Genomic DNA, 71,428 nt, shown 5'->3' with positions numbered 1-71,428 from the left:
GACCGCGCTCGGGAACGTGCCGGAGAAGCGATTGTTGCTGAGGTCGAGCTCCTGGAGAGAGGCGAGGCCAGCGAAGGAGCTAGGGACCGAGCCCGAGAACCTGTTGCTGTTGAGGTGGAAGAGGGTCAGGTCCGCGAGGGAAGACAGCTCCGGGGCGAGCGTGCCCAGCAGATTCGCGCGGTTCAGGTCAATGCCCGCGAGAACAGGACCGTTGCTTTCCAGGAAACCCTCCTGCGAATCTGCACAGAAGATCCCCTTGTAAGAGCACACGTTGGGACCGACCCAGTTCCGCAAAACCCCCTGAGGGTCTTCGGTGATCGAGGTCTTCCACGCTTGGAGTGCATTGTAGGCCGCTTCGAGGTTGGGCGATGAAGAAGAAGACCCAGGTGGGCTTGGGCTGTTAATTCCTCCGCCAATCCAAACGCCGCCGCCGCCGCCGCCGGCGCCCCCGATGCCGATGCCGACACCGGCGCCGCCGCCGACGCCGAAAGCCTCCTCCTTGGGCATGAATTGGAGGAGCAAGAGAGCCAGAAGCCAGGTTCTGTCCATCCCTCGACGAGGAGGCGTCGACCCAAGATTCATCTTCTTGCTGGAGGGCGTTTCTTGCATTGAAAGAGAGAGCCAGAGACAGAAAGCGGCAGTGGTAGGGTTTCTCGGTACTGAATGTGCCTCTAAACTCTCCTCATTTCAACTTGTCGGACGGCTTCCCACGAAACATGCATCTCCTCCCTCCACGATTTCAGAACTTCCAGGAAGCCTCTCTTTGCTCGCTCCTAGGCCTTTCGTCCCATCATGCACAATGTCTTCTGCTCGACTTGTCACTACCAATTCACTGCCTGTGGAGAAGAAAAGGGTTAGGTGAGCTTAGGAGTAATTACTCGCCGAACGAGGGTGAGGCCTGGATTGAATCAGGGACCTGCAAGACGGGCAGGGGTCCGTACGGATCTTGGTTTCCGCTCGGATTTTGTCTCAGTACACTGCAACTAATGCTATAATCATCACCAGGTTTAACTTTAAGCAAAGATCTGTTCCGGGGCTAGAAGAAGACAAAAGCGGCTGCGGTTTTGTTTGGACGCGAGGACACCCTCTTTTGCCAAGTTTTTCAGCGCTCTTTTCCCAACGGCAAAAGAGAGGGGGAATCTGCAGACGATTTCCTCATGTGACCAACCTTTCTGATGAGCTTTTCGCAGAACGAGAAGCTGCTGGAGAAGGAGACGATAGGGCTTTCCAATTACTGGAAATAGTTGCTGCCTTTCATTTTCAGTCCGGAGCTCGAGGATAGAAACGGAAAATGTTTCGAATTCCAGAAAAATTGTATGAAAGAATGATGTACGATCTCTCTATATATCCATAAAAATCTGTTTTGCTTGATCGGACGTGTTCTTGGTCCCGTCCCTTTTTTGTCGTCCCGGTACAATGTTGATGTGGCTTGATTACTATTCTCGATCTCACCTTTGATAGATTTTTGTTGTGCAAAGACCGGACTCTATATGCTTCGATTTTAGTAGCTCTGATGTATTGGGAAGTTTGAGTTAAGGCTCGACTATGAACTCGAACTTTCATACGACAACAGAATAAAAGACGTTCTTACGTGTATTTTCATGGTTATAACCAAATTAATGATAGCATCATGATCATTTGAATAGATACATGGTTAGATTGAATCTATGATCATTTGAGTAGATACATGGTTAGATTGAATCTATATATATTATATCGAGATCAAGTTCGGGGACGAAAAAATGCGAGTCCAATTCACGTGACTCATGGATTAATTAGATTCCATCGTACCTATAATCACATTATCCTAATAAAATGTAGCAACCCTAATTCACCTACATGCCATTTTTTACATATTTTTCTTGATCCTTTGGAAAAGTGAGTGCTGATAATGGCTGCCAGGTAATGGACCATGGCAGTCGACAATAATGTCCTTACCATGGTCACCTTCACTTCATAATTCACCACCAAACCAAGGCCCACAATCCTTCAATTTCTTTTCCTATCTTGTGTTGGTCGGACAAAAGGGAATTTTGTTTTACTTTTTTTACTTCCGTTTAATCACGTGAAAAGTGGTCGATAGAATGATTAAATATCGGGTACATGCTAATCAAATGATTAATCACGTGAATTAGCCTCGTGATAAGGTTCGGAGGTATTCTCTTGATCTTTTTTGATCCCATTGAAATCTTAATATTTGGATTTTCTTTGAATACCCGATTATTTTTCACGCTAATTATAAGCCACTGAATAATTTGCGCGGCTAAGTTAGATAAAATTATTTATAGGAAAGTAATGTAAAAGAAATTATTTATATTATATTTATTTTGGGGTCAAAGTCAAATGGCCTCATTGACTGGTCTAGCTCCTATATATAATTTATGGTATGATTGGGACAACTAATGAATCTGCATTTAATACATAATTTACGGCAGAGAATGGCCCATGGATTATTTGTACTCGAGAACTTCGTCCTGTAAAATTTAATGAGATCGGGCTTCATTCTATCATTCAATCGATGGATTCAAATTGGAACCCACTAATTTCAAACCAAAAAAAAAAAAATGGAACTACAAAGGTATACATTTTGAGCAAATTTGAGTTTTATTAATTTTGTCGAGAATATGGCAATCCTAGAAGGAGATACATCCAGGATTTTTTTTTTTTTATATATAATTAAGAACCTTATTATAATTAACCGGCTATCTGAAAGGGTTTTGGTACACAAGAACTTGCAGGAATAGGTTCTTATCATTATATCATAATTTAATTTTTATTTTGTTATTTTAAATTTGGGATGGGATATTAGTGTATCTTAGGTTATGGCGTTTAATTTATTCGATAAATACTACTTTCTTTGTGTTAGACGGATTGCAACTTCGACGTGCTGTTTTGCTATTGGTTATTTGCCATCCCTATGACTTCGTTGGTCCGTCGATTTCTCTAAGGGGGTCCAATTAAATCAAACATCGAATTTTTTTAGGGATAATGGAATTGGTTGGTCCTTGTGTCCTTTTTTTGGTCGAAAAGAGGATAGATTTCTATTCAAGTAGCGAAAAAAGAACAATCTTGAGCTTCAGTACAAAGCATGTCTAACATAATTTGAGGAGGAGAATTGACCCAATTTGGTGAAAGGGATCCTCGTCCATGGGCCTTCGCAGCCCAATCAGCTAGGGCATTGGCTTCACGTCGACAGTGCTGCACCTTTAGGTTTGGGAAACAGAGCATCAAAGCTTTGCTTTCGGCAAACAGGGCACGGCATTCCCATGGCAGCAGACGGCACTGAAGAATGAGAGTACATAATAGTGCTTGGATCTCTGTCTCAAGTGCAGATGTTGCTTGAATGCTTTGGGTGAAGCCTCCGATCATTTTGCCGGTGTGATCTCGAGCAATACTTGCAATCGCTCCCACGTGATTTGCAATAGGAAAGGCTCCATCAAGATTTACCTTTATGATGTCCTGTTTCGATGGGATCTAGATTCAATTAGGGTTCAGCCAAGTGGTACCTTTACTCAATTCCTGCTGCTGGGTTCTAAGATTGAGCTGAGCCAGAGTGAGAGTTGGATCAACAAGCTAATCCGGGTGGGTGCGTTGATGGCGAAAGACAAAGTGATTTTGTCCTTGTGTCCTTTTAATTTGTTTAATTTCATCACGATACTTTTTTTTGGCACTTTCAATTCTGTTTATTTTGTCTTATATTAAAAAAAAAAAAAACCGAAATCCACATGGAATTAAAAGTCTGCAACTTAAGGGTCTCATCAACATTTTTGTTTAACTTTTTAACAGAAGGACCAATTCGAACAAAACATACGTGTAAATCAAGATCAAATTAGTAAAAAGTTTACGAAAAATCTCAAATTGGTATACTTAAAACTAATTTATTCAAAATTAATTTGTTACAATAAAAAAACTCCAAATTAATATATTTGTGATTAATCTACCCTCCGTTAATTTCCATTAAATTGGATTAATATTATAAAAAAGTCACAAACGTGTACATTTGTAATAAATGAAAGGTAAAACCACAAACTAATTTATATTTGAAAGAAAGAAGTTGATCTCTCATGATACAATTCTCTTCCCGCTAAGCTCGGTGCATTCATCAACTACTATGTGATATCCAACTCATCAATTTGATGATAAAATTTAACAGAGACTAACATAGGGTAAAGTTATTACATGTGCATTACTTTGAAATTTTTTGTGATTAAAAAACTAATTTGAGGTAAATTTGTCATAATTATACCAATTTGAGATTTTTCGTAATATTAATCCTTAGTAAAAAAAATTGTTGTTGTTGTTTTTTTTTTTTTGCTCTATTCCTATTCTAATGTTCATTCTCAATTTTTTTTTCCCCATCTTTTTGCAGGACGTGAAAGTCGAAACTCATACTTAAAGCTAAATTGTCCCACCCCAACCCCTTAAGAAGGTGGTCATTGAGGTAACTCGGTTGAAAAGGTAAAATAATAAAAAAGATGGGAGAACTCATGTTTATTTCTTTTTGATTCCCTAAACCATCTTGATAAAAAAGAACAAGTAAATTGGCTTGATTTTACAACCCATTTGAAAAATAAATATGTGATGATGCATCATATTCTCAATCAATGTAGGAACTTGAATAAATTTATCCAATTGTTACATCACCGAAGAAAATATGTGCCCATAAAAAATTGTTCAAGAAGTCTTAAATTTATTATCTAACAATCAATTCAGTTCTAAAATTTTCAGTTTTGTCAATTTAGTTCTGAACATTGTGACCATTTTTCAATATAATCCTCTAATTAATTTTGGCCAGATATTATTAATGAGGTCGCCGGTCGGCTGACTTACGTGACACGATTGGTATTGACGTAAATAATTTTCTTAATTTTTTTTTTTTTTACTTCTCTGAAATCTTATTAGAATTTATTTATTTTATCTTCTTCTTTTTTTCACTGTTAATCTTTCTAGAAGGCGGGCTGGGGTCACTTATAAGCCTCAGCTCGTCGACCACTAGGTGAGACCCTGCAAGCACTCACTTCTTTCGAATCAAGCCCACTGTAGAATAAGGACTTTTAAGATAAATATCTCCCTCACGGACCTATTCTTATTTTATTCTTGAACTGCCGTCGTGGGGAAAGGAAAAAGGTCTGATTCACTTCTTATCCGTGAGGGAGAATCAAGATATTTTTTTGTTCCCCCCTGGTACAATCATTCACTAAGGTAATCCGATTCTGCCTCATGTGCCCGTCGATGTCAATAGATAATGTAATGAATTAGATGGACCCTTCTTCTTTTTTCTCTTTTTCCGGACCATCTTGAAATCGACGTGGAATGCGAACATCTATAGATGAAAAAGGAATTTAAAATAAAAAAACGCATCTCGATTTTTATTAGAAATTACGAACTTACATGATAATGTCAAAAATTGGAATCTACTTTGCATAAAAATTAACCTTGAATTACTCCTATTAATTTGGCGGGGAAATTAGGTTCATAGTATTGGGAGTAAATCTATTATTTCTCTCACAGACCATATCACTTAAATAATTTAAGTAGAGAGTGACAAGTAAAGAGAAATGTATCATAGATGATAAACCGTGAGAGCAACGATGTCAAATTAAAAGAGTTCACTTGATAGAGCAGACCACTAGAATTTTTGGAGATAAGATGGAGTGCAAAGTTCGGCTAATCAAAAATCTGATCGATGACCATCTTAACTTGAAATGTGATTAATAGCAATCGCAAGTTTATGGGATCAATTGATTTGATTCTTAGTCAATAGAATTTGCGATCAATTGACTTTTTATTTTTTGGGGGCATATCCATCAGGTTATGTCAGGGACAGGCAACCACCTCTGGAGTTGACATAATTAGTTGAGGGCATTGAAGGATTTTTGGCTCATAAACCAAAAGTTGTCCGTCTGAACCGTTGGGGGTTAGAAGTGCAACCTAAAGGGGATGATTACGTTGATTTAGAAAACTTAACTATATTTCTTTGAATAACTAAACTTAAGTTTGATAGATGTAGAAACAATTTGATAATATTAGATATAATATGCTTCTATTAGATAAATTGAAAGAAACAAGCAAAGTAACCGAGGATGATACAACCATTGGGATTCGCCTCAGTGGCCACCCTTCCAACATGGAAGGGGAAGGTGAAGGTTCAAATATCCACCTTAGATGGGGCAAGGACGAGTAAGTTTCAGAAGTGGGTTTCGACTCCCACGCTCTGCAAGAGGCGGGGTAAAAGTCTGAGAGTGAGTGTAGAGTAGACATAGAGTAGGACCGACAAAAAAAAAAACCGAGGACGATGCACGGAGGTTCTTCATAGTGGCTCGGGTTAGATAAAGTTTACATCTATCCTTCTAAATTAATGGCTAGCAACATGATGGAATCCACTAGTAATCTTGTGAGTAGTTACCACAAAACCTGTACCATTTCCACTTGAAACTAATAGATCTTGGTATTAGTAAACAAGCACTAGTCACACCCTATATACTTCTCAAAATGAGGATTACAATGAGTAATGACAATTTTCAATGGAATGGAACACAAGTCAATAAAATCACGATCGCAACAAAACAAGAATGCGACTATATTAATGTTTGTAGCTTTTGCATTTTTTGACCATATCTCCTTCAGCGTGCATTGATCTTATATAGCCTTTGGTTTTCAAACTAGTCATTGATAATATTCAAGAAGATCAATTTGCCATTGAAATGATGGACATAATCACTAGAGAATTGATTGTCCATGGAGAGGTTTCCCCAAATAAATTTAACTATTCTTGGTAATATTCCATTCAACTGAATATGTAACAATAGATAAAATTTTGTTTCAAATATTCCTTATGGAGTTCCAGGCTTGAAGCCAGCCATAAGATTAGTCAAGGGATTAATGGGATTTTCTTATCCAAATTTCACAATATAGTGAGTTGGTTTTTATCCATATTCCCATGAATCTATCTAAGCTTCTAGTTGGCAATTGAATTATGTACTCAATCCATCTAGTCTTCTCGAGTACACCGGTGTACAAGACCTCACTAAATTGTTCACATTATCACGATACCTCAAATCATGAACTTCCCATTTTGCATGACTTGTTCTCCTATCAAGGTCCTCTCACTTTGTACTTTGCATTCCATTAATAGAGATAAAGCGTTATTTATATCAATGTTACTTGAGATAAGATAACATATCCATTTATCAATTCATAATAAAAAAATATATGGTTTTAATAACTTCAAACTATTACAAAAGGTTTTTCCAACATGATTGTCATAAACTGCATGCAGACTACTCTAGATTAGAGCTATTTGCTATGGTAGATGTTTAGAATTAATCTATTCACGAGACTTGCAAGATGTTTCATGGGTTTTAAATTAGTAGGGATATTTTTGTGCACCTTAAACCTCCTGCCCAAGCAAGTTTAAGGGTGTATTTCGGGTTTTGCTCACAGAGTGCTCATAACAAGACTTAAATCCAAGAGTAAAACCCTCTTAATATTTTGGTCCTTTTTTCCCTTTGATTGTAATCTTGGATGATTTTTCAAGAATGCTCCCGAAGGGTGCCGTCCCCTTGAATCACATCACCTTCTTGACTCCTGCCATGGACATGCGGTTCCATCACTGATTAAAGTACCCGTGACCTTTCCTATTATTTAATATTGCTCTCTAGTTTCGATATAGGTAACAGATCTTTCCAGATTAAAAATATATAAAAATATATAGATAAAAAAATAAATTGAGAAATATAAAAGTCTTGTGTCACCTAGTCAAGTAGTCAACATCATGTAATTAAAAAAATAAAATGAACATAAATGGCCTTATCTCGAAGCTAATATGCCTGTCACTTCACACAGTCAGGCCTTATCATCAAACATAAATGCCTTATAAAAGTATTTTTTTTAATTTTATTTATTTCGCTTTTTTGGACTCTACTCTTTGGCCCTGCATGGTAATGTTCCTAAAGTGTTATTGAAACAGATTTTTTGTTTTTCTATTTCCCAGAAACAAAAAAAGAATAGAATGCGTTTGATTGCGTTTCTATTTTTATTTTTATTTTTTGTTCCCGGAACAAAATTGGAGCAAAAAGAAACACAAAAAAGTTATTTTTGTTCCATAAACAATTTTGAAGAAACACTTCTTCTTCTCTCTCTTCTCTTTTCTTCTTCTTTTCTTCTTCTTTTTTTTTTGGCCGGTTGCCGGCCTCGACCATGGCCGGCGACACCGTCAAGGGTCGGCGACCTCGCCGGAGTGTCGCCGGGCCGTCGACCCCTGGCGAGGCTCGGCCTCACCCACACCGGCGACGCCGAGCCTCGCCTTGGCTGGGCGAGCTCTCAACCTCGCCGGGGTCGGCGAGCCTCGCCGTGGCTAGGTGAGGCTGCCGGCCGAAAGAAGAAAAAAAAAATTTTAAAAATTAAAAGAAACAAAAAAAAATCTACCAAACGTGTTTCTATTCATTTTTTATTCCCGGAACAAACGTTACCAAACGCGTTTTTTGTTCAAAAACCGTTCCGCGGAACAGAAACACTTTTTTTTTATTTATGTTCCCCGGAACAAAAAAAGAACAAAAACGTTACCATGCAGCCCCTTTTTCTTTTTTGGCACGAATATTCTCAATCATAAGCTTGTTCACAATTGATAAGCCTACCGTTCTACTTGGCGATGCAATTCTGTTGTAATTAATAAACGCGCATTTACTTCTTTGGCCTTCTTTGATTCTTGTAATTTTCTGTGTTGGCATGAAAGGAAAAACTTATGGACACAAAGGATAATTGTTCAGTAAACCTAATACGTGTATCAATTGTACATGTACCATCGGATCTCATTGAAATCTGCATAAGAGCCTTTGTTTTTAGCAGTAAGGATTTTTTTAATATATATACTATGTCATTCAAATAATTTCCAAATTTGATACTCACAATCTCAACACGGAAAAGAAAGTAGATGAGGAGTTTTAACTGTCGAACCATGTTGACGAGAGATATTTTTATCATTTTCACATAACGTATTCCTCTTTATATATTAGAGTTGACTCAAATTACCAAGAATAATTAAGCGAATATTCAATTCAATCAATTTCACAATTTTAAAGGGGAAATAATAAAGCACAAGCTTTATAGTCAAACCAAAATGCGGATATGAAAGCGCGATTCATTTTTCAAGTCACTCTCTTGATTAGGTAAACCTACTACAAGTATCAAATGAATATGTACCTTTAGATCTCACGGCCCCCGCATGTGGTCTAATGTTTTTATTAGTCTGGATTCATTTACTATAAATACTATGTAGATTGAATAGTTATTTCGACCTAAGCCAAAAAAATGGAATACATGATACATGAGCTTCGATCGACAACATGTTAGGATTGCAAACCAAAAAGGGGTTTGTGAGATCTACTTTCTCATGCGATCTAGGCATCACGATGAACATGGATTGCAAAGTTTAACTTTCAAATCATATCGATAGGAGATTATTTTGATTACTTTCGTATAGAATATTACCACGTATAGTATCATTAACCAAATTTCCAAAAACTAATTAAGTGAATATAATCTCATAAATTCATAATTATAAAAGAAAAGAAATGTAGCATGAGCTCGATTAGTCAAACCAATACGTGGATAGGTACAATTAATTTCTAAACGTGATTCTCGAGATTAATCACATGGCTTGCATTGATTACTAAGATACCGAAACCGATCAAAGCGTATAAAACTTTCCATGAATATTGGAGTTAAAGAGGGAAGTTAATGCGACTGAGAATCTATGTAATGGCATCTCATGAAAAGCTTTTTTTTATTATTTCTTCCTTTCGATATGCTTCACTTATGACCGGCAAATCAAATTTGCTTTTCGTTTCACTGAAAAGTGAATAATTTGGAAACCCTTTTCTTAAAAATAATTGATCATATCACTTAGGGGTGCATGACAACCACCTATTTTTGTTCCAAAAACAAATTTTCTATTCCAGACTTGTTTCTGGAATAAAAATCCGTTTGATAAAATTATTAAAATTTTTTATTTGTGAAATAGATTATTGTTCCAGAAATAGGTTTGGAATAAAAATCAGATGTAAATTTTTTTACTTCTCTATTTCTGGAAGAGAAATGAGAAAGAAAATTTTTCTCATCGTTCGTCAATCGATCATTCATCTGTCGTCGCCGACCACTGTTCGTTGGTCGCCTGCCGATCTCTGGTCACTGGCCGCCGCCGTCGATTGCCATCTGTCGGTCGCCACCGCTGGTCGCCGGTTGCCGCTACCGGATGCCAATCACCAAACGCTAGTCGCCGCCGCCGAGTTGGCTGCCGAGTCACCGAGCAGCGGCCGCCGGTTGCCAACGCTGGCCGCCGCCGCCAGAGCCGGACGCTAGTCGCCAGCCGCCGTCCGTCATTGCCAATCGCTAGTCCACCGCTGTCTGCCGGTCCGCCACCGTCCGAAAGGAAGAAATTTTGTGTCGTTATCAAACGAATTTCTATTTTTAGAGTAGAAATTTTGTGTCGTTATCAAATGGTTATTTTTGCTTAGAAACTCTTCTAGAAATAGAAATAGAAAAATATTTTTCTCTTCCATATTCACCCCTTAGAAAAATCAATCAACAGTGATTTACCAAAAAAAAAAAAAAATCAATCAACAGAAGATGTTTTCATTGAATAAAGAAAATATTTTTTCCTTTTATTTATTTATTTTCATAAGCAAAGTAAGTGGTAGTTTGTTGAAAGATATTTATTGAATCGCGAGTTCTCCGCGAAACAAATGCATATCTAGAATCTCAATTATCGACAAATATTACTAGGTCGATTGTTTCATATACAATGACAAATGATGATGAAAACAATCAAGAAAAAAGTACATACGACAACAATGAAATGATATAATTCACTTGATAATGCAGTCGATCAAATTTCATTTATTATTTTTCTAAGAGATTAATGAGGAAAAATTATTATTAACAAGTAACTACCAGTTTTATACAAACATTTTAATTATTCATGTGGTGACACCCTAACGCATTTTGTGTACATCAAAAAACACATTTCATGCAATAATTTGCATAATCCCCACTTCCAAATAAAGGCCACGAGTGCGGCGACCATATAGAGTTGAAGTAGTTAGTTGGGGCGGTGAGGAATTTTTGGCTCAGGATTTAGAAGTCTCGTCTAAATTGTTGAGTCTAGCAATGCGACCTAAAGGAGATGAATAGGTCTAGCTAATTAATCAGCTCTCACAATTGGTGAATTCTCCAAGAAGCCTAAAAGTCTTTCCGTCTCTCTTGTCTTTTTACTGTCTTCGTCTATCTTCAACCATGAGGAGGGTTTGAGCTAGTCTCACTCTCCCCTCCATTTGTTTTGATTTTATTTTAGTCTTTTTTATGTACTCTTCCTCTCTTTTATTTTCAATCTAGATCTAGAAGTAGCTCTCCTCATCTAGTTCTAGATTTGAGAGTTTGAACTCTTTGAATTTAGTTCTAGATCTAGGAGTTCTTCTCTTCTGATTTAGATCCGAGAGTTTAATAATGTTTTTGAGGATTTGATACTCATATGCTCTATTCTTGTATAGGTCTTTTGCCTCTAGTTTCAATGATGATTGTAAGAGTTTCAACATTTTACTAAACTATAAAGATTTGCTCTTTCAAAAGTTAGATCCGTGTTTATTCAACTTTGGTCGTTTCCTTATGGCGATGGTGTGGAGAATGCCAAACCTAAGTGTGCACCGCCAATTGGCAAAGCTGTAATTATTAGAGAAAAAATTTATAGCCTGTACTCATCACTAATGACAACACAAGATCAAGTGATTGACTGTAAATTATTTTGCTTGACAGATCCGTTCTTTTAGAATGAGTATATGCTCAACCTTGCCGATGCTTTGTTGATCCCCCTTGTATTCTAGATTTGGCTTTCAAAATTAACCCTGAATTACTCCTATTAATTTGGTGGGGAAATTAGGTTCATAGTATTGGGAGTAAATATGCTTTTTCTCTCACGGCCAAATCGCTTAAATAATTTAAGTAGAGAGTGACAAGCAAAGAGAAATGCATCATAGATGATGAACCGTGAGAGCAACGACATCAAATTAAAGGAGTTCACTTGATAGAGCAGACCACTAGAATTTTTGGAGATAAGATGGAGGGAAAGTTCGGCTAATAAAAAATCTGATCGGTGACCACCTATCTTGAAATGTGATTACTAGCAATCGCAAGTTTATGGGCCCAATCGATTTGATTCACTCAATAGAATTTGCAATCAATTGACTTTTCTATTTTTTTGGGGTATATCCATCAGGTTATGTCAAGGGCAGGCAACCACCTCTGGAGTTGACAACTGGTTGAGGGCATTGAAAGATTTTTGGCTCATAAACCAAAAGTTGTCCGTCTGAACCGTTGGGGGTTAGAAGTGCGTGTTGGAATTTTGTTTGTTAAAACAAAATAAGTGCCTTTTACTTTGTCCCACATAGAAAAGGTGGGAGCAGGAGGATTAGTTTATTAATGAGGAATTTCCTTTTGTAGTTAAAGGAGTGATTAGGTGGGGCTAGACCCATCATACCCGCGTAGTTTATTAATGAGGAATTTCCTTTTGTAGTTAAAGGAGTGATTAGGTGGGGCTAGACCCACTATACCCGCGTGCGGGTGCGCGGATAATTGCGCGATTTTGGCGCGATTATTTGGCACACTTAGCACTTTGCGCGCCCGCGGTTTAATTAGCTTTTGCGCGCCCGCGGTTTAATTAGCATTAATCCCTTGCTTTTTATTTATTTATTTTTATTTTATTTTATTTTATATTTTAGTTCAAAGGTTGCCTTTTAATTTGAGAATTTCGGAAATGAAATATAAATGAAAATTCGAAATTCTATTTAAAAAATAATAATAATTATTCCGAATTTTATTTGTGTCTTTTCAAGACAACCTTTGGAAAATTACTTATTCGATTTTAATTTTTCCAAAGGATTGCAATTGTTCAGTTTTCGACTTCTAAAGACGTGTTTGTTCGCAATTTTCACGAAGAGTTGCAAGACTGTTTCATATAAATACTTGTCATTTTTCGGAAAGAAAAGTGTGGTCATTTTCGAGTCTTCTTTCTGAAAAAAAAAAAAAAAATGCAGCCAATTTTTCGATTGTTTCTTAGAGAGATCCTGGAGAAATACTCGAATTGCTATTTAGTATTCTCATCCGAGACTTTGTTGTATCCTGGAGGATTTTTGCCGGTGACCATTAGCAATGTTGTGGGGCAAATAAATCCTTAAAGAAAGTGATATCACGCCTCAAAGTCCGAGTCGTTTTTATTCGATCCGATTTCATTGTTCAACCCATTTCGAAGACATATTTTACCAACAATGCGACCTAAAGGGGATGATTACGTTGATTTAGAAAACTTAACTATATTTCTTTGAATAACTAAACTTAAGTTTGATAGATGTAGAAACAATTTGATAATATTAGATACAATATGCTTCTATTAGATAAATTGAAAGAAACAAGTAAAGTAACCGAGGACGATGCATGGGGTTTTTATAGTGGTTCGGGTTAAATAAAGTTTACGTCTATCCTTCTAAATTAATGGCTAGCAACATGATGGAATCCAATAGTAATCTTGTGAGTAGTTACCACAAAACCTGTACTATTTCCACCTGAAACTAATAGGTCATGCCATTAGTAAACAAGCACTAGTCACACACCATATACTTCTCAAAATGAGGATTACAATGAGTAATGACAATATTCAATAGAATGGAACACAAGTCAATAAAATCACGATTGCAACAAAACAAGAATGTGACTATATTAATGTTTGTAGCTTTTGCATTTTTTGACCATATCTCCTTCGGCGTGCATTGATCTTATATAGTCTTTGGTTTTCAAACTAGTCGTTGATAATATTCAAGAAGATCAATTTGCCATTGAAATGATGGACATAATCACTGGAGAATTGATTGCCCGTGGAGAGGTTTCCCCAAATAAATTTAACTATCCTTGGTAATATTCCATTCAATCAAATATGTAACAATAAATAAAATTTTGTGTCAAATATTCCTTTCGAAGTTCCAGGCTTGAAGCTAGCCATTAAATTATTTTGACCTGCGAGATTAGTCAAGGGATTAATGGGATTTTCTTATCCAAATTTCATAATAGAGTGAGTTGGTTTTATCAATATTCCCATGAATCTATCTAAGCTTCCGGTTGGCAATCAAATTATGTACTCAATCCATCTAGTCTTCTTGAGTACGCCGGTGTACAAGACCTCACTAAATTGTTCACATTATCACGATACCTCAAATCATGAACTTCCCATTTTGCGTGACTTGTTCACCATCTATCAAGGTCCTCTCACTTTGTACTTTGCATTCCATTAATAGAGATAAAGCGTTATTTATATCAATGTTACTTGAGATAAGATAACATATCCATTTACCAATTCATAATAAGAAATATATGGTTTTAATAACTTCAAACTATTATAGAAGGTTTTTTCAATAAGATTGTCATAAACTGTATGCAGACTACTCTAGATTAAAGCTATTTGTTCAGGGCAAATGTTTGGAATTAATTTATGTATGAGACTTGCAAGATGTTTCATGAGTCTCAAATTAGTGATGATAGCTTTTGTGCAACTTGATTAAACCTCCTCTCCAAGCAAGTTTAAGGATGTATTTTGGGTTTTGCTCACAAAGTGCTCATAACAAGACTTAAATCCAAGAGTAAAACCCTCTTAATATTTTGGTCCTTTTTTCACTTTGATTGTAATCTTGGATGATTTTTCAAGAATGCTCCCGAAGGTGCCGTCCCCTTTAGAATCACATCACCTTCTTGACACCTTCCATGGACATGCGGTCCCATCACTTATTAAAGTACCCGTGACCGTTCCTATTATTTAATGTTGCTCTCTAGTTTCAATATAGGGAACAGATTGCAATCCCTTTCAGGATTAAATATATATATATATAAAGATAAAAAAATGAATTGAGAAATATAAAAGTCTTGTGTCACCTAGTCAACATCATGTAATTAAAAAAATAAAATGAACAGAAATGGCCTTATCTTCAAAGCTAATCTGCCTGTCACTTCACACAGTTAGGCATATCATTAAACATCTCTCAGGATAATAGAATTCGTTGTTTTTTAATTTTGTTTATGTCGCCTTTTTGGACCCTATTCCTTTTCTTTTTTGGCTCGAATATTCTCAATCATAAGCTCGTTCACAATAGATAAACCTACCATTCTTCTTGGTAATGCAATTCTTTTGTGATTAATAAATGCACATTTACTTCTTTGGCCTTCTTCGATTCTCATAATTTTCTGTGTTGGTATGAAAGGAAAAAACTTATGGACACAAAGGATAATTGTTGTTCAGTAAACCTGACATGTGTATCAATTGTACATGTACCATCGGATCTCATAGAAATCTGCCTTAGAGCCTTTGTTTTTAGTAGTATGGATTTATTTACTATAAATACTATGTCATTCGAACAATTTCCACATGTGATACTCACAATGTAAGCACAAAAAAGAAAGTAGATAAGGAGTCTTAATTGTCGAACCATGTTGACGAGAGATCATTTTTATTATTTTCACATGACGTGTTCCTCTTTATATATAAGGGTTGACTCAAATTACCAAAGATATTTAACTGAATATTCAATTCAATAAATTTCATAATTTTAAAGGGAATAGTCAAACCAAAATGTGGATATGAAAGGGCGATTCATTTTTTAAGTCATTCTCCTAATTAGGTAAACCTACTCCATGTATCAAATGAATATGTACCTTCAGATTTCATGGCACCCGCATGTGGTCTAATGTTTTTATTAGTTTGGATTCATTTACTATAAATACTACGTAGATTGAATAATTATTCCCAACCTAAGCCAAAAAATGGAATAAATGGTACATGAGCTTCGATCGACAACATGTTAGGATTGCAAACCATAAAGGGGTTTGCGAAATTTACTTTTTCATGCGATCTAGGCATGAAGATGAACATGGATTGCAGAGTTTAACTTTCGAATCATATCAGCAGGAGATTATTTTGATTACTTTCGTATAGAATATTACCAAGTATGGTAGCATTAACCAAATTTCCAAAAACTAATTAAGTGAATATAATCTCATAAATTCATAATTATAAAAGAAAAGAAATGTAGCATGAGCTCGATTAGTCAAACCAAAACGTGTATATAAAGGTGCAATTAATTTCTAAACGGTTAATCACATGGTTTGCATTGATTACTAAGATACCGAAACCGATCAAACGTATCAAACTTTCCATGCATCTTGGAGTTAAAGAGGGAAGTTAATGCGACTCAGATTCTATGTAATGGCATCTCATGAAAAGCTTTTTTTATTATTTTTTTCTTTTCGGTATGCTTCACTTATGACCAGCAAATCAAATTTGCTTTTCGTTTCACCAAAAAGTGAATAATTTGGAAACCATTTTCTTAAAAATAATTGGTTGTATCGCTTAGAAAAATCAATCAACAGAAGATGTTTTCATTGAATAAAGAAAATATTTTTTCTTTTTTCATTTTCATAAGCAAAATAAGTGGTAGTTTTTAGAAAGATATTTCTTGAATTGCAAGTTCTCCACGAAACAAATGCATATCTAGAATCTCAATTATCAGCAAATGTTGCTAGGTCAATTGCTTCATACACAATGACAAATGACGATGAAAACAATCAAGAAAAAAGTACATACGACAACAATGAAGTGATATAGTTCACTTGGTAATGCAGTTGATCAAATTTGATTTTTTATTTTTCTAAGAGATTAATGAGGACAAATTATTATTAACAAGTAATTACCAGTTTTATACAAACATTTTAATTATTCATGTAGTGACACCCTGATGCATTTTGTGGACATCAAAAAACACATTTCATGCAATATTTTGCACAATACCCACTTCCAAATAAAGGCCACGAGTGCGGCGACCATATAGAGAGTTGACGTAGTTAGTTGGGGCGGTGAGGAATTTTCGGCTCAAGATCTAAAAGTCTCGTCTAAATTGTTGAGTCTAGCAATGCCACCTAAAGGAGATGAATAGGTCTAGCTAATTAATCATCTCTCACAATTGATGAATTCTCCAAGAAGCCTAAAAGTCTTTTCGTCTCTCTTGTCTTTTTACTGTCTTCTTCTACCTTCAATCATGGGGAGGATTTGAGCTAGTCTCACCATCCCCTCCATTTGTTTTGATTTTCTTTAAGTTTTTTTTTTTTTTTTATGTACTTTTCCTCTCCTTTTTTTCTCAATCTAGATCTGGAAGCAGCTCTCCTCATCTAGTTCTAGATTTGAGAGTTTGAACTCTTCAAATTTAGTTCTAGATTTAGGAGTTCTTCTCTCCCGATTTAGATCCGAGAGTTTAAAAATATTTTCGAGGATTCGATAGTCCCATGCTCTATTCTTGTATAGGTCATTTGCCTCTAGTTTCAATGATGATCGTAAGAGTTTTAGTGTTTTACTAAACTATAAAGATTTGTTATTTCAAAAGTTATATTCGTGTTTATTCAACTTTATGGCGATGGTGTGAAAAATGCCAACCCTAAGTGTGCACCGCCAACTGGCAAAGCTGTAATTATTAGAGAAAAAATTTCTAGCGTGTGCTCATCACTAATGACGACACAAGATCTAGTGATTGACTGTTAATTATTTTGCTTGATAGATTTGTTCTTTTATAATGAGTATATGCTTAACCTTGCCAATGCTTTGTTGATCCCCCTTGTATTCTAGATTTGGCTTTGTTACGTAGTGTTCTAGCCTTTACTTTGCTTCAATTTGCTTTATCATGAAAGTTTGCGCTTCTCACATATCAATTTGAGCCATAAATATAATTTTTTTAACCAAAAAAAAAAAAAAGGAGGATGAATAGGTTGATTTACAAAACTTAACAATATTTCCCTAAATAACTATAGATGCAGGAACAATTTGGCAATATGCTTCTATTAGATAAATAGGGAAAAAAAAAGTAAAGTGATTGAGGACAATGCATGTAGATTTTTATAGTGGTTCGGCTTAGAATAAATTTAGTCAACTCCTCTATATTAATAGCCACTAGCAGGAGTATCTTATGAGTAATTAGAACGAAGCACAAGTTGCTTCTATTTGCGACTAATAGATCTCACTATCAATTAATAAGCACCATTTACACACTTGTATACTCCTCAAAACAAGGATTATAATGAGTAATAACAATTCTCAACAGAATAGGACTCAAGTCAATAAGATCACGTTTGCAATGAAACAAGAATGTGGCTATGCTAATGTTTCCAGTTTTCTCATTTTTCTCTTACATCTCCTTCAACATGCGTTGATTTTCTTTTATAGCCATCAGTCTTCAAATACGTCATTACATAATTATCAAGAAGATCAATTTACCATTGGAAACGAGGCATATGATCATTGGAGAGTCGGTCGCCCATACAATCAAATTTCTCTTGTAATGGTGATATTTTCCCAAACAAAATTAGCTAGTCTTGTTAATATTCTATTCAATTGAATATGTAACGGTCGATTAGGTTTTGCTTCAAATATATCAACATTACTTGAAATAAGATAACTTCTTCATTTACCAATTCATAATGAGAAATGGATCGTTGTATTAACTTCAAAATATTATAGAAGGTTTTTTCAACATGAATTTCACAAATTGTGTGCAAACTACTACCATTTGTGCAAGGTAAATATTTGGAGTTAATCTATTCATGAAACTTGCAAGATGTTTCATGAGTCACACACCTCAATTAGATCTCTGCCCCGAGCAATTTCAAGGGCGCATTTTGGATTTTATTTGTAGAGTGCTCTCCACAAGACATAAATCCAAGAGCAAACTCTTCTAATATTTTGGTCCTTTTTTTTTTCCTTTGCTTGTAATCTTGGATGATTTTTAAAGAACGCTCGTGAAAAGCGCGGTTGCCTTTAGACTCACACCACCTTCTTCACTTCTTCAATGGACATGTGGTCCCATCACTGATTAAAATACCCGTGACCTTTCCTGTTATTTAATTTTGCTCTGTAGTTTCAATATTGGGAACAGATTGCAATTCCTTTCAAGATTAAAAAAGTGTATATATATAGAGAGAGAAAGAGATACAAGAATTGCTTCGAGAAATATAAAAGTCTTCTGTCACCTAGTCAAGTAATCAATATCATGAAATTGAAAAAAAAAAAAAACACAAAATGGCCTTATCTTGAAGCTAATCAGCCGGTCACTTCACACAGTCAGGCATTATCATCAAACATCTCGAAGGATAATAGAATTCATTGTTTTTTAATTTTGTTTATTTCGCTTTTTTGGACCCTATTCTCTCTCTCTGTTTTTTTTTTTGGCTCCGATATTCTCGATCATAAGCTCGTCACAATCGATAAAACCTACCATTCTTCCTGGTCATGTAATTCTTCTTTGATATTAAAAAAAAAAAAGGCACATTGACTTCTTTGGCCTTCTACAATTCTTGTAATTTTTTGTGATGGTATGAAAGGAAAAATTTAGATATACAACAGATAACTGTCCAATAAACCTCGTCACAATCAATAAAACCTACCATTCTTCCTGGTCATGTAATTCTTCTTTGATATTAAAAAAAAAAAAAAAAAAAGGCACATTGACTTCTTTGGCCTTCTACAATTCTTGTAATTTTTTGTGATGGTATGAAAGGAAAAATTTAGATATACAACGGATAACTGTCCAATAAACCTAATATGTGTATCAATTATATATGTACCATCAGATCTCATGGAAGCCCGCATGAGATTTGCTGTTTTTAGTAGCTTGGGTTTATTTACTATAAATTTTACGTCATTTGAACAATTTCTGCATATGATTTTCACGATCTTAGCTTGAAGAAGAAAGTGGATTGCGGAGTTTTAACTATTGAACCGTGTCGACGAGATATTATTTTCATCATTTTCACGTGATACATTACTCTATATATTAGAGTCTGCTCAAGTTACCAAAAATAATTAACTGAATATTCAACTCGATCAATCTCATAATTTTTAAGGGGAAAAAAATAAATAAAGTGCGAGCTTTACTAGTCAAACCAAAATACCGATATGAAAGCGCTATTTATTTTTCATGTCACTCTCCTGACTAGGTAAACCTAATACACGTATCAAATGAACATCCACCTTCAGATCTCAAGGAACCCACATGTGGTCCCTTTATTTTATTTTATTATTATCTGTATTTTTTGGTCAAATTTATAATCTGTATTCATTTATTATAAATACTAGGTAGATTGAACAATTATTCCTGACCCAAGATCGACAACGTGTTAGGATTGCGAACCAAAAAGGGTGTGCGAAATCTACTTTCTCATGCGATTCTCACGATTTTGACACAAAGATAAAAATGGATTGTGGAGTTTTACTTTCGAACCATATCAACGGAAGATTATTTTTCATCACTTTCATATGGAATATTACCATATATGGTAGCATTAACCAAATTTCCAAAAAATAATTAAGTAAATATAATCTCATAAATTCATAATCATAAAAGAAAAGAAATGTAGCATGAGCTTGACTAATCAAACCAAAACGTAAATATAAAGGTGCCTTAAATTTCTAAACGTGATTCTCGAGATTAATCACATGGCTTAAATTGATTACTAAGATACCGAAACCGATCAAAGCGTATAGAACTTTCCATGAATATTGGTGTCAAAGAGGGAAGTTAATGCGACTGAGATTCTAAGTAATGGCATCTCACGAAAAGCTTTTTTTTTTTTTTTCTTTCCGATCTCTTCCGATAGACCAGCAAATTTCATTTTCTTTTCGTTTCACTAAAAAGTAAATAATTTGGAAACTATTTTTTAAAAATGATTGATCGTATCGCTTAGAAAAATCAATTAACAAAAGATGTTTACATTGGATAAAGATTTTTTTTTTTTTTCATTTTTGTTAGTAGGATAAACGATAATTTTTAGAAAGATATTTGCAAAACAAATGCATCTTTAGAATCTCAATTATCAGCCAGTGTTACTAGGTTGATTGCTTCATATAAAGTGACAAATGACGATGAAAACTATCGAGAAAGAACTATATATGACAACAGTGAAGTTGAATAGTTCACTTGGTAATGCGTTGATCAAATTTGATTTTTTATTTTGGAAAAGATTAATGAGGAAAAATTATTATTAACTAGTAATTATCAGTTTCATACGAACATTTTAATTATTCATTTAGTGACACCCTGATGTATTGTGTGTACGTCATGACCAACTTTCAATTATTATCGACATTTTATAGACTTTATTGATAAAAGCATAATTTGGTCATTTATGAACGGAATTATCTATAGCTTGAAGGAATCAACAAAAAATGAAGTCAACAATCTGAAATTGTTAACATAGTGAAATAAAATAACCGTTGAGGTAATGAAGTTGAAAAAATCATCAAAGTAATGAAATCATTGTAACTGTCCATGTAATCATGCGGTAACTATTTGCTATCTTTGTTTGTGACTTCCTTTTGTAAATCCTGTTTGTAACTTGCTTTTGTAGCCTCTGTTTGTAAGCCTCCTTTGTAACCTCAATTGATAACCATCTATTATAAATTTTAGATAACCATATGGTACTCTTCCCTTGCACAACTCAAACAAACAAATTTACTATCTTTTAGTTATCTTTACTTTCTGGCACTATAACTTTATCTTTTAGACTCACGTCATTGATCAAATTTCGGAAAGTTTCGTAACTATAGTTTCTAAAATCACGTCATTGATTAAATTCTAGCATGTATCTTTTTAATGCGTGTTGCATTGTTGATTAAATTCTAGGGTAGCATTTTTGTGTTCTTAGGCTTTGTCGTCAATTGAATTCCAACAAAATTTATTTGTGTTTGGTTCCATTATTGATATTGTATGTTCCAAGCATCGTTGTTGATTAAATTTCAGCTCGATTTGTGTTTTTACAGTCATTTTGAAATTAAAGTTGTTAATGTCTTCATCACCCATGATATTTTTTGTCCGGAGTCAACAAAAAATTTCTATCCTTCAATTAGCATCGAAGAATGACTTTTGGTGAAAGGTATTTTGTCATGAGAGAAATTCCAGCGAAATAGTTCTTCATTTGAAAATATATTTACTCTCTCATGTAAAGAAATTCTTAGCTAAGGGCTTATGGCGGAAAATTGTAAAAATTATAAAATTATGAAAATATGCTATGTGAATTTTCAGTTTCAATAATTTGAGACATTTGGTACCCTTATAACCGATAATAAGAAAAAAGATGATCGTATTACTTGACGCTATAATGGGTTGCAATTAAGGGGTATTTAGATTTGAACAACATGTAAAAGGGTACGAAGTAGTTTAGTTTAATTTAATAAGGAAATTAATGATCCTAAAATATAAGGAAATATCAAATAATATTTCTAACATATAATGACATTTGTAACGGTATTATCTTATAGGTATATAGAAAGAAATTCTATGCCACAAGCAAAAGTGTAACAAGAGAGTCCCAAGGCACACCTAAACACATACTTAATAGGATATTTGTGGTGATTAATAAGTTTAGAATTAGGTAATTGTTAGGCCATCAAATTGTCTAGTTTGGCCCCCCAAAAGAGTTCGAAATTGTCTAGGAAAAAATAAAGCTTTGGCCTAAAAAACGGGCAGAAAAAGCAGGAGAAAGAAAAGGAAAGGAGAAAAAGCTTGAGAGAGATGCCTAATGCTCTAAAAAAATATCCTAATTTAAGTAATCACAATTTTATTTTGAAATTTTATTTATTTTAAAAGTTTTATAACTTTTACTCTAGTCTCAAATTTTACCCATATATCCAAAAATTTCCATTGATTTTCTCAAATTATCAACATCACTGCTAATTAGAAGTTCATTATTAGAACAACGTCTTCATTAACACAATCAACTATGTATAGAGTAACAACAACCTAACAACAACCTTTTGATGATCATGAAGAAATTGATTGCAATTTTTGGAGACGTAGACAGATTCTAAGTTGAAATGAAAGGCCGAGATTTCTTTTAGACAGAAAAAAGTTCAAAATGAATTGGAATTAATCCTAAAGGTGAGAGTTCTTTAGAGAACTAGTAAGTCTTTTTAATTTTAAGTGGCCGTGCACTAGAAACAGCGATACCCAAAAGAGAAAAAGATTAATACCACAAACTATGTTCCCATCATAACACAAATATCTCGAAAATCTTTTGTATCCCTAAACTTGCTAATTATTATATGAGTTTTTTAAATTTATATCCGTGTGATAAATATGCCTTAAATAAAACTGAGATAAAAAGGGCATATATGTTACAAAATAAAACTCGAGAATATTTATGTCATAGTAACATAGTTTAGGTTTTTATTTTTGGTGGTATTTGCCCAAAAGAAAAAGGGAGTGGCAATTCGGTAATATAACACAACACGGAGCCCGAAAATTCACGCCACCTCCGTCGTCATGCGTTTTGTTTTGACTTTTCCGATTTCATCTCCTCTCCAGCACTTTCCAAAAAACGAGAGGAGAGAGAAGAAAGAGAGAGAGAGAGAGAGAGAGAGAGATTGTGAGTGGAAATGGTGGAGGGTTCTTGAATCCGGGGTGGAGAAGAAGGGCTCCGAATCCGATCGCGCGCATTATCCGATTCCATTTCCCTCGCCTCCCGCGCATCATCGAATCTCGAGAGGGCCGGGAAGCGCTCTCTCCAGCTCAAAAGTGGGCCCCACCATCTCCGATTCATTTCACACCGCCTTCCTCTCCTTTTCCTCACGATTCGAATGCCTTCTTCCTCCCTCGGCTTCCGGCGGGTCGTGAGCCCGGCGGCGGCGGCTTGATTTTTCGGGTTTTCGGGTCGGTTTTTTTTGTTTTTTCTCTGCCCGGAGTTGGTTGGGATTGTTGGGTTGGGTGGGAGGAGTGGTTAGGGTTACGTGGGGGGGTGATGAAGATCGAGGAGGTGGAGGATGAGGAGAGGGAGAGGGGCGGCGGGGTTCAGGGGGAGATGGTGGTCGCGAGCTACGACACGAAGAGGGTGCTGGTGGGCGCGGGCGCCCGGATCTTGTTCTACCCCACGCTCTTGTATAATGTGTTCCGGAACAAGATCCAGGCTGAGTTCCGATGGTGGGATGAAATCGATCAGGTTGTTTTCTTTTTCGGGTGGTTCTTGCATCTTTTGATTGGTTTTGTATTGGGTGAAAAGTTTGAGGAATGGATACTGTCTCCTTATGTTCATCCTGTTGAGTTATGTACTGATACATGGTATGAGGTTTGGTTGGGGTGGCTGGTTGGTCTTTGAGGGAGGGCTGGGCGGTGTTGAATCAGGATTGAAGTAGGGATTTTGAGTAGTCGAGAGCTGTGTCTTTTGTAATCGGTGTGTTCTGTGTGTTTTTGTGTGTTGTTTGTTGGTTTGGATGGCTGAGAAGTGCATGTGAAGTAGATGAATGGGCACACCAAGAAGCTGGAGAGTTGACACGATCGTGGGTGCGGAGCGAGTTTCTCTTGATGTTAACGATTTTGAAAGTGGAGGGTCGGATCTAGAGGGAAGGTTAACCTCATTGATGGTGGCGTTGCTTGGTTTTCCAGAAACATGCCACTGTTGCTACTGAAAAGATAGTAGCTAAGTGCCTGTCATGGGTTATGAAATAATTGTTTGTCCTGACCTTCCAAAGATGGATATTGAGATCGATTTTATGGTATTCTCACGGAATTGTTTTCTTTTGATGCTCTGCAGTTTCTTTTGCTGGGTGCAGTGCCATTCCCCAAGGATGTTCCAAGACTCAAGCAGCTTGGTGTTGGTGGTGTCATCACCTTAAATGAATCTTATGAAACTTTGGTGCCGTCATCTTTGTATCATGTGCGTATATCCTTGAGATCATATCACCTACTTAATTTTGTCTACCGAAATCATCTCCCTGGAACCCTTGTTCTTGACAGGGTAGACTATACAGGGGTTAACATTTCATGTTCTAGTTAGTGACGTGTTTTCATCCATGAAAACCTATAACAGATTCTAAAGATACCTTTCTTTTGTGAGCTGGTCTATATATGAGTCACTTATGATATCCTATTCATTACTTAACTAACTTGTTTGGTTCAGGCCCATGGGATTGACCACCTTGTAATACCTACCAGGGATTATCTCTTTGCTCCGTCTTTCATTGACATTGACCGTGCAGTGGACTTCATATACAGTATGACATCTTAGAAGCTCTGCTTTTTGTTTTTTCTGTATTCCTTTCTGACTCTGGCTCTATGTTGTCATCTCTGCTATAGGGGTTTCTTCAATCATCGGATATTTTTCTTTGTTGCCTTCATTCAGGAAACTCATCACGTGGCCAAACAACATATGTCCATTGTAAAGCTGGTCGTGGGAGGAGCACAACGATAGTGCTTTGCTATTTGGTAGTTTCATCTCCTACAGAGGAATAGACTCTCATTACTTGTTACTTCTGGCATGTAGCTGAAGTTATAGAAGTTTGTTCCTCTCTTTTAGCAGATAGAAGATTGAGCTCCTTTTTATTTGCAGGTAAAGTATAAACACATGAGTCCTGCTGCTGCTTTAGAGTACGTTAGGTCTAGAAGGCCCCGTGTACTCCTAGCCCCTGCGCAGTGGAAGGTGAAGACATGCTTGCTGGTTTTCATTTTTGGATCGTCTAATTCTAATTATTTCTTTCGTTGGTTGGAAAAGGATAATATGGGCATGATCCAGTCAAATTGAGTCAACACAATAGAATATCGAAGTTGAATCTTTTAAGAATTCGACGCTTGAGCTTGACCACTATTAACTTTTCATAAATGCCCTTGACTCCAACTGCAAACTGAAATTTTAGGTTTTTTGTCTTTTTTGGTGAAGGGGAAGAATAGGTTTTTTGTTTCTTCTGCTTGCTTGTGTCAATGTGCTTGAAAGAGAGAGATAGAGAGGATTTTGACCTTTGGTGCCACAAAAGTAACTGAAGAGTTATTGGATATGGATTTGTTCTTTGAAGGCTAGCCCATGATCTCTATTCCTGTATTATCATACTAGTCAAGCTGAGACACCTGAATCTAATCTAGTGACATGGAAAACTATATACCGGAGAGTACCATGTCAATAACTTGATGAGTGGTAGATTATTGAAGCTATCGGAGAACTTCGATTGTTCTAGCTTTAGATGTACTGGTTGATGTTGTTGGAACTTCTTTTTTAGCTGTATACTTCTTCTTAACCGGTGGGTTTCATGCAATTGTATCCTGGTCTTAACAGTTATAAGTTATTATTTGCCACTTCTCAATTTATTATCTAAACAGGCAGTTCAAGAATACAGCAAGGGCCAAAGAACGATGGCAGTATGTTCTCCATCAGGCTCGGGGGACACTGTCTATATAACAAACGATGATCTCGAAGGGTACCAGTGCGCCCTGGGAGATAATTATGGTAAGGCGCTGGCCATCATCCCCAAGGTGACATGGTCAAGACCCATGATTGCAAGGTTGTCTTGTCTTTTCGCTTCGCTAAAAGTATCTGGTGGTATTGGGAGTGTGCCGAGGCGGTTGCCAGTACCGGAGGCTCGCGCGTGCTAAGGCGTTTGTATGTTTTGGTGACTCTTTTTGGTGTTCGTACATGAAAATAAGTTTTTATTTAGTAGGAATCGTCAACGGTATTTTGTGTCTAAGAGAGAGAGTGATAGTGTGAGAGGAGAGTTCAAGTGAGTATAAAGACACGAACATAAGAGTTATTGTTGTGTGGTGTATTCTGCTTCATCTTGTTGAATAGATGTGTCTTTGCAATGAATTCTGACACCTTTTCTTGTTAGCAAATGAATTTCCCACTTATCGGTGATAATCTGTGGTTATGGGTATCCCTGGATTACCAAAATACGCGAAGTGGGCAGTTTTTGGATTGCTTTGATCTTATGGTTGTATCAACTTCCTTTGTCTCGGGGCTTAGTTACAAAAGGTATGTCATCACAGGATTATTATGAGGCCTTGATGAGTGGCGAGTCACAACGCTTCCTAAGTCACCTCGACACTTGATGGCGGCTATGGCCGCTGCTGGTGCTGTTTTTGCTGGAGGCGGCGAATTGGCGGGAGCCACTCTCCCTCCTCCTCCCCCTTCTTTCTCTCTCTCTCTCTCACTAGCATTTTTATATATATTTATATAGATTGCGAGGTAAAACTAATTTTGTATTATTCAATAAAGTTTAATGTACACACATCAAAATAAGCCTTAAAGGTCTTAAAAATTATTTTATCCTTCATACTTCGAACACTCCCTTTCAAGTTGGAGCATGCTCAGCTTGTTACAAATATGTTTTATCTCCTAATTATCCAGAGATTTAGTAAAGATGTCTGTAAGTTGTTAATCCGTACTTCATTCATCAACTTCTCTCGAATAAATGATATTATTAAATTCCTCTGTATGAGAGAACATGGGGTTGGAAGCTAGGTAGCACCGACATACCACGCGACAAAATACAACACGCGATACGTCATTTCTCAAAAAGTAGAGAATTTCGACAAGTTAAATATTAAATAAATATTTTTATATATAAATGCATAAATAACTAAATGAACTTATAATTAATCTATACTAAAAATATTAATCCTACATTTGTTAATATCATTTATTTTTTTTTAATTTGACAAATTCAACTACATTTCATTGTAATAATCCATAAAACTTGAAGGAAAAAACAAGAAATCCGCATTCCACAATTAAATTTAAAATTTAACAATAAGTAAAAAAATAATCAATATTTCATCAAGTAATATAACAAAAAGTCATTTATCAACATTATTCACTTCTTCTGAAAAAGAAACAAACCCCATCTCCGGCTTAGCATCCCAACATTTTCAAACGAGTCAAATGCATTTCCGCCAATATCCTCCATCTTAGTCTCTCCTCCTGCATATTATGAGCTTTTTCTTGATAAAAGACGAAGATTGCTACGAATAAAAACTAAATCTTCTGTATGTTTTGTGAGAGTGCTAGTATGAACAAAATAAAGAGTTAGGGAAGAGAATAATAACACAAGATTTATAGTGGTTCGGCTTAATCCAAGCCTACGTCCACTCTCCCACGATAACAGCCTTCTTGGCTGGATTCCACTATGCAATCAACAAGAGATTACAACTTCGAGTGCAAACACTTAGTAGTAGATCACACTATCTCACTAAGTCACTCTTTTGGTATTTCTCTCACGATTACAAACGTTTAAGCTCTCAAGAGACAAGTATATGATCTAAAATCGCTCAGACTTTGGAATTATAAATTTTACGCTCCGTCTCTTACTTGCTCATCGGTCCTTCATCTCCTTAAATACTCCTCCACTTCCAAACTACCCGTTGGACAGTATCCTGGAGAATCGTCTTCCAATATACCCATTGGACAACTCTGTATCTAGAAGATGTAGTAGCCGTTGAGTGACAAAGGTAGAATCCCAAATTGATTCCGATCGCCCATACAAACGAAATCTTGGTTTCCATGAGTAAAGTTTCTTCGTATAGAAAGTTCTTATCTTCAAGATCCAATTGTCAATCAATTAGATTGAATCAATCAAATCAATCTTGATGTGGAATCCAGACCAGATCACTAGCCGTTATATGATTGGGCTTGAGTTACGTTCTGCCGAGTCTGGATGTAAAGTCTGAGAGCAATAGATTTTACAATCTGAGTCTGTAGACTTTACAATCTGGGTTTGAACATATCTGCTTCTAAACAGATTTAGCTTTAAAGTCTGTACCCAGTTTAGCTTCAGCATAGAGTCTGTCTTCTGGTTCAGCATTCACGTTCAGTCTGGAATTTGTCAGAGTAAGCAGACTTTTGATGTAGAACAGACTTTGATACTAAAGTCTAGCAGTCTTCAGACTTTGAGTCTTGAGTCTGGCAGTCTTCAGACTTTGACACAGAAGTCTGGAAATCTTCAAAATATACTCTGGACATATGTTACGTTCAGTCTTCCGCCGTCTTCGACTTTGATAATATCATTTACATGTTCTATCATCTGCATGGTCTTTTCCTTAACCATTAAACATGTTAGTAGCCTTTGATTTATTTTGTCATCTTCAAAACATCATAAGGGATTTCCCTAACATTTTGGGGTCATCTTATTTCTACTTATCGAATACACAAATGAGTAAGTACTCCAATTTCTCTCAGTACATGATGAAAATGAAGGTTGTGTAAGAAGCTTTAAGGCTATGCTTTGAAGCATCGGTGAACATACATCATGATTAACCCACCAAACTTTAGGATCCATAGAATATCGATTTTGAATGGAATCAAAATATCTAAAATCCTCATTTTTACTCACAAAATCTACATACTCCAAATTCACATTGTTGCACTCATCTAAGTTAGGAAAGTATTTCTTGAAGCATTTCAGTCTTTCTTGGTTGATCTCCCTATTCTTATATAGAGAAATTCGAGTAGGATCTTCATCAAGCCATTGATCACTATAGTACCTTTATTTAATAAAATAAAATAAAATTAGAAAACAATAATAAAGAAGAAGAGTATTATATTATCATTTTAAAGAAATAATAACTACTAAAGCAATAATCTCATACAATTTTAGAATATATTTGGGATTTAAGGCATGTGCCAAGCAATGAAGTGGAGTATTGTTCTTTGTCCAACGATCTACAAGAATTGTGTGAATCACCTCATAAAATGTGGACTTCTCATCTAGCCTCTTCACTTTATGTGTATATATAGCTTTCTTTACTTTTTCGATCATTGAACCCCACATATCATAAACTAAGTGAAGACCAGGCTTATCAGTGTCACAAGTTCTAAGCATATCATAAATAAGAGTCGTGAAAGAAAGTATATAATCAATTAAATCCTACAAAAAATCATTCAACACATTTTTCTTGACAAACTTAACTTTCTCTTGATTAACATCTTGATAGATATTCCATTTGTCACAAATTACCATGCTTTGAAGACCACTTTTTATCAACTTGAATCTTCTAAGCATCACAATCATCAAAGCAAAACGTGTATCCGCTACAAAAAGCAACTTCAAACTAACAAACTCATGGTATATTGCTAATCTCATAGAATGGTTCATGATGAAATGTTTGATTTAAATAACTTCCTTAACAATATCTGAAATCCAATTACATTCCTCATAAACCATTTGATTGCTCTCCATATTTTTCGCGACACAAATGTTCTTCAAAGCTAGATTAAGAGTGTGCACCACACAAGGCGTCCACATAATAGATGGAAATTCTTTCTCAATGAGTTGTCCCGCGTCCTTACAATTTGAAGTATTATCCGTAATTACTTGGACCACATTCTCATGCCCAATTTCATTGATAACTCCTTTCAGCAAGTTAATAAAGAAATGCATATCTTTTGTTTCTCTCGAGCAATCAATTGATTTTATAAACATCGGTTCTCCATCCGATACCGCCATGAAATTAATAAGCGGTCTTCTTTGTGAGTTATTTTATTCATTACTCACAATACTTACACCATTCTCATTCCACTTGATTTTGATAAGTGCACACAACCTATCAATATTTGTCTTCTCTTTTTGCAACAAAGTGGTTTTCAACAAATTATATTTCGGTGGTACATAACCCACAATATTATGATTAGCGGCATAAGTGAAAGCGGATTAAAATAAGAATTCCTTATTATGTTAAACGGCAAGCCTGTCGAATAAAATATCCTAGCAATCTCACAATCCAGACGTTCCCGTCGAGTCATATTAAATGCATTTTCAAGTGACTTTCTACTCCCACTTCCACCTTTCCTTTCTTTGGAGTTTAATGATAAAAACATTCCGTCACCACCACCACCACTAAGTGAATAACTAGTAAGAGGCAAATGTACATTTATAGTTGCAATACTCATTAATTGAGTATGGACCTCTTCTTCTAATTTTTCCATCTCCAAAAAATCTTTTTTTTTTCTACGTTTGTGCACTTTCCAATTCTTTTTCCACTTATCATTATCAAATGGCCCCTCACTCTTATGATTAATTAACTTATAATCTTTTTGACAAAAGTTGCATCTCCAAGACAAATTCCCCCCCACATCGGTATGATTAATTAACTTAGTAACATACCTCTATAATGGTTGTTTTACAACTTCATTGCTAGAGGTAGGTTGTTGTGTGTTTGAAGTATTACTAGCCATGTTTGAACTTGAAAACATTCTGCAAAAAAAGAAAAAAAAAGAAAAAAAAGAAAAACATATTATTATCAATTGCTATAAAGTTTCTTAGTAATACAACAGTCAACAGCAACGAACAACAACAATATAGCAGCAATACAACAATTATACAGCAACAAATGGTAGAGAACAACAGTAAGAATGAGCAGATTATCAATTTAGTGTGCAAAGAACAGCAGCTATACGGCAGTAAATGGCAAAGAATAGCAGCAAGAATGAACAGATTATCAATTTAGTTTGCTCTAGTTCTACAGTTGTAAACTAGTGAAAAACTTCAATTTTAGGCATTCCACAAGTTAAGGGCCAGAGTGCTCATGCAGGGGCAAGCGAAGTCCAACACTCTAATAATGGAGAGATCCAAGAGGATCGAAAGCTTAAATTGGGTGCATTATATTGCTCCTTTTTCACTTCAAGCATCTTGTGCGAAACTGTTCTCTGCATTCACATCTCACACGTGCACTTAACACATATAAACACAGTTGATTGTGATGATAGAAAGGGAACTCTCTCGTGTCTGATTCATGGGTAGCACATTAAATTCAAAGCATCCCAACTAGAAACAAGAAGTGAAGTCAAACCATCAAAGCAGTAAATTATGAGTTGGTCCTGTAATTGGACCCAATCCAATTTCGTTGCTCTCACATGACTAAACACTTAGCTGCATGCTGGTACACAATGATCCGCATATCTATTTAAACCAACTTGAACAATATTATAGAAAAAATATGGAAAATATTCATTTTACTTCTTCATAAGGACACTTCCTTTTCAACAGGAAGATAAAAAAATTTCGACAACAGTTAATCAATCAACAGGAAAGCATGAACAACCAAAAAAAAGGATGACCTGAAACAATGGCAGTAAATCATTAAAATAGTAAAAGGGATTATTTGGAGAATAAAAGTTGATAAAATGCAAAAACGAAATAACCAAGGTCCAAGCAGGGGAAACAACATTAACTATTGAGGTAACCAAACCTAGAAAATTTACTTAGCTAGCGGATTGTCCTCCCTTAGGATATTCTGAAGATAATCCTAGCAATATGATAGGCGCAAAACAAATAGATGAAGAACTTCAGAAGCTGTTCCTGCCAGTAATAGATGAGATCAAAGCGTCATAGCAGTTTTAGCCATCATTATGAAGGACCACTTGCTATACGTAGAAACACCAAAACGAATGGCCTTCTTGTAGTGTAGTAGTATCCGCCAATATATCTACTCAAATGGTGCCACAACAAACTCAAGGTGACCCAATTTGAGAGCCAATTCTGTTCTCAAGACAACTTTTTTAAAAGGAAAAGTCGTTTATCCCAGATTTATTAGAAGCCACGAAAACCAGAGCCATTAACTCCATCACCATCAGGTCATCGTTGGTAACCAATTATAGTCAACTCCATTGATTCACAGCCTCAATTTAGGCAAAGAACTCGCTACACATCCCAAAACCAACAAAAATCTCCACATAAACACGGTCAATCAAGTCAACATAACCGAATCAACCCACAATCACATCTCTAATCATCATGCACCTGAAACCGACAGATGTAGTAATCGTCGCCAAACAATGCCCTCAGCGAATTGACAGGCTTCCTCTTCGGAAAAGAAGAGAAAAAAAATATTAGACAGAGGGTTCCTGCTCCAATTTTTCGACATCAACAAGCACAGCCAACAATGAGCTCCATTTGTTTCATTTAATTTTGGAACTTTCAAGTTGAGAAGTATCTAATAAAACATTCACTAATCCCCTTTTCCCCGAACTAACTCTAGGGTTTGCCGAAAAATCCTAAATCGCATTATAAAGAAATCCAATATGCTAACCTGAGATGAGCGAAATCGCAACATAAAGAAGAACAACGTGGCAACGACCGTGAGAGGTAGAGGTGACGGCTCGCCGTCGGGGTGACAGCTCGATGCTTGTGAGAGAGACGAAGGCAGGGTCGGAGGCGACTGTGGCGACGGGTGGGGCTGAGGAGCGGGGGGCTACGGCAAGTTGGCGACACTGACTGGTGGGGTGGGCCGTGCAGCCGGCAAAGCAACACCGGTGACACTCACAACGAAAGAAGAGAACTAGAGTGCTTTGCTCAGGTGCGTGCGAGTCCGACTGAAGAGGGAAGATAAGAGTCCAGAAGGAACCCGTGCGTTGATTGAACTGCGAAAGAAGAGAACTAGAGTGCTCTGCTCAGGTGCGTGCGAGTCCAACTGAAGAGGGAAGAGAAGAGTCCAGAAGGAACCCGTGCGTTGATTGAACTTCTACCTTTTATTTATTATTATTATTATTATTTTTAGTTCATATATTTATATTTACACCCCAGAAGTTTTGGAAATTTATAAAAATAACCCCGTACGTGTCGGAGTCACATATCTGAATTTTCGACTCGCATGTCGGAGCATGTTGGAGGCAGTTGACTAGGTGTCGGAGCGTGTCGGACACGTGTTGGAGTGTTGGACACGACATGAAGGGTCCCGGAGAGTGTCCATGCTACCTAGGTTGGAAGTAGAGATGTGCAAAAGAATTGGAACCCGCCTAGATCGCCCGGAACCGGTGGTTCTTAAGGGAACCGGTCCGGTTCATGATTCCAATTTATAGAAACTGGTGGGTACTGGTCAAGTTCTCAGTTCCATACGCGGATCCACACGCCCACTCGGATCGGACTGGTGTTGCAGTGTAAAGAGGGTTCCTTCCGTATTTGTCACGGGTGTAGCACATGTCCGCATTTACACTCGACAATTAACCTTTTGTTGTTGCGAGGTGTAGGGGTAAAAGTTTCCGAGAATCCAACTCTCTTGCAAGCTCGGGTTTCTAATTTGGAATCTCATCAACGAATTTTTCATGTCGAAGCATTGCTACTACGTGTAATGTCTCATCGAGCAGAGAAGCCGCATCTCCTTCAGCTGTTGCTTTGTAAAGCATCCACTCCATTTTTGGTCCTCAAGCTCTAAAACAAATTTGGGCTTCACGATTGTGTTTGCTCATAGCATTTTGCTATAAAATGGCCAAGAAAGTCAACTCCAAGAGATGGCGGAGGCGGTGGTGAAGATGGTGGTGGTGGTTGGGACGGAAGCGGAGCGAGGGTTGCGACCGTCGCCACCACGACACTAGTACTTGAGGAGAATAAAGCTACCATGCTCGGCAGGGCTAGAATAAGTAGATACGAGGAGGGCGAAAAGGGGAAGGCGTGGAGGTTGGACCGGTTCTATGGATCCACCCGGGAACCGGATTGGACCGGCGGTCCGATTCCCGGGTAGATTCATGCAACTAGTGGGCGGTAATTGGAACTAGTTCTTAGCGGGTGGTTCCTGATTCTAGGTCAGGAATCGCCCACTCGGATCATGTACACCCCTAGTTGGAAGCTATGTCCATTGTAGCTTTATTATCGCATCATAGAGTCTTGTCACGAGCTAGCACTTCCTTGCTTGAGGAACGACCCATGAGGCACTTGGCAAATGAAATTCACCAGGTCAGCCCTTGTTCCATAGTTGTTTTTTTTTTTTTTTTTTGGACAATTTGTTCCATAGTTGTTTTAGAGACCAAATAGTGAATGGATTCCTTATACGAGATCATGCCTTACCTAATTTAGTTTGGGTGTGTAATCTCTCAAGTAAAACAGCATAACTCTTTAAACTTAACAACTGGTCTCGGCCTGCTATGGCTTCATCAGGAGAGCGGAATGAGCTCCCAACTAATTTGTGCATAGGAGGCTAATCTTGCCTTTAGAGCTCCTAGGTAATATAATCATTTGATCATTTGATCGTAGAACTCCTAACATCAATAGTCTTGACACTACTCTCACAAACCAGTTGTGTTCATTCCTGCTGTATCTTCACTCTTCACTTGATAACCCTAAACACCACTCACAAGTGTCATGAGTACGGGGGTTTCACGGATCATGATATTCTCTCCTACTCAATTTCGTAACGCCCTTGTTGCGGTCTACTCCGTCACTTCTTTACGTCCCTTAACCATTGATGCGCCATTTTTGGGATCATACATTGACTTGTCACGCTCACTTAACAAAATAGGTTTTGCTCCATTGGTGGCCTCTTTTAATCTTAGTTGTTCAAGTCCCTTTCGGTCACCTGCACTTTCCTTGATAAGTGCGGCATTTTTCACCAATTGCATTTTTTGACAACACCATTTTCACCTACTAAGTATCTTGACCCCAGCATACCAATGGAGGTTCTTTCCTTGTTGGAAACATGGCAATAAACCTCCTCTTTGGATTCACCGATTGATCCAAGAACATTATTCTCATTTAGTGAGGAATCGATTCTTCTCCAACTCAACTCACTCAGCAAGGAACTAGTTCTTCCCCCGTGCTCCCGTTTCATCGTAGAAGCTAGTTGAGAGTTGTGCTTTGGTCGAGCACCTTTTGCCTCAGCAATGTACTCTTCGCCACCTCGTAGGACTGGGTAGACCACTAGTACTCTCCAGTTCAACTCATACTGAAGAAGGAATCGAATCTTTGTCCAACTCACCCACTTACTGGAGGGATCTTGCTCTGATACCATATTGTCACGAGTTAGCACTTCCTTAGCCGCGAAATAGCCCGTGAGGCACCGGGTGAGCAGAATTCACCAGGTCAGCCCTCATTTCATAGTTGTTCTAGAGAACAAATGGTAAATGCTTTCCTTATATGAGATCATGCCATGCTTAGCTTAGCTCGGACGTCTAGTCTTTTGAGTGAAATAACAGAGCTCTTTAAGCTCAACAATTGGTTTCAACCTGCTTGCCATGATCTCATCAGGAGAGCAGCATCAACTCCCGATCAGTTTGTGTATGGGAGGCCAACCCCGCATTCAAAACTCCTAAGTAATATAATCATTCGATCTTAGAACTCATAATACCAACACCACTCTCACGAACTAGTTGTGTTCATTTCCTCTACATCCTCACTCTTCACTCAATGACCTTAAGCACCACTCATAAATGTCACAAGTATGGGAGGTTTCACATATTGTGACACATAAATGCTGAATCTTTAAGTCTAATTCAATTAATAACTGTTGAATTCACATGAATTCACATGTCACTTGTGTCATGACTTTATATTGTAGCTCAGCATTGGAGTAGGCAACAATACTCTGTTTTTTACTCTTTCATGATACCATACATCCTCTAACCAAGGTACAATAGCTAATGGTTGACCTCCTATCATCTAGAGATCCTATCCAATTAGCGTTAGAGAATCCTTCAACTTGTTATGACTATGGTTTTGGTAGACAATTCCTTTCCCTATAGCCTTTTCAAGTTCCACAATATCTGAATAATTGCATCCTAGTGAGATTTATGAGGGGAAGACAAAAAACTAACTTGCCACACTAATTGAAAAGGCAATATATAGTCGAGTGACTGGGAGATAATTCAACTTACCCACTAGTCTTTTATATTTCTCAGGATTATTAAGAATCTCTCTTTCTTAGCAACCAGTTTAACCATTTGTTCCTTGGGTGAATCAAGAGACTTTGATCCAAACATAGTCTTAGTGAGTAAATCTAGGATGGGAAAATTGTTCAAAAAGTTCTCAAGTTATTGCACTCTTGAAACTAATGTTGAAGATAGGTCGAGTTCAGCCATACTAATCAAGTCATCTCCCGTGAGGATAATATCACTAACATACACAATCAAGAATAGTTTGCCTCCCCCTCATTGTTTTTTTTTTTGAAGATCCAGGGAAACCCCATATGCCGGTAGCGCGGCAGGGCAAACCTTGAGGCCGCACGAGGGAACCACCACCTCGTGAGGGCGGTTAAGGCGCCAAGTGCCTCCACTGAGTTTCGAACCCTTCACCTTTGAGGAAAGGATCAGCATGGCCTTATTCAGCAGAGCCACCGGGGCGGGTGGTGCCTTCCTCTCATTATTAATAAAAGAAAGAATAATCATTTTCACATCTAGACAGTCCAAAAGAAAGTATAGCGTCAAAAAATCATCCAAACAATGTCCATCAGATTGCTTCAAACCATATAAAGACTTTTCTAATGTTCAACAAATGCAACTTCAAAGAGAATAATTGACTATAATGGGATTCCCAAGAAGCCTTGATTCTAAATATGAAATTGTTATGTCTCAGATTCTTGGATAAAAGACTATTGCATCACTCATAGATACAATTGCTCTGATATCATGTGAGAAAAAATCAATTTTGTATTATTCAGTAAAGTTTAAAAGACACGCATGCATGCACATCAAAATAAGCTCAAAAGGTGGTAAAGACCACTTTATCCTTCATACTTCTAACATAGATGAACATGATTAAATGAGTTGATCACCAATAGACATGATTTAATCAAATCAAGCAAAATTAGAAGAGTTGAAAGAGCAAATTAAAAATTTGAATGAAGTGCTTAAATTAGACAGTTTTGTACTAATCTCATACACAAATAAGGACTGTGTTTAGTCAGATATGATCGTATCTATATGTAAATATAATATCGACGAATAATGTCATAAATTGAGTCCAAAATAATCGGCCTAGGCTCTCCAGTTTAAATAAATGAAATTACGATGGTTTTGTATTCGATTGATTAGAGAGTTTATAATCGACCAAAAAAAAAAAAAAAAAAAAAGATTAGAGAGTTTATATTGATGACTGCAACTTCACATATTTCATTTAGCATCATGAGCATCCCCATTAATATGCACTTCGATTTATCACGAAAGCACATCCTATTTTACATGCATGAATTAATAATCAGGAGTATCAGGCGCTTGCTTCAAATAATAGTAAATGTCAAAAACGGCAACGAGCAAAAGACGTCGGCCAAGCGATACATAAATTCATTCAGGTCTCGAGTTCAGCCAACATTTTGTTTAGGAAAAATATTATTAGTTCTAAGACGCTGCACAAAATATCACGAAATAACTCGTTCAGGAAGCTTCGCGAGCTTGAGGTAGCTGTAGGATAAGCTCAAAAATACGATGCACCTACCAAATTACATCAGATGGGCATTAAAAAATGATAAGTGAACCACCAGACTTGACAGCATAAGGCAATCTAGGCCTCCAACAAAAATTTCCCGCATAAGCTGCTGCTTCCCTGTTTCACTGATTATTGTTCAACAAAGAATCAGAGTCCTCCCTTATTTTTCCACCAGCGATGTGGCAAAGAGTGCTCGAAGATATGCACTGTTAAAGAAGGATAAACTGTAAAGACAACTTCACAAGCCAGCGCAGTCGATACTCATTTCGCATGGAACTTGCTGCTGATCGAATCATAAGTTGGAAGATAAATAACTGCAAAAGCAAAGGGGAAAGATGTTAGGATAGACTAAGGCACATAACCTGAGAATCCAGAAAAGAAAATCGCAGTTACGGAAATTACCGTCCCATATGATGCCATTGTTAAGGGGGATTTTAGGAGCTTTTGGGCCATGGAAGCAATATCCTTTGGTGTTACTTCATCAACAGCCTTTAGGAAATGCTCTACAGGTTTCCTGCAATGAACAAAGTAAACCTCCTTCAGATTACCAAGAAATTCTCAGAAACAAGATGAGTATATATTGTCTATACACAGGATATGTAAGATGCAAGTAAAAGCAACATGAGGTGCAAAACAAGAATCAAAGAATGATTACTACAGCGAAGACTGCATTTTGGAACAATCTAACCAGCAAATCATTATAAACTTACGACATCAGAAGAGCTTGCCAAGGACTGGAAAGTCAGAAGAATCATAGAATAGAAAGTCAAGAAAGATCCCAACAAATTCCCAGTACAGACATGTGGGATCAATATGCCAGTCTCAAAATCTCCAGAACAAGTTCCCAGATCCAACCCAAAAGCTCCAGAAAATCTAGAGGGACAGGCAACTTTCTGCAACACGCACGTAGCTTTCTCGTCACCTTGAAAGGGCAGTTAGCTCCAAGGTGTAATTCTTTCCTCAGTCCAGATTAGAGAAGCATATTTCCATGATGCTTACAAGTCAAAAAAGTAAACCCATAACCATCATCTAGGAAGTTCAATCTAATTCCTCGACGGCAACTGAATCCCATGATCCCAAAAATCACAAACAAGTCACCTAAAACTGGCAGGTAGACTACAAATTCACCCAGCCTCCAACACTTTTCCTAAAACTAGAAACTTTTTCACAGGGATCTTTGTCCTGCTACACCATCAGCAAAAGACCTCAAACTCTATTCCACAAGAAACACTAGAAAACATATAACTAAATAAATTAAATTTGTAATGCAACAAACAAAGCTCAGAGTTTCTCATGCAAAGATGTAAAGATAATTCATCACGAAATAAGCATAGTCTGTACATAGGTCTTACCTCTCACCGTACGTCAAAATTTGTCTGGCTATATCTTCTGAGGCAACCATCTAAAGGAAAATAGGAAAGTTAATGAACAATGCAAAAACTAACTGATCCTTGAGAAGGATATACATCAACTTCAGTCAATGACTAACTTCATAATCCAGAGGAAATAAATAAGAGGCAATGTTCACATACTCTGGACTCTAAGTTCATCAAAATGGCAGCCCTCGTTGATTGTTTGGCACGATCCAGCTGCACCTGATCAACTGCAAGCAAAATAAAGCACTCATTATTAGTTTTCAGAACAAACACTTGGGAAAAGCACTATCAACATAAAGGCACAGCACTCAACCTTCTCCTGGTGTTGCCACTGCTATAAGCTCCTTTGCTGCAATATCGATGGCTTGGGCCGCAAAATCAGAGCCCTGAAAGCCAGAAAGTTAAGTTCCTTAAGTATATAATCAGTAAATAAGGAAAAAAGAGCACAGCACCCAAAAAAAAAAAAAATTGCAAGTAAAAAAAGGAGCTGCAAATGCTTAAGATAAATGGCACGATTAAGCCAAGGAACTAGGGCTGAGCATGGTGTGGTTTGGTGTGATATGTAGGCCAAACCAAACAAAACTGTAAAAATATGGTTTGATAAAAACTCAAGCCAAACCATTTTCTTACTCATTGGAAGCCAAATGAACCAAACTGTGACTAAAAGACATTTGCATTTTACTAAGATTTTTCTAGTATCACCATTAGAGAACATATATCAATCTAAGCGCCTTTGATCCAAATTGACCAACAAAAGTCCAAATTGAGCACAAAATACGATTTTCTTCATGATGGTACCTTAAACATTAATTAAAAAAAAGGACAACAAACATTGATAATCATGATCTATATCATATATGCAAAATACAGTTTTTCAATTTGATTTGGTTTTAAATTTTTGGAAACCATACCAAACTGCTAAAACGGTTCACTTCGGTACAGCATGGTTCAACAGGTTAAACTATATTGTGCTCCCCACTACCAGGAACCACTGGCATGAGATTGCCTAGGCATGTTTCTTGACAAAGGAAGCAAAAGCAGGGCAAAGATCATTTTTTTCCCTGTCTATTGTGACATCCTATTACTAGCATATTCTGGCCAATAAAAAGGACCGAGAGATAAGGAAAATTTATCGATAGCAACAACTCATTCAACGACATATTCATCACAAGGAAGTCCTGAAGCAGGTCAATGAATATCAAAGGAAGAAGCAGGTGACCTTGCAGTGCGGGAGAATGTGATGACAAGGAGAAAGTGATAGAAAAGTACAACCTAAAGTTTTATTCAAAGCAAATATGAATTTCCTTATTCAACAGTTCATATTCAGGATTAGGATCTAGAATAATATTATGGCCATATTTTTGAAAAATTATAATTGCATAGGGGAAAGCAACTCTAGGTATTGTTTTAGAACTTCCAAAATAGGCTAGTCAGAACATTTCCTAAATATGACATCCATGGTTGCACGAGACTTCCTGCTGAGTCATCCATCTTGTGGAGGACCTTTCTTGTTCCATATGCCACATTTTTTCTGAAATTTCTCAAAAATCCATGCAGAGTTCGACGACACCTAAGCTAAATCATCAGTGTAGGAAGTGCCTATCTGCTCCCCCCAAAAAAAAAAAAAAAAAAAAAGAGGAATTTACAAGGAGAATTAAATATCACATTAACACTGAAGTTGCACTCTACAACCAAAATAGTCCAACGAAGACAGACCTTAAGCGACAACTTGACATGTCACCCTCTTCCAAATCCATCTCAAGAGAAGTATGGCATCGTCACTTTATGACATGTATCCCACCCTAGTAATGGTATACCTTCTAACCATTGTTGTAGCTCACTTTATGTGATCCACTATCCATAGCCAACTAATATGGTACATATTGTACCTTTTTTTGGCCATCCACAGCTACATTGTATACATGTCAGTCATATCAATAGCTGCTAATACACCTAAAATGCCATTTCAATATTTGTTCACCTCCATTGAGTCAACAAAACCTTCAGCCTATAAAAGGAATGTACCTCCATCTCTAAAGACCATTTTGTAAAACACAGTCCCTGACTTAGGCAGCTATTCAGTCCTTTTCTCTCCACTTGCCCTTTCTCAAGGTCTTACAGAGCATCTAATGAGTTTCTCCACATGAGGGGCCTCTTTGCTTCATAACATAAGAGAGCACCCCTTGCAGGAGAAAATAGTTGCATGCATAGTGAGGGAAAAGAATATCCACACTGTCACACAGAATGGAAAAAAAAATCCGAGAAGTGACTTACGGTAGTTGCTTGAATGCCAAAAATGCCAGTGTTATTGTAGATGTTGCTGAAAGCTGAAAAGGACTGAACTTGGGGATACTCATTTAAAACACGGAGATCTGCTCAATATAAATCGTGTCAATATGATTAACAATCCAAAATTTGAATGCATAATTAAACAGATGGAAGAAAAATGTAGTCACTAATAAATTCAACAGGACAAGGGCATAGAAGGATATGCACCAGATTCCAAACCGAGTTAAATGGACCAAGTACTGTTATAACATATACAGAATAATGCAGGATAATGGCAGCCCGATGCACAAAGATCCCGTGATGCGCGGGGTCCAGGGAAGGGTCGGACCACTTTGGGTCTAAAGTACACAGCTTTACCTTGCAATTTTTGCAAGAGGCTGCTTCCGCGACTTGAACTTGTGACCTCTAGGTCACACATGCCAAGGAGCCACTTCTTATAACATATAAAGAAAAAGACAAGAAAGTAATGATGACTCACATAACCGCGAATACATTCCCTTCCCAGGACCACCTGCAGAGAAGGATCCACCACCCCCCAAAAGCATCTACAAAAACACAAAATGAACAAAAATTGTTAAAAACCCACATAAAAGGATTTTCTGTTATTTCTTCATTTTTTTTCCTATACTAATAGCAAAAGCCCACCACACTTCCTCTGAAGACTTTAAAAAGATATAGCAAATCGAATAGCAATTACAAAAAGCAGTATTTAGACCTGAAGAACAGTCAAATTCATTGCTTCCTTCTCCTTATGCCATCCACCAGGTAATTCAAATCCAACAGCAAAGTGGGTTCTCTAACATAAAAAGCAAAATAAGTCATAGTTTCCAAAATCATAAGCGAAAAGTACAGCAGAGCTACAAGAAAATCGTGGGAGAAAGATAATCATACGCACCCCTGATTCACCTTGACAACGATAATCACCTCCTGTATACACAGATTTCGGCTCCTCAAGACGGGGTACACCTGGCAAGTCAGTTAATAGTGGTTCGGCAACTGATAACAGTTCCTCGTGTTCTACCCCTGAAGCAGCAAGCACCATCCTAGGAGCAGTATAATGTTCCTGGAAATTTTGTATGCATATCACTTTTGACCGCAAAATCCACATGAAGAAGCAGTTGACTAAAAACGGAAAACTTCAGTTCTTGAGTGACATAGTATGAACTACAGACTGAATTCCCGAGGACTTACATCAACAAATTCCTCTAAAATTGCACTGTTCAATCTGTTTATGGCAGACTCTGGGGCTAGAAGAGGATTGGCCAATGCACCGGAATAACCAGCCGAATGAAGTGCTTCTATAAGCAAGCCATGTGGATTATTCGAGACTTCAGCTATCTCTGCCTTGATCTTTTGAAGCTGGAAATGATTGATATGAAAAGAAAAGCATCATATCATTTTACAACTTACTGAATTTAAAGGAAAATATAGCAGCAGTTAAACCAAAGATATAATAAAACACACCTGTTCATTGACCTCCCAATCAAGGAATGCAGGGTTCCTCACAGAATCAATAAGCAATTCAACCATTTCAGGAACATAAGTCTTCAGGGCATCATAGGTATATCCCATGTGCTCTCTAGAAGCTGAAGCTTGCACATTGCCACCAATTGCCTCCACTTCCCGGACGAGGCGTAAATGGCTACGGTTCTTTGTGGACTTAAAGGCCATTCGTTCTAAGAGATGTGTGACTCCAGAAGAGATTGGCGTCTCATAAATTGAGCCACAATCAACATATAAACCAATTGAAGCAGCAGGATTCTGGTAATCAAAACAAGCAAACACAACTTTGTCAAATGAGTTTGAGCAAGGTTGTGCCCTTTAAATGGAGAAATTGCAAAGCACAAAGATGCACAATGAGAATGAAGAAAGCCTACGTACTGTGGATGTTTCAGTGGCTATTTTGACGCCATTTGGGAGAGTCGAAATCTTAATGTTACTTGGTTCAACATAATCTGGCAATGGTGGCGGAAGGTCAACACCTGAAAGTGGATATTCAAGGGGAACCGAAGCACTGGAGCTCCCACCAGTCAGCCAGCTCAAGATGCCCCCTGAAGATGAGGACTTTGTCGCAACAGTGCTGGCACTGGCAGATCTCACTAACTGCTTGTTGCAAGCATGGCCCTACAAAAAAGATACAACAAATCACAACATACTATTTCATGACCAGATTCTAGACAGGCCTGTAGCTTATCAGAACATACAAAATGAAGCAAGGTCAGCCAGCTAAGTAAATTCAAATGCCGCTAAGAAGGTGTCAGTCTTCTATGACCAAATTTGAAATGCCAATACAACTCAGAGAACTTCTTTTCATGAAACTGCGCAGCAACTACACCCACACTTCAAAGAGAATAACTTGATCCACTCAGATAAAGCCTATAGGGAGAAGATCTCATAATGGCTATTTTGCTTCTGTCAACAGCCACTACAAACCAGTTAAAATTAACTTGAGCGAACATGCGAGGCCTAGCTCGGGAAAATGATGCCCCGCTGGTCAATAGATGCTTCCAAAAGCAAAACAAGATCATCTACTAAGAAAGATAGTACCGCACGACATTGAATGAGAACATGACAAGGGCTGCTACTCGCTATTGGGACCTTTGAGTTGGACTATTCTCAGTCCCAGTGTGGTTGATCATCCTCTAGGACCAGCTATTCACCATCACCTCAGAAAGCTATGCATACTGTCCGAAATTAAAAGGGAGAATGTGAAAATTTTGTCAGTAACTTCATAAGTTAAGCTTTTGAGTGGAATCAGATATGGGTGGACCTATCAACTAGATTTCGTCTCTACATCTTCACCTTACCAAAGAAACATCGGGCTTCCACTGAAATTACTAAACACCATTTCCAAAGCCAATTGTTGTGCTGCAAGAAACCATTTTCATTGGAAATGCCACAATGAAGAAATTGTAAGGCACAGAAACTCTGGTTCGATGGGTCTTTAATCTTTATGTATACAGGGTCATGGTACGGTAGAAGCAATATGCTTAGTGTTGCAAGAGCAGGTAGAGGTCAGCCATTCAGGAGTGTAATCTCAGACCAGATGGAAGCAAAGCATGGACGAGGTGGGGAGTTTGCGCTTGCATTGCGGTCTGGAAACATTGGAGACCGTAGTGAGGCTTCCGATCAAGGAACACGAGCCTGGAGGTGCAAGGTGCAAGGTGCAAGGTGCAAGGTGCAAGATGCGAAATCGTATTCCTTCAGAGTTTTGGAAAATAGACCGATAGAATGGTCTATGCAACTGCCAACCAATCGCGAATTTCAACAAGGATTTCAACTATAAACCTCATGATTCACGCATTTTCTTATCCAATCCCTTCGAATTTTCACGTGAGGCCGAATCGAACTCCGATTCAAGCCACCAGATACTCCCAAAATCAGAAGCACCTCAACCGCCCAAGCTCTCGGTCACCGCGTTCCCCTGGTCAATCACACGAGAGGGGTTGGATTCGCTGAGGCCTCGAATCAGGCCGAGCAATCCAACCCCACCTCACAATCCCAAACGGAATCTCGCTCTCGCCTAATCGCTACGCTCTCCGACACCCCCGCGAACGACGAGGCGCGGTCTACAATCAAGAATCCGCATTGAGCTACCGACGAGTTCCGTCCACAAACAGCTCGTCCGGCCGAATCGAATCGGGAAAAAGGAACGGCGGGAATCGGCGTCCGATCGGCGGCCCGCCGCCGCTCCTCGAAGGATGTGGAAGAGGAAACTGACCTTCAAAGCCCTAACTCTCGAAGCTGCCGCTCGGTACATTTTCGATCTCCGACGTCGTCCTCTCTACCTCGCCGCCGCCGTCGTCGTTGTCGTCTTCTTCTTCTTTCTGATTCTTCTTCTGAAGTCTGTGCAAGGCACGAGCTTCTAGCTGCGAGGAGCACTTCTACTGGTCAACCGGATTACCGCTTGGACCGGTTCACTGGCTGGGGGTTCGGGCCCGAGGAGCCGAACGAATATTCGATGGGCCGGGCTTGGCCCAGGTTTCCAAGCCCGATCAGCTTCACGAATCGCTTCGACGGCCCAATGGCCCAACAACATGCTGTCGACACTGAGCACCACCACGCAATTTCACAATCGATTGATGTCCGACATTTGTGAAACGACGCACGTTGCACGCAATTTCGTCGGACGTCCTGCGGTCCGTATGAGATTGGGCGATATTTATCCAACCCTACATTTAGGCTGCGCCTATTTCAACTTTTTCAGTGGGTTTTTGGCGTCCAAAACCATTTTAGAAAATGCTGAAATTATTGGCAAGCCTAGTGGTTTTCGACCAAATGCTAACTTCGGAAAACTAGAAATCCCAAGGTAAGGAGGGATTAGCCTTGGGCGGGATGTTATTTCTAAACATTTTTCTTCCCGTCTTGCCCTCATGAGCTTTCTTATATTCCTATCTTGCCCTTACTATTTTTAGGATTTGTGGTTGGTCGTCAACACTAGTGATGCACAATGCCAACGGCGTCACCTGGGCTTGCTAGTGACCCTAAGCCTTGCCACCGGACCCCGACTAGGGCAACCTAAGGTCGCAAGATCCCAAGCGACTCTTACCAACGTCAGAGTTTTTGAATAGAAAAAATGTAACCAAAACCCTTTGTATTTTCTTTTAACCAAATACAACTTGAACTCAAAGTTACTTTGTAAGGTGTTTTTCCCAAACACAATTTCCATTTCCCCAAAAAGACTTTGGCTTTCAGCATTTACATTATATCCAAAACTCATTTCCAAAGTCAAACCAAACACACCCTTAGAAGGGGCAATGGTTTCTTTATGATGTCATTTGAATGGATTGAAATTGAGATTTGGCCAAATTGCCCCTGGTGAAAGATGTTCACAAATCATGTGATCAATTACAAGCGATATTTCATAGTGAAATTGCGAGGTGATTTGGTTATGCATTAAAAATTAAAAGTGATCGTTCACAATTTGTGACAAATTTTAGAGAATAAAATATGAAATTAGCTAAAAATAATAAGTGTGCAAACTATAATTTGCCTCCAATATTTAAATTTAAGATTATTCCATTAAAAGCCTCCTTTTCCATAAAGGTGCCCCAGGAGTTTGCCAGTTGCCACTTGCTAATTACACAATTAGCCCGCAAACTTTGATTCAAAGTGCAATATTACTCTAAACTTTTAATTTAATCAATGCAGCTCCTAAATTTTAATCTAATGTCCATATTGTCTTTGAACTTTTAATTTGTTTAATACAATCCCTAAATTTTTAATAAATGTTCAATCCAATTCCTAAACTATATGAAAATCTCAAATGCCATCTTTCTATTAGTTCAAGTTTAGTAGTCAATTACTAAATTAAACATTTATCAATTCACGAACCCCATCAACAAATTAAAATTCAAGAATGATATTACTCATCGATCGAATTCAAGGTGAACATCGTGAAAGTTCGGCCATTATATCATAAATCAAGCTAAAGTTCAAGAATCTTTGTGACATTTGCCCTAATTTCTTCCCAAATCGTCGTGACCTCTTTCCCCCTGTTGCATGGCGTCTCCTCGTACATTTGTTTTTTTCGGTCTTTTTGTCCTTCCTTTTTTTTCTGTTCAAACATTCAATTGATTATTATTTCGAAGTGCTAAGCTCCGATCAAACAGTTGTCTCCTACTTTCGTGGCGCTCGCTGCCTCTCTCTCTCTCCCTCTCTCCCCTCGGCCTCGCTTCTCTCTCTCTCTCTCTCTCCATTCGAATGGATTACATTCGCTCCGCCTCGCTCGCATCCCGCTTCGACCCATAAAAGCCCTCCTCCGATCACTTCCACCACGATGATCGCCGCGACTGGTGCAACGGGCTGTCGAAACGAAGGTCGAAACGAAGGCAGATTCTCCGCCCTCTGGTACCGGGTCTCTTCGCTGTTTGGACGTAAAAAACCGGCCAAGATTGGTTCCTACGTGAGCAGGATGGACAGCAGTTCGAAGAAGATCGTCACCGGCGACGCCGGTTACGTGCTCGAAGACGTCCCCCATTTCTCCGATTACATTCCCGATCTCCCTGTACGTTGCGCGCTCCTTCTCTACCTCCATGCATGACGTTGTCATGTTCATGCACGTATGTATAGACACTGGATATTGCTCATGTTCATGCACGTATGTATAGACACTGGATATTGCTCATGTTCATGCACGTGTATAAAGACACCGGTAGAATCTTTTTGTTTTTTTTTGTTTTTGGTTGGGTTTCGTTTTCTTTTTAACAATACATTCGTGTTGATTCTCCTTGTCACGTATTCTGCCAGACATATTCCAACCCCTTGCAAGACCATCCTGCGTATTCGGTCGTGAAGTGAGTTTAATTCCTTTTGTTCATTGAAGTTCCCATGAAACTTGCTGCTATCAGTCGCGAATGCAGCAAACGACTCTTCTTCATTATTAACATGCTGTCATGTTTCGAAACAGGCAGTATTTTGTTCATGACGACGATACCGTCATCCAAAAGGTCAGTTTATACTTTTTGCGAATTCTTTATTCTCTCTACTGGGTTTGCATATAAGGCGGTGAAAGAATTTCGGAAGATTCAACCATGCCCTTGATTTTTCTGAGAGAGAGAGGTTTGGTTTCATTTGCTTTGGTTTCAACTTAATGACTCTAATCGTTGAAGTTCTATTCATTGTATTAGTGCCATCAACGGAAGGACTGGGCATGCTATATAGTTGTCGTCTTAATTCAAAGATTGAATCATATGATGTGAATTTAGCGTGCTCAATTTTCATAATATAGAGGTTGTAGATGCATTAAGTCAGAATGCAAAAGCTCCTCTTAGTTATTATTACTTAGTCAGGATGGACTCTATGTTGTAGCCTATTGCCCACAAAAACGGTCCAAGAGGTTTACATTTTCGAAGGGCTGGACCTCGTCAAAAGGTATGTCGGTGTTTCTTGTGCATGAAAATAGGTATGCGGGTTAGAATATCTATTGCTGGGGAGCTGACAGCAATTCTTGAATGAACCTTAGGTCTATTTTGAGCCAGATGAGGTTCACGCATGTATCGTCACGTGTGGAGGTCTCTGTCCAGGGCTCAACACTGTTATCAGGGAGATCGTGTGCGGATTGCACCACATGTATGGTGTGAAGAAAGTTCTTGGAATAGACGTAAGTAATCGGTGTCAATTCTTCTCTGTTGCTTTTGTAGCTGTGTTAGATGTTATCCATTAGTAGAAGCAGCATGAGGTTCAATGTGAAAATCACAAGAGAGGGACAGAGGAGCAAAATCAATGTTAAATGTTAGCCACATAAACCGATTATATCTTTCTTTATTTGCAATAGTACAAAATCAATTAGCACTATGTTTTCTGACTCGAAGCACATGCTTCATCAGCAAGTCGATTCTTAAACCTGACCTAACCATGTTATTTACATAAGAGGCCATGAACCGCAACCAAGCAGATGCGGTGGTTTAAATTTTCATATGAAAGCTGGTTCTGCACCACTGGAAGTTCAATCTTCAGGCCTTTGGATGGGATCATTTGTCTATGGAGTTGAGGTGGTGGCATGGCTGAAAGAATCCTCTTTATGTCCTTGTACAAATGCAAGAAACTAGTCTAGCTTGTCGACACATGCTGCACAATACAAAGCATTGTTCATTACATTCCTCAGTTATAGCTTTTCCAGGCCCAGAGTTTTATCCAGAGAATAATTTTCAATGATACTAAGATCTCCAACATATTATGCAGGGTGGATACAAGGGCTTTTATTCTCGAAACACGGTCCCCCTTACTCCAAAAGTTGTCAATGATATCCATAAACGCGGTGGGACCATCCTTGGAACTACGCGAGGTGGCCATGATACCTCAAAGATTGTAGACAGCATTCAAGACCGTGGAATAAATCAGGTCTCTTTAAGATATCGATCGGTCAGAAAGCTGGGTTGACAATTGCATTAGGATTCAGTTAGACCCTTTTTCTGCTTCTTCAGTGCATAAAAAATAATCCCTCTAGCTCTCTTGTTCCAGGTTTACATAATTGGTGGAGATGGAACTCAAAAGGGCGCATCTTTCATTTTTGAGGTAGAATTGAAACCCATAAGTATTAATTGATGTCGATTGTTAATCTGAATAAATGTTGCTGTGTCATACATGTCTTCATGTACTCTTTCTTGAAGTTCTTCCAGTACAAAATAGTTATTGGCCAGATTTCTTAACAATGATTATATTATGTCTATTCTATTTTCTTATGTAATTTTTCCACTACACTGCTTCAGGAAATTAAGAGACGTGGTCTTAAGGTAGCAGTGGCAGGAATCCCAAAAACCATTGATAATGACATCCCGGTACTCCATGCATAGCCCAATCTCTGAAATTGCTGTTGACGGATCTTGAAACCTTTGTGTGAACTGCGTCCTTGTTTAAATAGGTCATAGACAGGTCCTTTGGCTTTGATACTGCTGTTGAAGAAGCTCAACGTGCTATCAATGCTGCACATGTTGAAGCTGAAAGTGGCGAGAATGGCATCGGTCTTGTGAAAGTGATGGGTCGTTATAGTGGTAATTTGCCAATAGCCCTCACTTTAGTTTCCATGACACTTGCTCAGGAAAATCTTCACCAAATTAACATATTTCCTTGGCTTAAGAGGTTTTATGGGGAAAAGAAAAGCAAAAGAGAGCAACGTGAACTTGAAAGATAAGATTCTGGAGGTAAATTGACTTGCAATAGACCTGCAAGTATAAACATCCAGAAATCCAGCTTGAACTCTTGGCTACACATTTTTCAATTGCAAATGTCCAATTGTTGATGAACAGAAGTTGCTATTGATATTTGAATCGCACAAAGTTAATGCAATTTCCATGAGTGTGTATGCTTGTTTCTCAATGAAAGAAATTGCATTCTATGTTTTATGATCTTTTATGCTAAAATAGAAATAATCTGCAGGGTTCATAGCAATGTATGCTACTCTCGCTAGCAGGGACGTCGACTGTTGCCTCATTCCTGAGTCGCCCTTTTACCTTGAAGGGCCTTGTGGGCTATTTGAGTATATAGAGAGACGACTCAAGGAAAATGGGCACATGGTCATTGTCATTGCTGAAGGTGCAGGGCAGGAGCTTCTTTCTGAGAGCATGCAATCTGCGGATAAGAAGGATGCTTCTGGTAACAAGCTTCTCCGAGATATTGGCCTTTGGCTATCACAGAAGATCAAGGTGGCTATCCTACTTAAATTACACTCAAGAGTTTGATGCTCATATCTTTTTCCGAGACTTTCCACCCTTCTTGAAACAGCATGCGGTTTGATTTCTGATTTAGTAATGAGAACATTGAACAGTCTTTCAATTTAAATTTCATTCCATCTATGCTTTGTTATTGGCTGGTAGATTATAATTCTAATTGCTCCTTTCTTGACTTTTTTATTTATTAAGGGTGACCCGATGAACTTGCTTACACTTCTTCTGTTCTCAAACATCCTAGTGGCCGTTGTTCAATAGGATGATGCATGTGATTGAGGTGGAGCGTCTTGATTTTGTGATACAGCAAGTTCTCGTGATAGTCTAGAGGCATATATATAGTCTATTGGCGTAGTCTGTTGCATTATCATGTCCATGTACACCCATGTCTGTTTTCTCTACCAGCAGGATTTTCATGTGTTGACTACAGAAATTATGGTCACTCATATAGCTCATTATCTTGTAACCTATGCCTGACTCTCATGATTTACTGCCTTTTTACAACACACTGACGCTCCAATGAGATGGAGCTTCAGAGGCCGTATACCGATAATCCTATTGGCTAGTATACTAGTCAAAGCTCTGCCACAAGTAGTCTTGGAGACAGTCAAATCAGATGACACTTCCCCATTCTGCATCATCTGTTTCTGATGCTGGACTTCACACTACATAATGAAACTCTTAAGATTTTCCATTTTGGCAGGAACATTTTGCCAAGAAGGCTAAAATGATCATAAACCTCAAACATATAGGTTGGTAATATTCTTGCTCTCTTAACCCAGAAAGGCTGGGAGACGACTATTTAATTCAATAATCCTCTTCGTTTTGTCCTGCAGACCCTACCTACATGATCCGGGCTGTCCCAAGCAATGCCTCTGACAATGTATACTGCACGCTTCTGGCTCAAAGTGCAGTCCATGGAGCAATGGCAGGTTATACCGGCTTTACAAGCGGGCTTGTCAATGGAAGACATTCATACATACCTTTCTATGTAAGTTCATTCGATCCCATTCACATAAAGGAAGGATGCCTACCTTTGTCGTTCATTTCAGTGGATAGTGATGGCAAACAGAATTTGAAAGCAATAAAGAAACATGAATAGCTGATAGTATGCAATTAGTCCAACCAGTTGGATTTTGAATCCAGGCCGGAACCCAAAAAAAAATAATTCTTCTACCGAATGGACCCCTGCTTCCTTCTAAATCTATGTTATAAGTTGTATTAACATTCTGCAAACGAATTGCATCAGAGACTCAATTTTGTGCTGAGTATCAGTGAGTTACTCACCACCATCTAGTATGCCCTACGCAGAAATTAGCAAACCATGGTCCTGTTTGCTTTTGAGAAATTTCCAGCTTCTACATGCTCTCTTGTGTTTAAGCCGATAAGCTTTGATTCTGCACATGCATTTACTGATCAAAAGAAGTAAAGAAAACTATCAGATCATATGACAACCTGATCAATCTATTTGCTTATAAGACTGGAGACTATTACTTCTTTTAGTCAACTGATGGTTCCCTCCGTTGTTCTGCAGCGAATCACTGAGAAGCAAAACAACGTTGTGATAACTGATAGAATGTGGGCGAGGCTTCTGTCGTCAACTAACCAGCCTAGCTTTATGAGCGCCAAAGATGTTATCGAGGACAAGAGAGAAGATGAGGCACCGACCCGGTACTTTGATAACCAGTGCAACCTGGATAAGAGTAATTTGGTCAACAATGAGATCTGCTAATTGACTTGCATCTTATGCTTAAGCGCACTGTATTTTAAGTTATATCTCTAGCCTGACATAGGTAATATGGGCGTGGTGTCGTTGCCCAAATCAATGAGTCTGCTGTTACCACTACCATCTTTTATGTTTCTTTGCTCCACCAGTTAGGTGCACGGGGTTGAAAATCCTTCCTTTGTTGAACCGTCTTTCTGAATTCATGGTTATGCTGGTGTATCGATCTGTTATTACCAAAAAATATTCTCTGAGCTTCTTACAAGAAGAAATCCCTGATTATCCTTCATAGTTTAGTTTTACCCCTCAGCCAGTTTGTGTTTAAGAAGTCAAGATGGAGGTTGTTGAGTTTTGACGTGTTCATCATCCCTTATGCAACTGGATTAGTTCTCACTAGTCGAACTGGAAAGCCTGGTGAGACCATTCACAGATCGGCTCTACGTCATGTATTCTTGTTCTAACTCTTCGTCCTTGTGCTGTCTTTCAAACGGGGGAGAAATCAAGCTGACCCATCGTCAGTAACCTCTTCATCACTCGTGTAAGTATGGAAGATAAACAAGAAACTACACGCATGTAAATGTGTCGTAGATCACTAAAGGAGTTCTATGACATACTGATCTATAGCACTTTTTGGTACATTTGGAAGAGAAGAAGGAACAGAAATCAGACGAAGGTAGCTCTCTTTGGTGAGCTGATACATGTGGTGTAGTTTTGAAGATAGAGATATCACACAAGCCAGAAGCCGGTGTTATTCGGTAATGAATGGTTTCTTGTATGACAAAAGAAATGAGTATAAAAACTATTCATCTAAGCTAATTATGCACGAAGCCACTTCGTTATTTCGTGTTGATGTCATATCAAAGTAAGCCAGACATAGGGAACAACCAGAAATCGAACTCGTTGCCTCCAGATATGGCCACAAGAGCAACAGAGACACATTGGCATGAACATGATGAATGTCTCTATAGCCTCATGCCCGGCTAATGCAGAAACAACAGATCAGAGCCAGTTTGTCCAACCCCGGGACTATGATGGGGACTCGTCGGCCTGAATGCCTCCCCTACAACTTATGCCACAAGTGCCGGAGATGCCCTGAGGCACTGTGACTTTTCGCAATTGAGGTTGCTTACATCCTCATCGGCCATCTTCCATGCATGTTTTTCAAGCGTTGTCGGCCTGTAAATTTCATTGACCAGCAGTGAGGGCATGGCTTATTCAGAGCCATTGATGATCAAAGCAAGGTGCAAATGGAATGCCACAATACTCGGTGTCGAGCAAGTGCATATGGCTCCTCGTTGGTCATTCTAGGAAAAGACATGGACATGGGAAAACTCTGGATGGAAGTAAATGGCATTTCCGTGCATAGCAGATAAGATGTACGTTTGGAGTAAATCGAATTAAACGAAACCTGTCTTTTCACCATATTGGAGTAAGCCTTGTTTGATATGGATGCGACAAATTCGTATATGAATCAGGCTTTTCCACTCGAAATATATTTGGCTCCATACTTGCTATTCGAGCCTTTCCGATGCAAATGGACATGACAATTTCCATTGCATTAATCGAGTTAGAAGTCCGAATACTCTGCGTTATCCGAGGTAACCGATCTATACGACATGGCATTATCATATGCAAAGTCCACCTCTATATGGAAATTGAAGGTCACATCCGAATTGCGTTTCCAACTTATATTCACATCGAAGTCCGTTTTTGCGTCCTAGCAATGGAAAAAGAAAGGGCTTTAAAGGCTTTTAGTTCTAGTGCCACTAGTGCTAATTCTCATCCAATGTCGGCATGGCCACGCAGCGAGCACAGAGCATACTCTCCCGGGACAAAACATGCCGCACGAAGTGTGTCATTCCAAGGTAATGCTGGAAAAATGTGATTAGATCACTACCACATTGTCACAATTCGTTTTCTTAGCACTGAAAAAGGGCCTCACTGACATTGTAATTGGACGTGCGTGTTCTCCTGTCTAGCAACACAGCTTGCTAATGCAATGCCATTGATGGATAGAACTAGTGCGTCCTTATGCTGCAAGTAGAGCTTCAGCTTTCAGCAATCAGCAACTGGTAAGACTCGGCCAGAATAGATAAAAGAAGAATCTATGAAGCAATTAGAACAAAAACTAGAAGAAAGCAAACAAGACACCAAAATAACAGTAAATGAAGAACAAATCTATGCTTCCATAAACAATGAGATCCTTTACATACATACCAATAGCGCAGTGACAGCGTACACGATCAGTACAAAGCCAAAACTAAGCTGACATGCTTTCCCAGAGCCAAGAATTGACAGACCCTTTACACGATAACACTCACTCTACAACTCAAGTAAATCTTGTGACATGATTACAATTACTTTACAACCCATGTAAATCTTATGACTAATCCTTGCTTCTCAATAAGTAAGGCAACGACTAGAGTTAGAGCACAAAGCACCTAGATCATCACATCTTGTACTATGTGCCAAATCCAGAAGAAAGAATACCTCTAGAAAGAGCAGCTTTCAGAGCTCTGACCTTTTCATTGATGAACGGGCCATCAGATCGTCATCATAACCGAAGAGCTGCTGCACTTAGAACTCCTTTCTCCCGTGAACCCCGCCATTTATAAGTCAAAAAGAGAAGGTAATAAAAAAGACCCTGCCCTTTTCAAACATTTGAAGATCCCCACGGAAACAAAAAGAGAAATTGTATACAATTATAGTCCCACTTGCCCAGCTAAACAGTACCTGATTAGTATGCACATTAAAACTGCCAGAACACCTCGGGATCGTTGCTGTACAGGGAGTGATCTTGGATTTCCTGATTAGCCACGTGCCAATCAATGAGACGAGCTTGTATGATTTTGCACAGCACCAGCCCAGAAGGAAGCATCCACCATTCACTTTCATCCCTATTTGCCATCGAAACAAGAACATTAATATCTTTACTCTCACCGATGCAGTGTCCATCAAAAGAGAAGATGGCTTCAACAATAGCCATGCCATGGCAGCTGAAGGCAGATACTTACGCACTAAAATTCCAGGACTGAAAGTTTGAATTTGAATGCTTTTTTCCACTGTGGTTCTTGTAATGAATAAATCCACAAATGAAAGCAACTACCTGTTTGAGTGTAAAGCCATAAAGATGGTTAGAATCTGCTTTCCTGCCAAAGCAGAAATCACTACTTGAATATGGTGTTTGACATGTCTCATGCGCTACTTAAACTGCCATAAACAGCCGGCAGCATAGGTGAACAGGAAGAACAATAGATGCACACCTCATTCTTGCGTTGCTTCTCTATCAGATAGTACTATCAAGAAAGCTAAGCCTTTACTATCAGATGAAGAATATGAAGTAATCATATCTCCAACATTAGCTGCTGCGTGACAGATGTGCGTCTTAGCAAAGTGTACACTTGAGAAGCAGTGTGAATATAACAAGGCAAGGGAAAATGATGAAGGTACTTGAACCCCCCAACAAACCTAGGGAAAAAGTTAATCTTCCAGTTCATTGGCATATCCTAAAGCTCCTGTTCCCAGAATAATGCTGTCTTATTAAATGACAGCAGCAAAACAGCAATCTCAAATCTTCATCTCATAAGTGGATACCATCAGAAATACTAGTACATGCGAGGCACATGTGATTACAAATTCTGCACTCTAGTGTAAAATGTAAGCTTAAGATGAAGAGAACTTACAACATTGATCAAGGACGTGATGTTCCATAGAGCATATACACGCGCCAGGCCAGCTGATCGCCTTGGTCCATGACTAAATAATGCACTGATTCCAGCGGGGAAAGGATAAAGAATTGCAAGAGGGAGTATAGACAATGCTAAAAGGAAGTCCAACAGAGAAATGGAGTAGAGCTGCAGCAGAGTAAGCAAGACTAAGCTAAAGTCTCCTAATAGCAGCATAGAGACCACCAAACCAACAAGATCCTGCATTAACGAGAGAATAGGTTAAAGCAGTTTTCTACAAATCCATCTGGATATCAGAGAGAGAAAGGTTTGTTGGCAAACTTGATGGACCGCATTAGAAGCATTTATTACCTGATGACCAGCTGGTTTGGTATTATAGACGACGAAAGATAGGGGAAAATATATAGCCTTCTTCTCTTTGAAAGTTCGCAAGCTTTTGGAATGTAGAACACCGCCACACATTCTTTTATATGTCATTAGAGGTTGCTTCACTGCTGAGTGGTCCACCGGATCATCTCTGTAAGTTCGAGACAAACTGCAAACATACCAGAAACTTAAGCATAATGGCACTACCAAAACTCCAGCCTCAAAGTAGCTTGCACGAATATAGTTACCATGGTCGCTGCTCAGGTTGCAACAAACCATCTTGACCTTCAATGGCTGATGCTAAATTTAGATTTCCAACAGCACATGCTATAAGACCAAACTGGCAATATCCCGAAGCAGTAGGCTGAAAGGAAGCTAGGCTGAGATGCACATCATATGTAACTAAAGTAGGGTTTGCATGTGTTTCAAGCCAGCTAACAATACGACCAAGTGTTACTCTTAGTTGTCCACGGCGCACTAATCGCAACTGAGCATTCAGACCCGCCACTAGTCGATACCATATTGTAGGTGGTATTGCCTGAGATCAGAAATAAAGAACAGTACATTTTTAAGAGAGATTATTTCAACATGCATAAAAATGATTGTGAGTACTAGCAATCTTACTTGGCTCATAAGGCTAGTGAGGATATTATCATTGTGAAGGCAGAAAGGAGCCATGTAGCTCCCATCGCCTCCAAATATCAAGGACATTGGAAATCTTTGATTCAAAGGAGGAGGAAGATCAGCTCGCTTTTCATCTCCACCGAGGAAAAAATCCAAATAGCCCAGCATTAGGTCAGATGTTGCGGCCACCTGCATTATGACATAAAGATCAATCCTAAAAGATTTTTTTTTTTTTAAATTAAAATCCCAAAAGAAGTTGATAGCCTGAATTTTAGCATAGTTACTGTTCTTGCACAAAGTGACACCATCATAACACATTTTTAAAATACATTTGTTTTGGGATATACGATGTTCAGATACAGATATACATAAAATGAGACATTCTTCTCTCAAGTTCATTTGGATGTGTCTATCGATGGATACTCTTTTCATTACAGTTCTATATGATTCAAATCCACGATATGATCATGAGGTACAAAAACCCACGTCAGTGTTAAGTCCCAAAATTTTAGAAACTATGAGAGGTACTACTCCTAGGGCAATATGCTTACACTGTTCACTAAGTATAAAAAAATCGTAAAAAAGACTGTAGGATGTGAGAACTGACACCATCAACCTTCCCATCAGATGGTAAATTGAAGAAGAAATATGTAAAAGACAAGCTGACGTCAAGCTAATGGATCTGCATGCTTTCCAATATCAAACCTTAATTCCCTCGTAAAGAGCACGAGAACGGCAAGAACGTAAGCAAGCATGATCATATTCCGACCGAACAAATTCACGAAGTTGCTGTAGTTTGTTTTTGCGACAACGCTGGAGCCATGACCATGACAGCGGATAGGCAAGAACAGAGAGAATTCTGTAGATCGATCCCTCCCACCATTGGTAAGCAGCTAAACCATTAATCTCATCTACAAATCTGTTAAATGCATCCTCGAATCTGCATATATTTAGGTGAGAAGAATCATCGTAAGAGTATGGACTATGGACTATGGGAAAACTAATAAAGCAATAACTTTTACATATCAATCACCAGGCAGGCATAGAGAGGTGGATATGAGACATTGAATCCCAGGGTATCTTTATATAAGCAGTGAGGGTCCCAGGGAGGGGCACTTACACAATCTCTATAATCTCTTCAGGAGGAGAGTGAGGTAGATGCCAAGGTTCACCAAAGGTATTTGCCCCCATGAAGTACATTCTATGAACGTGGCTTTGAGATTCCTCGATCCTATTTGTTTCCATAACCTGAAAGATTACATTATTAATTCAATAGATATGAGAAATTGGCGGTACCTCAATTTTAGGTATCAGAAGCAATAAGATGAAGAAAGCAATTAAGGGAAGTACCTCATTTAGTGACTCCAGAAAAGGGAAAGAGTGATCTATTCGAGAACTACGTCGAGGAGGAACAATGGCCGGCGATTCTTCGCCGCCAACATACTTTGTCCTTGCAACACTAAGAACTAGAGCTAGCAGGATGAGAACAGCCAGGAGAATTAGACTAAATAACCATGGCCCACCAAAAGTGTATATTAGCTCTTCAAGAGCAGTATAACAATTTGGCATGTGAAATCTTTCGGAAACACATTTGTAGGGGCAAGGAGTTTCTGTCACGCCACCTGTTAAAGAAGATGGAGGCCACACAAAATCAATAATTAGATCTGCTAGGGACTACTTCTGGGGAGGGAAAAAATCCAAAAAAATTTAAAAGCACCTAAAATACATTTCAAAATCACAATGAAATAACAGACACCTCTCACGGCCATGTATATTGCACGATGGGGAAGCTTGTGAAGTGGACAATCCTGACAAAGGACTCTATCTGATCCACTTACATTCTTATAAGTACCCACAGGGCATTCCTGCCACACAATTTGAGAGATTAGGTTGGAACATATAAAGGAAAACAGTAACTGCATCAGCCGACGCCAATCATACAAAAGAGTAAATTCATGCAGAATCATATGAGCTGGATGGTAGTAGATGTACAGGCATTAAGGAGCATACTTCAAGTCATCTCAGCGTTTGCAAATTTAGTAATCGTCAACAAGAGCATTCTAGTGCGCATAGATTCTAATTTACAACTTGTATAACTAGCTGAGACCATGTGAATTGGACCTATCTAACAGACTATTGGATCAATTATCATTCGGTCTACCATGGCCACTAAACTTTCAATTGTCTCATTCGTCACTAAGCCCATTGATCAGTCCCCTGCCATTGGCCTCCATTATCTTAATGTGGTTTTCAATTTAAGATGGTCGTTACCTACTATCATCAACATGGCGAATTTGGTGCCATTCCAATGTATCATAGCATTGATAGGTCTCACTTGTTAATCATCAACCTTGTCAATGTCGATTAGCTTGCAAGTAACTAGGAGGATTTCTTTACTGCAAGGTGTCTGAGGTTCTTCAAGCATAAGACTTATCACCACTGAGTGCCATAGTCCCCATCCCACACACAAAGGCAATTAATAGAGCATCAAGTCGATTGGGTCCAGACATTTTCTCTCTCCTCTCTTGTTGCCAGCACCCAAAATGAAGCCAGATTAGGCCCTTTACCAGGTTTTCACCTTCCTTTTTTTCTTTATTTTTGAGGTTTTTCAACTCAATCCTCTGGTCTTCCATGACCAAATAGATGCCTTGTCTAGTCACCGGCAATGGGTTAATGATTAAAATTGCTCAGTGTTCCCCTTACTTCTTTCGCTTATACCAGCACATAGATGCCACATCCCAGAGGAATCTAGGCAGAAAGTGATGGCAGCAACCTAATGGATACACTTTACAAAGTCAAGTGATCAAATTTAAACAAATTATAGTTTAACGAGTTAAATAGGAGAAGTAAAGTCAATAAGCGATTTCGAAGTGTTGAGAACCAAGATCATACATTATCTTCTCTAATGACAAACTAAGTCCAAAAAATCTATTAAACTTGATTTTTGCAAAATCAACGGATCTGATGATAGTTTACCTTGCAAAAAACACCGTAAAGCCCCTTTGGGCAGGCCTTTCCTGTAATAGTTCCATTTTCACCTGCAAGACCATGGCCTCTGCCAAATCCTCCCCTGCCATTAGGAAAAGAATTCAGACCAAAAACTTTATAACATTAGCACAACCATACCTCACTGGTGGAGGCCACCTGAGTATGAAACTGATCCACATGGCAAAATGATAATGTTTATTTCGTAGCATCACTAAAGTTTCACACAGTGTTCTTTTATTCATCCTAGATGGTAGAGAGATGACAACCTAGAAAGCAACTGAAAAACTTTGAGGCTATCTAAGAACTCTCTTCATTAGAGAGGAGAGGGTATTGGTTCAGGCATCAATATTTGCATTTCAACTTTTCAAGCGGGGTAAAAATGGTATATTTGAAGCATTTTAATGCGAAGAATGTGCATCTCAATTCAAGGACCAGCCCTTGCACCCCAAAGCCAACAGAGATCAGCTTTCTTGAGTGATGACAGCCTAATATGATTAGAGTATCCTGTCTTTGCATACAAATAGACCATGCAAATCTACACTCACAGGATTATGTAGGCAATAAGCATTGGTTGTTGAAAGCTTGCAGCCAAGAAAGTCAATTATGTTACAAAACCTAAAACTTTTTGAAGAAAACTTGAAGATATGTAGCGAGTGTTCTGTCATGGTGACAATAGGACAAACTCCGGCAAGGCACGCTTCTCCTTCTTTAAGCCATTTATTAACATTTAAAAAGACTATATAACAATCTAGAAGAAAATAAGCTTGGAACAAAATTTGTCAAGCATTAATCAACAGATGGCGATAATGAATGGTGAGTGGTCAGCCAAGTGATAAATATGTCATAAGTCATCGCGATATAGTCAAGAAAAACCTTGACTGCATCAAAACCTAGAACTAGAGTAATTTATCCGAACCAAAGCAGTCAACACGTGCATGTACATAAGTGTGCTAATTGATGCACTCAAACGTGAATGAAGAAATTAGTAGATACAAACCCCGTTTGGATGTTTCCTTTGACACTGGCTATAGGATAATATTCGTCCCCAACAGGAATACTTGACCAGTGAAAATGAACTCTACCACCACCTCCACCACCACCACCATTGGGACTCCCATGTCCTCCAACAGTAGAGATGATAGAAGAGTCACCAAGGACCAACGAATGAATAAACAGAAGAATAGTTCCACCAGATCCACCTCCAGGTCCTACATCTGAGATGGTCCTACCATCTGTTTCTCTTTTACGCTCTCCAAAACTCTCTCCATCTGCTCTGATGGAACCATCAATTGACACAGTTGACAATGAGTGCTCCAGCGAACCCATTACTACTCAAGGAAATAAAATAAGATTAGCATTTGTGTGAAAGAACAAAAGTGAGATCACTAACTTAATGTAAAGATCATAAGCAAGCTGATCCTCAAAAGATATCCTACAAGTAAATGACTAAAACCCCATTATCACAGAGGTATGAAAGAAAATGAATGCAAAATCAATATGGCAGCCGAGTTTTACCGAAACTTTACCTATGATACCACCTCCAGCAGTTGCACTGGCAAGACTATCATTCCCACTACCACTACCAAGCTCACAAGGCAATTCTGCATTCCCATATGTGACCCCACCTGAGATAAAACTCCCGTTATGAAATCCATCACCACCTTTCCCACCATGGCCACCACCACCACCGACCCCATTATCCACGATTTTACCTCTACCAAGTCCACCCGTGCACCCTGCAGTGCATAGTGTATTTGTAAAACTCAAGCAAACATAATAGATAGTGGATGATGAATTTACACGTGTTGAAAATAAGATGCTCCTTGTATTTAAAAAACAAGGATTTTGCAAAACCTAATCATGATAATATATAAACAAATGAGATAGTGCATCCTCCCTACCAAGCCCAGATACACTAACTTTTCCGGTGGAATGTACAAGTACTGCTCTGACCCAGTGAAAATGAAGCACAGAACCTGTAATGCTTCCTTCAACAATTATATCTTCGACACGACAGATCTGCAGAACCAATGTCAGAACACTAAGACCAAATTATTTTCCAGTGAAAGAACAAATCTGACTTAACCAGCTGGCCAGTAAGACACCTGAAGAGTGAATGACAATGAAGAATTGACATTACAGTCTTCAGGTGGATGTAGTAACTCTCTTGGACAATCCTGGAGCTCACAATAAAGTCGCGGAGTCCTGTAAATCACAAATATGAACATAAGAAAGCGATTGCATCAACATGCACTATCTGCTATTGGCAAGCACCCCAACTTACAAGTCATCATCACTGGCTGATTCCAAAGGACCTCGCAACATAGACCCTGGTCCAACCTTCACAGATTAGAAGAAAATCAGCCCAATGTATACAGAATATGCAACAAAGAGAAACATAAGTTCAAGACAAAGCACACGAAGCATATGAGATTTATTCTAAGCAAATATCCAGTTATATGGGGACTAATGTAGGTAATCCCATGCCATATAATATGACCACCAACATTGCATGTCATATACCTTTTTTCGATAGACCTATAGAATCAATTAGAGACAACAAATTAAAATCAAACAACAACAGCTATGTCAAACTGATCCATTAAGCCAAACTTGGAAATCAGAAAAACAAGACACAATCCACTACAGCAAAACCAAGAAATGAAGTCGGCATAAAATGTTCTTATGAAGCCAAGCTTATGATTGCAAGAAAATTTCTATTCTCTGTAACGACAGCTATCTGAGCAAGTCATCGAGAAAGTTTAGTTGTTCAGCCAATCAAAAGGTGATAGGTGAAAGAGAAAGCATCAGGAGTCTCAGCATAGTACTTCAGTCCAAACATGTCGCGGTTGAAAATAAATCCAACTGAAATATGCCTCATACTTGACAAAAAATAGTTGTCATTATAAGGGAATTAGGAGAAAAGGGGTCTTCATCTTACACTGATGCTAAAGAATAATGATATGACCAAGCGTTGAGCCTCAATGAGATCGCCTGATCCTGATAAATTCAGGTAACCTTGTCCATGAACTCCGAGATTTGCATTTGAATGTATTACAGATGATTCCTGGTACAAGTAGTAAGGGTGTTATTTTATATCATACCACAGCCAAAGTCTGGAACAAATAAAAAAGTAGAAGAGATAAACTACCCTCAGAACCACAAGATTGCTAGCCTCAAGATAGGATGTTGCCAAAACTGCATCGTGGCCCCCATCAATAAGCATCTTGGAGTTCCACATCAAGTGCATTTTGACCGACATACGAAGAGCTCCATAAATCTAAAGTAATAAAGTGTGATTGAGACATTAACATTATTAATCAGACATTGACAAACCCAAAAAACCGAAAGGAAAGCAAAGTTCCGCACTTCAGGTTTGATCGTCGTCATGGTTTTCTGTCCAGAAGCTTGTATGCTCCTATTTCTTGGTTTACACATTTGAAAGACAAGCTTTTATTGTCTTAGATCAAGATTTACAGTAATATGATAAAGTGCCAACATGACTTCCATTCAGGATTCTCAATACTTTAATTTTGTCATTGATAAGATCTTGGGTTTGAAAGAATAGCACTTCTAGTTGCAAGTACCTGTGCAGCAAAATATAGGTCATATTCCTTCCACAAGTATAGACAATGATGGAAACTGGAAGTTCCATTCTAACAAAGAAAGATTAAGACTTTGATGCTTTTTTCTTACTTCCCCTTTTATAATTCATTCAGCATAACAAGGCTGGATGTTGTGCCACTTAAATGATTATATTTCAAGTCATTTTCCAAAGCTTATTTTAAATGACATTCTATCAATAAATCAAGTTGTGCCAGCCAAAATGCTGTCCATTCTTGTTCACTGCAAGGAAGAACCTTCTCCATATATTATGATAGTAATTGAATAAGAGCCTTACAAATCCCCAGTAATTGTCCAAAGCTATGAATCTCAGGTTATCATGAAATTTCCGCGTATGGTGCAGAATCAATGAATTCCATCATAAGAGTTGCTAATAATCTTGGGATAAATATGTAGTCATACCAGGAACTCTATAACACCACAACTAATGAGTGATGCACCTTAGAAAAGAGATCAAGATGGCATATCCATCTCTACCTAGAATTGAACATTTGGGCTGCTCTCAATATGAGATCAGCAGCAAAAGAAAGTTTATTAGTCACGATTTCTCAATTTCCTTTAATTGGTACTTTTAGTCTAGATTATGATTTGAAATTTTTTTTAATACTACTACTCATAACAAAGTCCCGCACAACTTCTAGGAATAGAGCTAGTAACACTCAAATAAAGCTCTAAGAAGCAGAACAAGATTTTAGAATATATCAGAAATAATAATTAACCACACATTTTTTTGCGTCTCGACAAGTACATAGTTGAGATGCTACTGTACATTGGAATAATAAATACTGTAAAGTTCGAATGCAGTACTTTATCCCAAACATGACTATAGATCATATGCACAGAAGAGAGAGCATATTTGTACCGGTATAAAGCTGTAGTCCTAAATATCAAACTTGTAGATATAAATTCAAAGGAAGAAAGCAGAAAGGCCAGCAACTTGCCTTGATTACAGAGTCGCTCATTAAAAGCTCTTCTGCCATTAACTCAAATTCCGAAGTGCCAAGATGTGCCAGTCCAAAGCTCAGCATAGCACCAGATGACAGCCGAAGTTGGCCTCGAACCTATACATCCATACTCTTTCAACAAAGAAAAATGACAACGTAATATAGAGAGAATCACCTTGCAACCTAAAAGTAAAACCAAGACCACTCCAGCTAACTGTAAGGGAAAGTCTGATTGAACAATTTCTTCGAGCCACCAAATTAGCTTATTTATTAGTTAAAACGTGCAGTCTCATATTGGATGTGCCAATGTAGATGAATTTCCTGCACTTATGTTCTTTTTCTGTTGATAATGAATGCCCACTCTGTCCATAGATTTTTTCTATAGCAGAAGTCTGCTTCATTTGGCCAAACCAGCCTAGTCGAAGGACAAAAGCACAGTAAATTGCGTTACTACCAAAAACACCTCAAGGGACTTCCAACTGAATATGTTGGCAATGTTTGAATATCTTGTAAGCATTCTTTTTGGGCACATGATTGTAAGCATATTGCAAACAGTAGTAAATTTCCCGACAGATTGTTTCCTAAGTAAACTAAATCACAGAAAAAGAAATCAAAACTCAAGAGCTTAAGAACTAAATAGAGGGTAAAGTTCCAAATTTTTTTATTCATCTCGACTAGCAAATTTTGCACTGAAAATATTGAATTTTAACTCCAGCATTTGGTAAACTCAACCATGAAAAGGGAGAAGAATGAAAACTAAAGCATACCTGGTTGCACAAGCAAAATCTCAAGAAAAGATGGACAGTAGAGACTTATGTTTTCAAAATGTCACATTCTTTCCCATAATTAGCAAGTTCACTATGTTAGGGTCATGTGAGATCAGGAAAGATGGATAACGCAGTATTTTCTGATCCATAAAGTTCTTGAATTAATTAAACATGTCATGTACAAATTATCCAAGTACAAGAAAAAAAAAAGCCAGGAACCACATAAAGAAGGGGCCAGAACTTGGAAGCACCATTTGGTTGCTGAATTTAATTTTTCCAAACTCTTTCCACTATTTTTTTTTCTATCACAAATACGAGAGAAAGTGAGGCTGAGAAGCTGCATTCTTTGACTAACTCAAGATACATTCAGTAAATGTTAGATTACATATCCACTGGTAAGTATTTCCGGAAAAAGTGCGCAGTGGCCACCTGATTAGGAAAACAAACAAGCCCTGCGATGCTTAAAGGTTCAAAAACCAATGATTTCTACCAAGTACGATTGACTCAATAGCATAACTGCAAAACACAGCATTGAGACCTGAACCAATTTGATAGTTGAAGTACTTAATTGCCTACCAGAAACTTAGCGAATATACAAGGAATGCGTATTTCTTGAGAATATGGAAAAGAGGTTCAACAAACCACTAACATTTTGAGAGAATATAACACAGCAAATATAGAGCAAGAAAGTTTTTCACCAACCTGGACACGACCCCAATACAGAGGAACGCAAGCCTTGGCATGATTCTGAATATAAACATTTGTCCAAAGTGGCTGTTTAGGGAACTCTAGCAGAAGAGTGTCAGTATGAGTGGACAAGTTGTGATTGTTGACAGTAAGACTCCGAGGTACAGCATCATAGTAGGTCCCAGAAGCGCCTGCATTTTCAGCACAACCAGAACTTCTTCCCCCTGAAAAAAAAGCTCGAGATTTTATAACAGGGCAGTCAGGGAAATTTCTTATTGTAAGCCTACAAGGGAAGCTCACAGCGAATCTTTGTATAACTTGAAGCTCACTCCATCTGGATAACTCTAGATGTATATTAGAATGTAAAATTAGGGTCTGGTCTCACCGTGGACAAAGTACCCTGTGTCATCATGTCTACTGAAAACATTTATGGAGATTCTTCCGCCCCCACCTCCAGCAAAACCGCTGCCACCTGCGGCACTAATAGTGCCAAATCCAATCCTGTATTTTAGAAACATCACTTTTAGTTCACAATTTGATGCAATTCACATCGACGTGGACACAATAACAGAAGACACTTTATCAAACAGAAATGACTACGTTGATGAATTAAGCATCTGATTAATGTGGCTTGATGCAAGCATAGCAACAAATATAATGCTACACAAAAAACGCTAGATCAGTATGCCTGCAAGTATATTTCTAGTCAAAAATATTCACAGTCAGCAGTATATAGCTAGTTCCTCATGAAGTCCTTAAAGTGCTCTTGCAAGTTGCCACCAAAACATAAACAGCCGTTGCTGCTCCTACCCTTCAAGAAGTGAAGTGATATGAATGAAAAACAACTGGCCCTTCAACATCATATTAGTTGAAATGAGTAGTCATGCAACAACTTATAAAAAGTTTGATTGTAAATTATGAACAATCGCACCAACACTATATTAGAGAGCGGGTTACCAACTGCTAAAGTCATCTGCTACAAAAAAGAATAGAGTATATGCAGCCACACATCGAAGCAATAACTTTTTATGCTTGGCTGTTCTAGTCTCAACATCAGAAAATGTTGCATCAAAGCAAGATGTGGGGATTAGTCTACCAGTTATGTCAAAAGAACTATGAAACTTATTCTCAAAGTTAATAAGAAATCCTATTCTTATCTATAGTTCCAGATATTCAAAACTCACACATTTACCTTTCAGCAGCAATGCACAAGCATAATTTAGTTTTTAGTGTTTTAAGTCTTTTATGATCTTATCAGATTAATAAACAGTCATGTGCCAGTCATGTGACTTTCAATGAGCTCCAGCAGTTGAGACTAGGAGTTAATATTTTAGATCACGGGTTGAGAGTTTTAATTCCTAGTATAAATAGGTCTTTAAGTCACTTCATCATTAGCTTTCTCCATTCAATATAAAGTATCAGTTTTTCCATTAACCCTAGGATGTCTTTCCTCTGTGCCAGAATCAATTCGATTCTATTTTAGCCCAGCTTTTTTTTTTTTTTTTTTTTTTTGGGGGGAGCTATCCTCACACGCCAAATTGGTATCGGAGCCTCCTGTTATGGTTTTTACATGAAGCACCTTTAATCAAGAAACATTTCAATGATAGAAAATTCTACATGGCCAATCATCAAAAAAGATACTCTTCTAGCATCTTGATGAATGCCCCCTCTATAATTAGATGAACATGTACACAATGCACTTCAAAGACAAAGAAGTGGTTTCAAAACTAAAGTTAAAGTCAACTTATCGTCCATCTGAATCAATAACAATAAGGTCTGTTTAAACTGATCACCACCCAATGGTTCGAAAAGTTAAGCAGCAAATACACTAACTCCAAGAATCAATAGCAGGAGCACCAATCTCATTTGCTTCTTACCTAACCATCTGCAAGCTCATTATATTTTCTCAAAACAGCTGTAGTATCTATTATAGACGGAAAGAATCCTCTATGCATGCAACTAAGAATCTTACACTCAGGACCAGGCAAGATTGACAAAGTCATCAGCCAACGAAAACAGCAAAAAAACACGGGGGACATCAACCCTATGCCACCTGCTTTTAACGCTGGCCATGATACACAGAACACTATGTACAATCAATTTCAGATATCACGATGCACCAGGAGGCTATGCAGAACATCTAAATGTGGCTTTAATCACTCAAAAGGAAGAGACATTACATTCTATGAGCCTGAATATAAATGCTGCCTCCACTGCCTCCTCCACCCTTGTCACCACCATCACCTCCATCTGCCAAAAGACTCCCTGAGACCTCAATTTCATTCTCCACCTCGAACTTAATCCTCCCGCCTCCCTCCCCGCCATAATCCTCTTCCTTACTAGTGGTCCCTCCCTTGCTCCCGTAGCTATATGGCTTGTCCAAAGACTGCCAAGAATATGCATCTCCGCCCCACACATCATCGGGGATCTTCTTATTATCAGTCAAACAATTCGCGCCTCTTCCACCGTGTCCGCCACCCGCTCCCTGCACCCCCTGGGGGGTACCGCTTGTCTCTGCCGGCGGCTCCCCGGCCAATCCCGAAACGTTTATCAGAGACCCATCAATCAAGCTAACACTATTAGCTACCACATGCACTGTACCAGCAAGAATAACCCCATCTTGGCCTAGACTAAAATTGCCACTCATATTAACCATTATGAAACATCCCCTCATCGGGCAGCTAAGACGAACACCCGGAAGTATATATAAATTCCCTACACCTTTAATATACACGTCACCATCGAATTCTAAGGTCTTATTCAGCTCACAGGTCGAATCAGTCGAACCGCCTCCTTCGAGATCCTCGCACGACAGCGGGGGCGGGAGCGGCAGGGCGGGCGGCGGGGGCGGCGAGGGCGGCGTGTAGTCGCCGTGGAAGCCGAGCACGTCATTGTCGGCGACGGCCGAGAACCCATCTCCCAAATCAGCGGAAAGAGCGGTGTTGATGGCGAAAAAAGCAAGAACGTGAAGAATTACGATGCGCGGAGCCGTAATTGCGGTTCCGGCAGCCATCATCCCCGGCAAAGAAGAGGGTCGTCGGAAAACGGTGGGCTTCAGGGAGCGGAAATTCTTGAATCGGAGGAGGAGGAGCTCCGGCGGGTCATTGCGCGCAATGGGTTGGAGCCAATTTCTTGAATTCGCGCGGCGACCGGATCAAAATTCCGCCTTGCTGGATTGGGGACGGGAGGTTGCTTGCGGAGAGACGGGAGCGGAAATGGGGTGCAATTAGAATTGGACTGAGCTGGAGGTTGAATTCCCTGTGTAATTTTAGACAATATAAAATTGGTTTTCGATGAAATTATGGTTAAATAGACGTCAAGAAAAGGAACGTTGAAAGGCGTGTCCAGGAGGCGACGAGGAGGACGAGGAAGGGAGATGAACAGGTGGACGGAAAGCGGCGCGTGTGCACGGCACGTGTGCACTTTTCCAATGACCCAATTGCTCGTTTATATTTGTCTTTATTATTATTATTATTATTATTATTTTTCAGTTGGGCCCATAATTTGGTAGAAATTAAGTTCAGGCCCAAATTTGCACCACTTTGGGATGAAATAGAAGAGCAATAAGAGGCTCACCTGCAGCTGGCCTGTTCACTTTGATTCGATCCAATTCGATAAGACTCTGACATTAAATTAACTTTCAGTTCGATTCGATTTGATAGGACTGTGACATTAAATTAACTTTACTTCTATGTCTCGCCATCATAAATGAAGCCGAATATAAGGATGTCTATTCACCTGCATTATGGTTTCGTTAACGCTTGGGATGAAATTTTCACTACTTTGCGATGAAATTGAAGAGCAATAAGAGCTCCACCTGCAGATGGACCTATGCGTTGTGTTAACGCTTTAGCTTATTTCGATTCGATTCGACAGGACTATGACATCAAATTAGCTTTACTTCTATGTCTCGCCATCATAAATGAAGCCGAATATAAGGATGTCTATCCATTCAATTATGTTAGGATTCGGAAAACTGCGATTCGGATTCGATCTAATAAGCCCGCTGGCGAATGAAGTTTGATCAACTAAGTTCTCATTATGCATCAATTTTTGGACTACTTCAACCTCATAATTCCTAATGGGCCCAACTCAGCCCAATTGGAAAACCGAATCGCTCACCGGTCACTACACGATTCTCCTAGGGCCCAGGATAATATAAAGCCTAGGACTTGGGTTGGCTCATGAGAATAGTTCACATCCCTTAAAAAAAGGCCCAAAAAATGTTTTTTTTTCTCTAAAAGAAAACGCAAAAAAATTCAAAAAATGCAAAAAGATGGTAGATAGTCAAAAGGTTCATGCGGAAAGCTTTAGGCAGAAGCACCTGGGGAAGTAGAGCAGGACCAGCCATTGGGTTCAATTTCTTTAATCCAAACCCTGAGGCATTCTCAAAACAATCCTCGTACCAGAATATTCGCACAGCCCAAGCCCGTCGACTTCACCGATACCGAGGAATCATACCGTGGTCCAGCCCACTATTTTATCGACCGAATCTGTACTTGCTCCAGATTAGTTTATGGATGGGAACATGGAGAAAAGCACAATTTTGTTCTGATTGTCGATTGGTTAGGTGGAAAGGCAGAGCCTGTTATCAATGTGCTTAAAAAAGGAGTTAGAGGACTGGGAAATGGTTTTGTGGATGCTTTTTCTTTTTCTTTTCATATTATAACAGAAGTTTCTCAATGATTCTATCTTTAGAAAGAAGGCAACTTTAGCAGGTCCAATGCTGTGAACCAAATCATGGTTCACATGGATCTGTTTCGTATTTTTTATCAGATTGATAAGTGGTCCTTGGGGCCCACGTCACAATTCACATGCTTTTTGAACAAGCTTGTGGGGGAGCCTATCCATGTCTGAGGTCTTTGATGGCATGTGGGCCTTCTTTGGGGGCCCAATGTGAAACCATGGTTAAGGCAAAGGAGGGATGCCCAAAGTCAGGATTTGCCAAAAGTGCTCTCTCTTCTTCACCATTTCAGCAAATATGAAGAGAAAAACTCATTTTTGCATAATGCAGTGGAAGAACATGAGGAATAAGAAGAGAATTTGAAGCTCAAACACACATTATACAAACTGATCCATAGAGGAAAACATTAATTCTCTTACTTGGATAGCTTTTATATGATTACTGTTGCAAAGTTAAAGTTGCTCGCATATATATCAAAATTGCATATAAATATGCTCA

At 38.4% G+C, this 71,428-nt stretch overlaps 5 protein-coding genes across 7 annotated transcripts in view; 2 read left to right on the top strand and 3 right to left on the bottom strand.

The window, feature by feature from the left end:
• The window catches only part of LOC104438201 (leucine-rich repeat extensin-like protein 4), a 2,986-nt gene extending 1,663 nt beyond the window's left edge, over positions 1-1,323 (bottom strand). Inside the window, exons 1-2 of one of the 2 annotated variants that reach the window (XM_039309203.1) lie at positions 917-1,323; positions 1-836 (exon numbers count right to left, since the gene is read on the bottom strand). The exon at positions 1-836 is cut by the window's left edge and continues 1,663 nt beyond it. In XM_039309203.1, coding sequence (XP_039165137.1) covers positions 1-609 — 609 coding nt within the window. In that variant the 5' untranslated portion in view covers positions 610-836; positions 917-1,323. The other variant, XR_005549708.1, reaches the window with a different exon arrangement.
• A 22,527-nt stretch (positions 1,324-23,850) lies between these two features.
• On the top strand, positions 23,851-26,720 carry LOC104438200 (phosphatidylglycerophosphate phosphatase PTPMT1). The gene is made up of 6 exons (XM_010051296.3): positions 23,851-24,063; positions 24,655-24,777; positions 25,021-25,114; positions 25,243-25,325; positions 25,450-25,539; positions 26,211-26,720. The coding sequence occupies exons 1-6, from the start codon at positions 23,866-23,868 to the stop codon at positions 26,481-26,483; spliced, it is 861 nt and encodes a 286-aa protein (XP_010049598.2). The 5' UTR covers positions 23,851-23,865; the 3' UTR covers positions 26,484-26,720.
• An 11,113-nt stretch (positions 26,721-37,833) lies between these two features.
• Positions 37,834-45,541, bottom strand: LOC104438199 (mitochondrial-processing peptidase subunit alpha). The gene is made up of 13 exons (XM_010051295.3): positions 45,395-45,541; positions 43,555-43,797; positions 43,138-43,434; positions 42,865-43,032; positions 42,569-42,736; positions 42,389-42,469; positions 42,152-42,218; positions 41,659-41,756; positions 39,698-39,770; positions 39,541-39,611; positions 39,361-39,410; positions 38,411-38,522; positions 37,834-38,322 (listed from the first exon to the last, which is right to left on the bottom strand). The coding sequence occupies exons 1-13, from the start codon at positions 45,431-45,433 to the stop codon at positions 38,218-38,220; spliced, it is 1,572 nt and encodes a 523-aa protein (XP_010049597.2). The 5' UTR covers positions 45,434-45,541; the 3' UTR covers positions 37,834-38,217.
• Positions 45,542-47,587: 2,046 nt separating this feature from the next.
• Positions 47,588-52,569, top strand: LOC104440310 (ATP-dependent 6-phosphofructokinase 3). Its single transcript, XM_010053254.2, has 13 exons — positions 47,588-47,680; positions 47,923-47,969; positions 48,083-48,122; positions 48,484-48,546; positions 48,638-48,775; positions 49,357-49,515; positions 49,636-49,689; positions 49,884-49,952; positions 50,036-50,165; positions 50,551-50,816; positions 51,541-51,589; positions 51,674-51,828; positions 52,372-52,569. Exons 1-13 carry the CDS (start codon positions 47,588-47,590, stop codon positions 52,567-52,569), a joined length of 1,461 nt encoding a protein of 486 aa, XP_010051556.2.
• Positions 52,570-54,716: 2,147 nt separating this feature from the next.
• On the bottom strand, positions 54,717-69,564 carry LOC104438198. 2 transcript variants are annotated; one of them, XM_039308230.1, is made up of 23 exons: positions 68,427-69,564; positions 66,632-66,747; positions 66,262-66,470; positions 64,790-64,909; positions 63,376-63,504; positions 63,166-63,291; positions 62,712-62,762; positions 62,509-62,564; positions 62,330-62,429; positions 62,126-62,243; positions 61,751-61,960; positions 61,222-61,552; positions 60,213-60,306; positions 58,993-59,101; positions 58,587-58,858; positions 58,357-58,484; positions 57,942-58,176; positions 57,237-57,425; positions 56,861-57,150; positions 56,598-56,781; positions 56,244-56,486; positions 55,575-55,666; positions 54,717-55,457 (listed from the first exon to the last, which is right to left on the bottom strand). In XM_039308230.1, the coding sequence occupies exons 1-23, from the start codon at positions 69,260-69,262 to the stop codon at positions 55,310-55,312; spliced, it is 4,386 nt and encodes a 1,461-aa protein (XP_039164164.1). In that variant the 5' UTR covers positions 69,263-69,564; the 3' UTR covers positions 54,717-55,309. The 2 variants fall into 2 exon arrangements, with proteins under 2 accessions (XP_039164164.1, XP_010049594.2); XM_010051292.3 differs by lacking the exon at positions 62,712-62,762 and having other exon boundaries at positions 68,427-69,563.
• Between the last annotated feature and the right edge of the window lie 1,864 nt (positions 69,565-71,428).

The sequence above is a fragment of the Eucalyptus grandis genome, chromosome 3 (assembly GCF_016545825.1).
Source record: "Eucalyptus grandis isolate ANBG69807.140 chromosome 3, ASM1654582v1, whole genome shotgun sequence".
NCBI classification, from domain to species: Eukaryota; Viridiplantae; Streptophyta; class Magnoliopsida; order Myrtales; family Myrtaceae; genus Eucalyptus; species Eucalyptus grandis.
The sequence above is the reverse complement of the archived record's forward strand: the minus strand, read 5'-3'. Positions and strand labels throughout refer to the sequence as shown.

Coding starts and splice junctions, on each gene's coding strand:
- LOC104438200 (XM_010051296.3), top strand. CDS start 23,866: ATGAAGATCGAGGAGGTGGAGGATGAGGAGAGGGAGAGGGGCGGCGGG. Junction 24,064..24,654: donor GGTGGGATGAAATCGATCAG/GTTGTTTTCTTT, acceptor GATGCTCTGCAG/TTTCTTTTGCTGGGTGCAGT. Junction 25,326..25,449: donor CGATAGTGCTTTGCTATTTG/GTAGTTTCATCT, acceptor TTTTATTTGCAG/GTAAAGTATAAACACATGAG.
- LOC104438199 (XM_010051295.3), bottom strand. CDS start 45,433: ATGTACCGAGCGGCAGCTTCGAGAGTTAGGGCTTTGAAG. Junction 42,737..42,864: donor TTTTAGAGGAATTTGTTGAT/GTAAGTCCTCGG, acceptor CAAAATTTCCAG/GAACATTATACTGCTCCTAG. Junction 41,757..42,151: donor GGGAATGTATTCGCGGTTAT/GTGAGTCATCAT, acceptor TATATTGAGCAG/ATCTCCGTGTTTTAAATGAG.
- LOC104440310 (XM_010053254.2), top strand. CDS start 47,588: ATGGACAGCAGTTCGAAGAAGATCGTCACCGGCGACGCCGGTTACGTG. Junction 48,776..49,356: donor AGAAAGTTCTTGGAATAGAC/GTAAGTAATCGG, acceptor CATATTATGCAG/GGTGGATACAAGGGCTTTTA. Junction 49,516..49,635: donor AAGACCGTGGAATAAATCAG/GTCTCTTTAAGA, acceptor CTCTTGTTCCAG/GTTTACATAATTGGTGGAGA.
- LOC104438198 (XM_039308230.1), bottom strand. CDS start 69,262: ATGATGGCTGCCGGAACCGCAATTACGGCTCCGCGCATCGTAATTCTT. Junction 62,244..62,329: donor CATTGTCATTCACTCTTCAG/GTGTCTTACTGG, acceptor TTGGTTCTGCAG/ATCTGTCGTGTCGAAGATAT. Junction 56,487..56,597: donor CCAAACCAGCTGGTCATCAG/GTAATAAATGCT, acceptor TCGTTAATGCAG/GATCTTGTTGGTTTGGTGGT.